The sequence below is a fragment of the Camponotus floridanus genome, unplaced genomic scaffold (genome assembly GCF_003227725.1).
Source record: "Camponotus floridanus strain SB8 unplaced genomic scaffold, Cflo_v7.5 scaffold262, whole genome shotgun sequence".
Taxonomy (NCBI): Eukaryota; Metazoa; Arthropoda; class Insecta; order Hymenoptera; family Formicidae; genus Camponotus; species Camponotus floridanus.
This window is the reverse complement of record NW_020229395.1, coordinates 109,715-179,442: the sequence shown is the minus strand read 5'-3', so window position 1 is coordinate 179,442 and position 69,728 is coordinate 109,715. Positions and strand designations below refer to the sequence as shown.

General features: G+C 37.2%; 5 protein-coding genes across 18 annotated transcripts; 3 read left to right on the top strand and 2 right to left on the bottom strand.

Annotated features, from left to right (window-relative positions):
- The first annotated feature begins 10,026 nt into the window (after positions 1–10,026).
- Positions 10,027–16,908, top strand: LOC105256431 (palmitoyltransferase ZDHHC5). Of its 3 annotated transcripts, XR_003122911.1 has the most exons (10): positions 10,027–10,441; positions 10,589–10,713; positions 10,817–10,974; positions 11,066–11,238; positions 11,336–11,548; positions 11,615–11,759; positions 12,349–12,563; positions 12,635–12,811; positions 13,907–15,560; positions 16,069–16,908. XR_003122911.1 is itself a non-coding variant. In XM_011266323.3 (9 exons), the coding sequence occupies exons 1-9, from the start codon at positions 10,350–10,352 to the stop codon at positions 14,619–14,621; spliced, it is 1,995 nt and encodes a 664-aa protein (XP_011264625.1). In that variant the 5' UTR covers positions 10,027–10,349; the 3' UTR covers positions 14,622–16,908. The 3 variants fall into 3 exon arrangements, 2 of the variants coding, with proteins under 2 accessions (XP_011264625.1, XP_011264624.1); XM_011266323.3 differs by having other exon boundaries at positions 11,336–11,530; positions 13,907–16,908; XM_011266322.3 differs by having other exon boundaries at positions 13,907–16,908.
- A 469-nt stretch (positions 16,909–17,377) lies between these two features.
- Positions 17,378–19,707, bottom strand: LOC105256430 (DNA primase large subunit). Of its 2 annotated transcripts, none has more exons than XM_011266321.3 (7): positions 19,363–19,707; positions 18,891–19,228; positions 18,583–18,810; positions 18,356–18,505; positions 17,859–18,237; positions 17,613–17,774; positions 17,378–17,528 (listed from the first exon to the last, which is right to left on the bottom strand). In XM_011266321.3, the coding sequence occupies exons 1-7, from the start codon at positions 19,511–19,513 to the stop codon at positions 17,497–17,499; spliced, it is 1,440 nt and encodes a 479-aa protein (XP_011264623.1). In that variant the 5' UTR covers positions 19,514–19,707; the 3' UTR covers positions 17,378–17,496. The 2 variants fall into 2 exon arrangements, with proteins under 2 accessions (XP_011264623.1, XP_025265202.1); XM_025409417.1 differs by having other exon boundaries at positions 19,351–19,706.
- A 1,244-nt stretch (positions 19,708–20,951) lies between these two features.
- On the top strand, positions 20,952–22,665 carry LOC105256428 (RNA-binding protein with serine-rich domain 1-A). Its single transcript, XM_011266314.3, has 5 exons — positions 20,952–21,157; positions 21,241–21,369; positions 21,466–21,762; positions 21,847–22,094; positions 22,159–22,665. Coding segments are annotated over exons 1-5 (966 nt in total). The 5' UTR covers positions 20,952–21,155; the 3' UTR covers positions 22,449–22,665.
- Positions 22,666–23,429: 764 nt separating this feature from the next.
- On the bottom strand, positions 23,430–52,258 carry LOC105256429 (autism susceptibility gene 2 protein). Of its 7 annotated transcripts, none has more exons than XM_011266315.3 (16): positions 49,728–52,258; positions 29,365–29,550; positions 29,159–29,272; positions 28,912–28,947; positions 28,774–28,800; positions 28,633–28,693; positions 28,306–28,508; positions 27,862–28,236; positions 27,535–27,773; positions 27,308–27,421; positions 27,004–27,224; positions 26,698–26,921; positions 26,445–26,609; positions 26,060–26,345; positions 25,822–25,960; positions 23,430–25,693 (listed from the first exon to the last, which is right to left on the bottom strand). In XM_011266315.3, the coding sequence occupies exons 1-16, from the start codon at positions 50,112–50,114 to the stop codon at positions 24,691–24,693; spliced, it is 3,780 nt and encodes a 1,259-aa protein (XP_011264617.2). In that variant the 5' UTR covers positions 50,115–52,258; the 3' UTR covers positions 23,430–24,690. The 7 variants fall into 7 exon arrangements, with proteins under 7 accessions (XP_011264617.2, XP_011264621.2, XP_019884678.2 ...); XM_011266319.3 differs by having other exon boundaries at positions 26,698–26,900; XM_020029119.2 differs by having other exon boundaries at positions 27,308–27,418.
- Positions 52,259–52,943: 685 nt separating this feature from the next.
- Positions 52,944–69,345, top strand: LOC105256426. 5 transcript variants are annotated; one of them, XM_011266313.3, is made up of 13 exons: positions 52,944–53,034; positions 53,395–53,638; positions 60,219–60,386; positions 61,035–61,071; positions 61,805–61,974; positions 62,372–62,557; positions 64,919–65,134; positions 65,375–65,615; positions 65,926–66,264; positions 66,421–66,623; positions 66,880–67,111; positions 67,351–67,828; positions 68,672–69,345. In XM_011266313.3, the coding sequence occupies exons 3-13, from the start codon at positions 60,318–60,320 to the stop codon at positions 69,192–69,194; spliced, it is 2,694 nt and encodes an 897-aa protein (XP_011264615.2). In that variant the 5' UTR covers positions 52,944–53,034; positions 53,395–53,638; positions 60,219–60,317; the 3' UTR covers positions 69,195–69,345. The 5 variants fall into 5 exon arrangements, with proteins under 5 accessions (XP_011264615.2, XP_011264612.2, XP_025265199.1 ...); XM_011266310.3 differs by lacking the exons at positions 52,944–53,034; positions 53,395–53,638 and adding exons at positions 57,020–57,290; positions 58,468–58,557; XM_025409414.1 differs by lacking the exons at positions 52,944–53,034; positions 53,395–53,638 and adding exons at positions 57,020–57,290; positions 58,468–58,557 and having other exon boundaries at positions 68,429–68,843.
- Positions 69,346–69,728: the final 383 nt, after the last annotated feature.

Below are 69,728 nucleotides of genomic sequence, written 5' to 3'. Positions count from 1 at the left end.
AATTTTTCGAAAAATTTTCAGCCTTGCGATTATTAGGAGAACTGATTTGTAAAGAGGATCATCAACGCATCCATCGACCTGCTCGCAAAATATATTTTCGCTGATAATCTTAAAGTAATAAGAAACGAATTTATACGAATTTTCAACGTCAATTGCGTTATTAGGAACATGGGATTGATAAGAGGTCATTCAACGCATATCGATCGATCACTCTTTGACAATATATTCTCCTGTCGTATAATTTAAAAAGAAACGAATTTCGAAAATTCCGCTTTGCGTATTAGGAGAACATGATTGTGTAAGAGGTCATCAACGCATCATGACCTTCCTCGCAAATATATTCTCTGATCATACGAAAATAATGACGAAACGAATATTTCGAATATTTCAACGCTGCGTTATTAGGAAACATGATTTGTAAAGAGGTCATCAAGCGCATGGATCGCCATCCTCGGCAAATTATTCTCCTATAATATAAATATAAGAAAGAAACGATTTTCACGAATTTTCGAAAATTTTCACGCTTGCGTTATTAGGGAAATGATTTGTAAAGAGGTCATCAACGCATCATCGACCTCTCGCAAAATATATTCTCCTGATAATATAAATTAGAAGAACGAATTTTCGAAAATTTTTCGCGCTTGCGTTATTAGGAGAACATGATTTGTAAAGAGATCATCAACGCATCATCGACCTCCTCGCAAAATATATTCTCCTGATAATACAAAATAATGAGAAACGAATTTTCGAAAATTTTCACGCTTGCGTTATTAGGAGAACATGATTTGTAAAGAGGTCATCAACGCATCATCGATCTCCTCGCAAAATATATTCTCCTGATAATATAAATTATAAGAAACGAATTTTCGAAAATTTTCACGTTTGCGTTATTAGGAGAAACATGATTTGTAAAGAGGTCATCAACGCATCATCGACCTCCTCGCACAATATATTCTCCTGATCATATAAATTATAAGAAACGAATTTTCGAAAATTTTCACGTTTGCGTTATTAGGAAACATGATTTGTAAAGAGGTCATCAACGCATCATCGACCTCCTCGCAAAATATATTCTCCTGATAATATAAATTATAAGAAACGAATTTTCGAAAATTTTCGCGTTTGCGTTATTAGGAGAACATGTTTGTAAAGAGGTGATCAACGCATCATCGACCTCCTCGCACAATATATTCTCCTGATAATATAAATTATAAGAAACGAATTTTCGAAAATTTTCGCGCTTGCGTTATTAGGAGAACATGATTTGTAAAAGGTCATCAACGCATCATCGACCTCCTCGCACAATATATTCTCCTGATAATATAAATTATAAGAAACGAATTTTCGAAAATTTTCACGCTTGCGTTATTAGGAGAACATGATTTGTAAAGAGGTCATCAACGCATCATCGACCTCCTCGCACAATATATTCTCTTGATAATATAAATGATAAGAAACGAATTTTCGAAAATTTTCACGTTTGCGTTATTAGGAGAACATGATTTGTAAAGAGGTCATCAACGCATCATCGACCTCCTCGCACAATATATTCTCCTGATCATATAAATTATAAGAAACGAATTTTCGAAAATTTTCACGTTTGCGTTATTAGGACAACATGATTTGTAAAGAGGTCATCAACGCATCATCGACCTCCTCGCAAAATATATTCTCCTGATAATATAAATTATAAGAAACGAATTTTCGAAAATTTTCGCGTTTGCGTTATTAGGAGAACATGATTTGTAAAGAGGTGATCAACGCATCATCGACCTCCTCGCACAATATATTCTCCTGATAATATAAATTATAAGAAACGAATTTTCGAAAATTTTCGCGCTTGCGTTATTAGGAGAACATGATTTGTAAAAGGTCATCAACGCATCATCGACCTCCTCGCACAATATATTCTCCTGATAATATAAATTATAAGAAACGAATTTTCGAAAATTTTCACGCTTGCGTTATTAGGAGAACATGATTTGTAAAGAGGTCATCAACGCATCATCGACCTCCTCGCACAATATATTCTCCTGATAATATAAATTATAAGAAACGAATTTTCGAAAATTTTCGCGTTTGCGTTATTAGGAGAACATGATTTGTAAAGAGTCATCAACGCATCATCGACCTCTTCGCACAATATATTCTCCTGATAATATAAAATAATAAGAAACGAATTTTTGAAAATTTTCACGCTTGCGTTATTAGGAGAACATGATTTGTAAAGAGGTCATCAACGCATCATCGACCTCTCGCACAATATATTCTCCTGATAATATAAAATAATAAGAAACGAATTTTCGAAAATTTTCACGCTTGCGTTATTAGGAGAACATGATTTGTAAAGAGATCATCAACGCATCATCGACCTCTTCGCACAATATATTCTCCTGATAATATAAAATAATAAGAAACGAATTTTTGAAAATTTTCACGCTTGCGTTATTAGGAGAACATGATTTGTAAAGAGGTCATCAACGCATCATCGACCTCTTCGCACAATATATTCTCTTGATCATATAAATTAGAAGAAACGAATTTTCGAAAATTTTCGCGCTTGCGTTATTAGGAGAACATGATTTGTAAAGAGGTCATCAACGCATCATCGACCTCCTCGCACAATATATTCTCCTGATAATATAAAATAATAAGAAACGAATTTTCGAAAATTTTCACGCTTGCGTTATTAGGAGAACATGATTTGTAAAGAGGTATCAACGCATCATCGACCTCCTCGCAAAATATATTCTCCTGATAATAAAAATAATAGAAACGAATTTTCGAAAATTTTCACGCTTGCGTTATTAGGAGAACATGATTTGTAAAGAGGTCATCAACGCATCATCGACCTCCTCGCAAAATATATTCTCCTGATAATATAAAATAATAAGAAACGAATTTTCGAAAATTTTCACGCTTGCGTTATTAGGAGAACATGATTTGTAAAGAGGTCATCAACGCATCATCGACCTCTTCGCAAAATATATTCTCCTGATAATATAAATAGAAGAAACGAATTTTCGAAAATTTTCACGCTTGCGTTATTAGGAGAACATGATTTGTAAAGAGGTCATCAACGCATCATCGACCTCCTCGCAAAATATATTCTCCTGATAATACAAAATAATGAGAAACGAATTTTCGAAAATTTTCACGCTTGCGTTATTAGGAGAACATGATTTGTAAAGAGGTCATCAACGCATCATCGACCTCCTCGCAAAATATATTCTCCTGATAATATAAAATAATAAGAAACGAATTTTCGAAAATTTTCACGCTTGCGTTATTAGGAGAACATGATTTGTAAAGAGGTCATCAACGCATCATCGACCTCTTCGCACAATATATTCTCCTGATCATATAAATTAGAAGAAACAAATTTTCGAAAATTTTCGCGCTTGCGTTATTAGGAGAACATGATTTGTAAAGAGGTCATCAACGCATCATCGACCTCCTCGCAAAATATATTCTCCTGATAATATAAAATAATGAGAAACGAATTTTCGAAAATTTTCACGCTTGCGTTATTAGGAGAACATGATTTGTAAAGAGGTCATCAACGCATCATCGACCTCCTCGCAAAATATATTCTCCTGATAATATAAAATAATAAGAAACGAATTTTCGAAAATTTTCACGCTTGCGTTATTAGGAGAACATGATTTGTAAAGAGGTCATCAACGCATCATCGACCTCCGCGCAAAATATATTCTCCTGATAATATAAATAATAAGAAACGAATTTTCGAAAATTTTCACGCTTGCGTTATTAGGAGAACATGATTTGTAAAGAGGTCATCAACGCATCATCGACCTCCTCGCAAAATATATTCTCCTGATAATATAAGATAATAAGAAACGAATTTTCGAAAATTTTCACGCTTGCGTTATTAGGAGAACATGATTTGTAAAGAGGTCATCAACGCATCATCGACCTCCTCGCAAAATATATTCTCCTGATAATATAAAATAATAAGAAACGAATTTTCTAAAATTTTCGCCCTTGCGTTATTAGGAGAACATGATTTGTAAAGAGGTCATCAACGCATCATCGACCTCCTCGCAAAATATATTCTCCTGATAATATAAATTATAAGAAACGAATTTTCGAAAATTGTCACGTTTGCGTTATTAGGAGAACATGATTTGTAAAGAGGTCATCAACGCATCATCGACCTCCTCGCACAATATATTCTCCTGATCATATAAATTATAAGAAACGAATTTTCGAAAATTTTCACGTTTGCGTTATTAGGACAACATGATTTGTAAAGAGGTCATCAACGCATCATCGACCTCCTCGCAAAATATATTCTCCTGATAATACAAAATAATAAGAAACGAATTTTCGAAAATTTTCGCGCTTGCGTTATTAGGAGAACATGATTTGTAAAGAGGTCATCAACGCATCATCGACCTCCTCGCAAAATATATTCTCCTGATAATACAAAATAATGAGAAACGAATTTTCGAAAATTTTCACGCTTGCGTTATTAGGAGAACATGATTTGTAAAGAGGTCATCAACGCATCATCGACCTCCGCGCAAAATATATTCTCCTGATAATATAAAATAATAAGAAACGAATTTTCGAAAATTTTCACGCTTGCGTTATTAGGAGAACATGATTTGTAAAGAGGTCATCAACGCATCATCGACCTCTTCGCAAAATATATTCTCCTGATAATATAAAGTAATAAGAAACGAATTTTCGAAAATTTTCACGCTTGCGTTATTAGGAGAACATGATTTGTAAAGAGGTCATCAACGCATCATCGACCTCTTCGCACAATATATTCTCCTGATCATATAAATTAGAAGAAACGAATTTTCGAAAATTTTCGCGCTTGCGTTATTAGGAGAACATGATTTGTAAAGAGGTCATCAACGCATCATCGACCTCCTCGCAAAATATATTCTCCTAATAATACAAAATAATGAGAAACGAATTTTCGAAAATTTTCACGCTTGCGTTATTAGGAGAACATGATTTGTAAAGAGGTCGTCAACGCATCATCGACCTCCTCGCAAAATATATTCTCCTGATAATATAAAATAATAAGAAACGAATTTTCGAAAATTTTCACGCTTGCGTTATTAGGAGAACATGATTTGTAAAGAGGTCATCAACGCATCATCGACCTCTTCGCACAATATATTCTCCTGATCATATAAATTAGAAGACACGAATTTTCGAAAATTTTCGCGCTTGCGTTATTAGGAGAACATGATTTGTAAAGAGATCATCAACGCATCATCGACCTCCTCGCAAAATATATTCTCCTGATAATACAAAATAATGAGAAACGAATTTTCGAAAATTTTCACGCTTGCGTTATTAGGAGAACATGATTTGTAAAGAGGTCATCAACGCATCATCGATCTCCTCGCAAAATATATTCTCCTGATAATATAAATTATAAGAAACGAATTTTCGAAAATTTTCACGTTTGCGTTATTAGGAGAACATGATTTGTAAAGAGGTCATCAACGCATCATCGACCTCCTCGCACAATATATTCTCCTGATCATATAAATTATAAGAAACGAATTTTCGAAAATTTTCACGTTTGCGTTATTAGGACAACATGATTTGTAAAGAGGTCATCAACGCATCATCGACCTCCTCGCAAAATATATTCTCCTGATAATATAAATTATAAGAAACGAATTTTCGAAAATTTTCGCGTTTGCGTTATTAGGAGAACATGATTTGTAAAGAGGTGATCAACGCATCATCGACCTCCTCGCACAATATATTCTCCTGATAATATAAATTATAAGAAACGAATTTTCGAAAATTTTCGCGCTTGCGTTATTAGGAGAACATGATTTGTAAAAAGGTCATCAACGCATCATCGACCTCCTCGCACAATATATTCTCCTGATAATATAAATTATAAGAAACGAATTTTCGAAAATTTTCACGCTTGCGTTATTAGGAGAACATGATTTGTAAAGAGGTCATCAACGCATCATCGACCTCCTCGCACAATATATTCTCTTGATAATATAAATGATAAGAAACGAATTTTCGAAAATTTTCACGTTTGCGTTATTAGGAGAACATGATTTGTAAAGAGGTCATCAACGCATCATCGACCTCCTCGCACAATATATTCTCCTGATCATATAAATTATAAGAAACGAATTTTCGAAAATTTTCACGTTTGCGTTATTAGGACAACATGATTTGTAAAGAGGTCATCAACGCATCATCGACCTCCTCGCAAAATATATTCTCCTGATAATATAAATTATAAGAAACGAATTTTCGAAAATTTTCGCGTTTGCGTTATTAGGAGAACATGATTTGTAAAGAGGTGATCAACGCATCATCGACCTCCTCGCACAATATATTCTCCTGATAATATAAATTATAAGAAACGAATTTTCGAAAATTTTCGCGCTTGCGTTATTAGGAGAACATGATTTGTAAAAAGGTCATCAACGCATCATCGACCTCCTCGCACAATATATTCTCCTGATAATATAAATTATAAGAAACGAATTTTCGAAAATTTTCACGCTTGCGTTATTAGGAGAACATGATTTGTAAAGAGGTCATCAACGCATCATCGACCTCCTCGCACAATATATTCTCCTGATAATATAAATTATAAGAAACGAATTTTCGAAAATTTTCGCGTTTGCGTTATTAGGAGAACATGATTTGTAAAGAGGTGATCAACGCATCATCGACCTCCTCGCACAATATATTCTCCTGATAATATAAATTATAAGAAACGAATTTTCGAAAATTTTCGCGCTTGCGTTATTAGGAGAACATGATTTGTAAAAAGGTCATCAACGCATCATCGACCTCCTCGCACAATATATTCTCCTGATAATATAAATTATAAGAAACGAATTTTCGAAAATTTTCACGCTTGCGTTATTAGGAGAACATGATTTGTAAAGAGGTCATCAACGCATCATCGACCTCCTCGCACAATATATTCTCCTGATAATATAAATTATAAGAAACGAATTTTAGAAAATTTTCGCGCTTGCGTTATTAGGAGAACAAGATTTGTAAAAAGATCATCAACGCATCATCGACCTCCTCGCACAATATATTCTCCTGATAATATAAATTATAAGAAACGAATTTTCGAAAATTTTCACGCTTGCGTTATTAGGAGAACATGATTTGTAAAGAGGTCATCAACGCATCATCGACCTCCTCGCACAATATATTCTCCTGATAATATAAATTATAAGAAACGAATTTTAGAAAATTTTCGCGCTTGCGTTATTAGGAGAACAAGATTTGTAAAAAGATCATCAACGCATCATCGACCTCCTCGCAAAATATATTCTCCTGATAATATAAAATAATGAGAAACGAATATATTGTGCGAGGAGATCGATGATGCGTTGATGACCTCTTTACAAATCATGTTCTCCTAATAACGCAAACGTGAAAATTTTCGAAAATTCGTTTCTTATAATTTATATGATCAGGAGAATATATTTTGCGAGGAGGTCGATGATGCGTTGATGACCTCTTTACAAATCATGTTCTCCTAATAACGCAAATGTGAAAATTTTCGAAAATTCGTTTCTTATAATTTATATGATCAGGAGAATATATTTTGCGAAGAGGTCGATGATGCGTTGATGACCTCTTTACAAATCATGTTCTCCTAATAACGCAAGCGTGAAAATTTTCGAAAATTCGTTTCTTATTATTTTGTATTATCAGGAGAATATATTTTGCGAGGAGGTCGATGATGCGTTGATGACCTCTTTACAAATCATGTTCTCCTAATAACGCAAGCGTGAAAATTTTCGAAAATTCGTTTCTTATAATTTATATTATCAGGAGAATATATTGTGCGAGGAGGTCGATGATGCGTTGATGATCTTTTTACAAATCTTGTTCTCCTAATAACGCAAGCGCGAAAATTTTCGAAAATTCGTTTCTTATAATTTATATTATCAGGAGAATATATTGTGCGAGGAGGTCGATGATGCGTTGATCACCTCTTTACAAATCATGTTCTCCTAATAACGCAAGGGCGAAAATTTTAGAAAATTCGTTTCTTATTATTTTATATTATCAGGAGAATATATTGTGCGAGGAGGTCGATGATGCGTTGATCACCTCTTTACAAATCATGTTCTCCTAATAACGCAAGGGCGAAAATTTTAGAAAATTCGTTTCTTATTATTTTATATTATCAGGAGAATATATTTTGCGAGGAGGTCGATGATGCGTTGATGACCTCTTTACAAATCATGTTCTCCTAATAACGCAAGCGTGAAAATTTTCGAAAATTCGTTTCTTATTATCTTATATTATCAGGAGAATATATTTTGCGTGGAGGTCGATGATGCGTTGATGACCTCTTTACAAATCATGTTCTCCTAATAACGCAAGCGTGAAAATTTTCGAAAATTCGTTTCTTATAATTTATATTATCAGGAGAATATATTGTGCGAGGAGGTCGATGATGCGTTGATGACCTCTTTACAAATCATGTTCTCCTAATAACGCAAGCGCGAAAATTTTCGAAAATTCGTTTCTTATAATTTATATGATCAGGAGAATATATTGTGCGAAGAGGTCGATGATGCGTTGATGACCTCTTTACAAATCATGTTCTCCTAATAACGCAAGCGTGAAAATTTTCGAAAATTCGTTTCTTATTATTTTATATTATCAGGAGAATATATTGTGCGAAGTGGTCGATGATGCGTTGATGACCTCTTTACAAATCATGTTCTCCTAATAACGCAAGCGTGAAAATTTTCGAAAATTCGTTTCTTATAATTTATATGATCAGGAGAATATATTGTGCGAAGAGGTCGATGATGCGTTGATGACCTCTTTACAAATAATGTTCTCCTAATAACGCAAGCGTGAAAATTTTCGAAAATTCGTTTCTTATTATTTGATATTATCAGGAGAATATATTTTGCGAGGAGGTCAAAGATGCGTTGATGACCTCTTTACAAATCATGTTCTCCTAATAACGCAAGCGTGAAAATTTTCGAAAATTCGTTTTTTATTATTTTATATTATCAGGAGAATATATTTTGCGAGGAGGTCGAAGATGCGTTGATGACCTCTTTACAAATCATGTTCTCCTAATAACGCATTAAAAAAAAAAAAAAAAAAAATTTCGCGAACAATTAATGTTCGAAATAATTTACGCATTGCCATCCGCGTTTTGTGGGCTCTTAATGCTCTTTACTTAATTATCATGTTGATAAATACATAGAGCCGTATTATTTACCAATTTATTTTGAAAAATATTTATTTCATCTTTGAATATTACAGTATCTGTCGCGATTGAATAATTTATTTATTATCAATTTACACACATAAGTATTTAATTGTTATATAGCACTGGTGCTACCGGCATTTCGTGCACATAGCACGGAACAAAACCAGAAATTGTGCAATTATATATTACCCTCTGAGAACATTCGTGGACTTAGAGTTTGTAGTTCATGTCCATGTTTTGAATGTCCATAGAGGGAGTATCACTTTTGGGGTCACTCCATAGCTTGGACATGAACCATAGCTCAGACACGAACCATGTATTATTATCGACTCTAATGGATGTAGTTGACGTCCACTTTGTCAGGGAGCGCATTAGAACAATATACCCGTTAAAGCGAGGTGGCCGCTCTCAGGTTTCTCTCTGATTATAGAATCGAGAATCATCTATAATTTGGAGCAAATAAAAATAAGACTCGTTATTCTTCAAATTACATTCATATATATATATATATATGACGAATAAAAATTGTGAAGGATGAAAGGGCAAAATTAATTTTAATTAAAAAAATTAATTTGCACCTTTTTTATTAATTAAATTATTAATTAAATTAATTAAATTAATAATAAAAAAGGTGTGTATCGAAAAAAGGTGTTTCATATCGCGCGCGCTTACGTGTAAATGCGGCTTAAAATTACAGTCAATTCACGCACGAACGGAGGGAGTTGCGTTGGCGAGGGGGGGGAGGCGAAGAGGAGGGAGATTGACACGCGCGCTGTCGCGCGAGCGCGAGATTCAGCGAGATGCACTGCTATATATGTATGTCACCGAGGTGGTGTGGTGCACGGAGATCCGTTGTATGCTGGAGCCGTTAAATATTAACAACGTACCGCGGATGTTTTTACCGGAATGACGCCCCGCGAGTGACGGGCCCATGTGTCGCGGACGCTCGGACGGCAGCTAGACGGCTGCGCGGCCGTGCTCGGCCCGGCTCGGGACGAGTCGCGAGTAAAGCGAGATATGTGGACGCGGCCATGTTTCCCGCTAGCAGAAATCCTATCCATTAATAATTCGCGTTAATCGTGGTGGTCACGAATCGTGCGGAGCGTGCAGGATGCCGAAATGCGACGTGAAGACAAGATATCTGCCAGCTACGTTCGCGTGGACGGTCCTACTCGGCACCACGGCGCTCTTCTTCATCTTCCCGTAAGTTGTCGCGCGAGCACGACAATCTGTCGGAGTGTTCCGATATGGGAGCCTCTCCGCGCCTATTTCTCGTTCTCTTTTTTTTTTTTCCCTCCTTTTACTTTCTTGGCCATCGAGAGTATCAGTTTACATCGCTGTCGTTTGCAGGTGCTCGAACTATTATGTCTCTCGATGGGGCTTGTGGGTACCGGCTCTGCAAGGAGTCATCACTTTCTTCGTGGTGATAAACTTCTCACTGGCGACGTTTATGGATCCCGGTGTTATACCGAAAGGTATGACATTTCAAGACGAATTTTATTCGATATATCTACGTAGCGAGTTATCATATGCAACAGATGATAGATATGGAGAAATCCCTTTTGTTCGTTTTTAAAGCACCTCCTGACGAAGAACGTGAGGACGATTTTCGAGCTCCCTTGTACAAGAGTGTCGAGATCAATGGCATCACTGTACGTATGAAGTGGTGCGTCACCTGCAAGTTTTATCGACCTCCACGTTGCTCGCATTGCAGTGTCTGTAATCATTGTATCGAGGTACGTATGTTTCTCTTTTGTTAGCATTCATTGAAAAATAAACCAATGTTTGTTTAAATAATGTTGAAATAAATTATGTATATATTTTTAGACATTCGACCATCACTGCCCATGGGTGAACAACTGCATCGGTAGGAGGAATTATAGATATTTCTTCTTTTTTCTCCTATCGCTCAGTTTTCATATGCTCAGTATATTTGGGCTTTGTTTATACTATGTACTGGAACATAAACAGCAACTGAGTGAAGTTAATACTATCGTTGCGTATCCTTTACATAAGAAATAATTTTTGGAGAAGTAGCAAAAGTGGGTTGCATATAAATCTGACATTGATTTTATGAGATCCTTAACTTTAGTACAGACTCGTACTCATGGGAGTGGTAGTGCTCTTATTCATTCCAATCTTTGGACTGACCGGCTTTCATGTAGTCCTCGTTTCCAGAGGGCGAACCACTAATGAACAGGTAACAGGCAAATTTAATGGGGGCTACAATCCTTTTTCACGTGGTTGTCTACGCAATTGCTGTTATACACAGTTTGGACCACAATACCCAAGGTATTGCAAGGAGCCAAGGTATCGTAAAATTAATTTTCTATACAAAAGTTACTTTATTATAATGCATTTTCCCATATTTTGCAGTTTACTTAAGCCTGACAAATATTCGGGAAAGCGACGTGGAGCTTGCGCATCAGAGATATCTACTATAGGCAGTGAGAACCAGGTAAAGACCTACATGGATAGCAGCAATGGTGTTAGAAATGCCAGTTCAAATGCTTACAATAAGGTAAGAGCTAGTGCAATTTTGCTTTTCTTCATATTCTGTGTACAAGATGACTACTTTAATTTAAAATGCTTAGACTTGAGCTATTATCATCGTAACTCGTATCACTTTATTATTTGTAAGCATAATTACAAAACACAAGTGGACAAATTTTAAAAGCCTACATTCTTGAGCACTTTTTTCTGCTTATATGCAGTGCATGTATTTAAGCATGACTAGTAATATAGTATTACTATTGTTAGTAAATGTATTTATGAATCTTGTTTGCAAGTTGTTTCTTATAGTAGTATCTTAGCGCTTCTTAGTATTAGATGTTTTACTAAAATTATTATACAAACATATTAATATATAAATATGTTTACACATCTTTTTTATGATATCTGTAGAGTTACAGCGATGATACCTCCTCTATCAGTTCCATTCAATCCAGAGTTCTGAAATGTCTTCACTTTTAACTGGTTTACATATATATCCCATCCATCCCACAAACTCATCCTAATGCTCATAGAAAATGTGTAATGTATCATAATATATTTTTGATTGAAATATTTTCTGAGATAAAATGAATAACGCATTGGTCTCATCTTTACAGTTATCTCCTGGACGAGATGGATCGGATACGGATATGGAACCGACGGCGTCTCAATCCGCGGACTGTGAACCTACGCCTCCGTTGCAAAGACACGGTTCCAAAAGCAATTTTTTCCTGCCACCTGTGGAGAATAGTGAATCTCCCAGGCATCCTCCGCCATCGCAGCTTCGCCATCCACTGCATTATCCTAGAGGCAGTCCACATCCGAGGCCAAGGTACGTACGATAAATACAACAGTAATTGACATTCGAAACTCTCTTTAATATATTACTTGTTTTATTTGTAGAGGGATAAACGGATCTCGAAGTCATACACCCGATCCATTATCACCAGAGACGAGTGGATCGCCCGCCACAGTCCCTCAACGTGGTCAAGGTCCGGGTGGCGCAAGTCCAACGATGCAACAACGCATCAAAGCTATTGGGGTACCTACTCCGCTTGCCATATCCAGTCCTATACGAAGGTACATTATACTTTATACATCTGAAAGAGACCAAACTATATATATATATATTATATATAGCTCGATTTAGCTTGGAAAAATGTCTTCTCTAATCATCTAATGTAAACATATTTACATGTGATACAAAGATAACGAAATTATTTTTGATCGAGTTTTTATACTTGATCAGCTCTTGAAATATTTGCATTATAATTTCTAATGTATTATACTTTTAATTATATATATATACATATCTCTCGATTTTCGCGATTTTCACATTGCACAAAATTATCTCAATGTAGAGAGCAAGAGGGAAGCGCCACACTAGTAATAGTTACATTGCATCTCTTGAGCACGCTGCCAATATACAAATTGAACGATATTCCTCTTACGATATCCTCTTTGCTATACCCTTTAATATGATGTCGGCCTGTTTTGTCAAGATGTCCTTATATTCCTTGTACTGTCAAACACCTCACTCTTGCTCTTCTTTCTCCTCTTCTGTTCACCATTATTCTCACCTTCCGAATGACGAAGGAACGTGTCAAAAAGGAAAATTGCGCAATGTAGCTTATAATAATATTGTAGAGGATTAGTCTCTGCATGTATATACTACAAGATATATGGTATATAGATAAGTTTGTGTCCCACTGCAGGGGGTGGTAACTGCAAGGAGCTGCTTTCTACCATCATGTTGCAACCTACTGCAGGTAAACACGAACTTCATCCTACGAGGACATACCGTAGTTTACAATTATGCTTTCTTGCATATATTATATCTTTGTATATATAGAAAAACATATGGTTATAAAAATATATATACTGTTGTACACATACATGCACTACCACATAGACATACACAAACATATATACATATATATTTCCTAGATTCGCTATCTTTTACGTTTCTTGAATAGATGCTAATTTCTTAACAGGAATGATGCGCTGCTCTCTCTCCTGTATGTCTCGCCAGAGCCGTATTTGTATGGCTACAATGCTCAAGCACTCGCATATTCATCTTGGTTCACTGTACTGTGCATTTGTCGATTACTCGAAAGCATTTTGTATTTCTGAGAAGATACCGGAGAAACCTAAGATTTACGTGTCTGTTTACAGATCAAACCCAGGTACACCGACGCAGGTTCGTCGGCCGGATTTCATAGGCGTGAGCGAAGCGCCGACGTATTACGATGTACAACAGGGAAACAATACACAAGGAATAAGCGTTGCTAGTGCTGTCGTTACTGGCTACAGTCCGCAACGGCGTTTTCTCTCGGAAAGCGAGCTTGTGCGACAAGGCACTGATCATCCGTATTCGAGAACCAATAACACAACGGTCGACAACATACGCGAGTTGGCGGGTTCGCCGCAACGCGGTGTTTACATGTGGAAAGACAACTCGCCTGGCAGCTATCCTACTGCCGCCGGTGTAGGAGCGATGAGCGGTGCGCCCCATCAATCGCCTTCCCAACGGCCGCCCCCGCCCTATGACTATTATCGCTCGAATCCCACAAGCCCGACAACTCAGCAGTACGCCACGAACGCACCCAGAGCGGCATATCATCCAGCTGTGAGGGGTGGAGTGCCAGTCTTCCCGCCACATCAGTCGCCGCAGATTAAGCGGAAAGCGGCTACGATGGCGACACCCACCACACCAACATCATCGGGAGACGCCCGGCGTCGACCGATGTCCTTCGTCAGAGCCCTCGAGATGACTGACTCGATGGAAATGGTTTCGGCGCCTAATGATCCGAGATCGTCGCAAAGACCAACGACACCGACACCGGACCGGGCGAGCGTATACGACATGAACTACGAAATATCCGTATAGCCCAGCTTTTCCGTCTCCGTGCCATCCTGCGGCTGGACGGAGATTCTACGAGAGCCGCCGAGCAGTCTACGTATCTCACGCTCCAATGAGGAAAGAATGTACAGTACCGTTTACGAGATATCCGTCTGAATTCTTCCGCGATCGATGCATTTAGGTCGCGCTTAACGTAAAATTAACGTTAAATTAAAACGCAAGCCGTGGTTGGTCCTTTTATTATAGCCGTGGGATCGCCGTTATTCTTGGAACTTACCGCAGTAATCAGGCTACATCAGGCAATTGTATATCTGGATAAATCGCTATTAGTGATGTGTTGCGTGTGTGTGTGTGTGTGCACGAATTATTTTGAGATTGACAGTATGTGTAGAAATATATATATATTTATACATATGTGTGTATATATATATATATATATATATATATATATGTATGTATGTATATATACATATATATACATGTATATCGCACTCACTTTCAGCAAGAAAGTCGGTTCATCGATATCTTCGCTGCAAACGATTCATTGTGTGAATTTATATGAAGCAAAGTAAATATATGCGCGATGAATCTTTGTTTTTTCGATTCTTCCTTCGGCATTGGAATCTTACAACAATACGACGGTAGAGAAAGCTTGCATTTTACACAAAAACGTACCAACATGCAAGTATTTTGTCGTGTTATGTAACATTATCGATTTAGTCATTGTTAAATTGGAAAAGATGTAGATTTTGGAAAAGAAATAGATTCCAGATGCATAGCAGCAAAACATGTCCGTTACGTCAACAATAACAGTGTTCGGTCTGACTGACGATCCGAATTAACGAGTCGTGGAGACGTCAACGAAAGTATATCCCGAGCGCACAGAGGTTAACCTTTATTGGAATCATCACCGATAAATCGGCCCTCTCGCTTGACAGAAGCAATATTTTTTAGTACACGTTTAAGGTCAGTTTAGATTTTTATACAATGATACTACGATTCTCATCCTCATAAAGAATGCGATATTAATCCAATGTCATCTTTTCCGTTTTCCTTTTTTTCTATTAGTATCTCCATTGCCTATATAAGAAAATGATTTAATAAAATGGGAGGAGCGTTAGGGATCACACTTTATTAAATCCTTATTAGCTCTTCGGATACCAGAAAAGTCCGTCTCCATTAAAAAATGAAAAAAAAGTTACGTCATTATCGGGATAGAGAATAACAAATTCTGTGTAAAATAATCGTGAAATATGTAGTAAATTTTTAATATATATATTTAACACACAATATTTATACGCGTAAATGATAAAAAGAATATAAGACTTTATATAATTTGACCTGTTTGTTATAAATGATGATTTTATGAATGTGCCCACTAATATATTTTATTTCTATATAAAAGTTTTGTGAAAAAGAGAATATGAGTACGAGTGTAAAAATAATGTATGAATGATTGAATTGCATTTTTCAGAAGAATGGAAAGTACACACAGTCCTAGTTTCTCAAATATAATGTATACAGGGGTGGCTGTTTATATGCGCGTGAATATAAAAAATAAAAACTATTTTAATTTTGTTAACAAAAAAAAATTGTAATATATGCATTGCATAAATCATTGCTGCATCCATTGCTACTGTTAAATTTATGATGCACCCCGCTTTTGAAATTGCATGACGGTTTCTCTATTGTATATGTGTATGAGAAGCCAGTATTATATTAGTTATATTAAATTAATACAGACTGCAACGTGATATTAATTGAAATTTGCGCACGCATTCGTTTCACAATGAATTTGTGCGGAATTGACTTGATGTTACACACAGCACATATCATTTCGAGACAACGTCAGACATCGAATATTTTAGATTGAAGAAACTTACATTTGGCAGATATAATGACTGTTCGAAATAATATTACGAGGATTATAAGCATTTCTTCCGTATTTCTGCTAAGCTATATTTAGAATTCATTTAACGCGGAAACTCTCTTTAGATCCTGTTTTCATTAAGATAACAAACTGTGCCAAAAATTTCCTGTACTCTTCAATCGTGTAGCCTTGCTTAAAATAGCATTTAACGAGACAACGGTACAATGTTACGAATTGACTAAGGTAATAATGTGTAAGGTATGACGAGTGTTAAATGTTTATAATTCGGTGTACTTGTACATATAACATTACTTCTCTATCACTTAAATGTACATACATATACATTCGGTACTTACGTATCGCCGCAGCAATCTACAGAATAAAAAGTCATGGAACATAGTAAATTGTACTGTGTTGTATCGTGGCAATATTTTTGATGCAATATTTTCTGTCTTTTTGTTAAGCCTGTTGTTTTATTAAGAAGGAATCACGCGTTATATTGTTAAATTAATCGGTTTCAAATCCAATCAATTTAATTACAAACAAAATCTATCAATATTAAAATATATCTCAACTAAACAAAATGTTGCATGAATACATTGATGGACATTTTGTATTGTCTCATGTTTTTTCATAAATTTGAGAATCATTTAAATATATAAACTATTAAATAAAATAAAACTATAAACTGTATATAAATTAAAAGTAATTTTGCTATTTTTTTATTGTAAATAAATATTTATATGATCGTTCATTTTTATTATGTTTAAGGTGAAAATAATTTGAGACTTGAAACTGAAATATATATATTATATTACTAAAGACTCATCAATCTTGAAAAATATTATTTTCAAAATAATAGTTTAGTTTTTTAAATAAATCAGCATATATATATATATATATATATATGTGTGTGTGTGTATGTATATAATTTATAAAAATTATCTGCTTTTTTTTGTTGACAATATGAAATATAATTTGTGTAGTTCTTATAGTTCCAATTTCTTCAGATGTTCTTGTTTTGTGTAATAATTAATATGCATCTTCTGTTTCCAAATCCAAACCTTTAATTTTAATACAATATTAATATTTCATACTTAATAAATGTTAATAAATTATTTGATATGTACAAAATAATAGAATCTCACCGTGATAACGATAGGAGGTATGATATTTCACACTTTCATTAAAATATATATTTGGATGTTTGAACAAACTATCATTAAAACAATTATGTTTCATTTCATAATATTTGTTACATGCTGCAGAATATTGGCCATCCTTAGATAAGTTCATTATTGTTGATCTTTCTGGTTTAAATATTAGAGTAAATAAAATAAAAATCCATTCTGTGTGTGTTTTTGTATATAAATTAATATCTAGTACATACTTACCCAATGCATTGAAACCACAGTTAGTAAGTTCATTTTCCAGTACATCCTGCAGCATGTGTTTAAAAGGACATCCGTGATAATCTCTGGGTCCAACAATTGATTCCATAATTTTTAAACACGTAAAGGGTTGATAATCTCGTCGACTACCTTCCTGTCCGAAAGCAAATCTTACTTGATAGCTATATTTTTTGTTAAACGTAGCCTCATCCATAATTTTTGTGAATTCATTTTTCCATAGAATCATTGCATCGGACAAAGAAATTCCTATGCCCTTTAGAAACAAACAATATTGTATTCTACCACCATGTGTAAGATGATGATTCTTTCTTAATGTTTTGTGAAGCACTCTCATACAAAGAGGATAAGATGTTTCTGAAAGCTATAACAAACGATTACCATTTATAAGAATGTTTAACATGTTAATTATTACAAGATATAAAATTCAAACTTGTCATAATGATAAAACTATTAGTGATTAACAAATAATATACATTTACCTTATCCAACCGATCAAGTGAAACATATTGTTGTAGCTCTTTATCTTGTACTAGTATAGTATTTTCAATATGAATATTATTTTCTAAATTGGCAAAAATGTGAGTGAATCTTTCGTCATTATATAAATTAGCTCTATCTTCACGTGCAGCCTAGAATGTAATAACAGAATAGAAAATAATTGTTAACAGATTTATAATAATTACTTTTGTATATCACAAATACTTACTTCAAAACTTGATATTAGAATTCTCTTAAAATATGGCACAAATACAAATGCTATTTCTCCTTCAGGTACAAAAGCTTCACCATTCATAACAAAAACTTTACGTTTTTTGACTAAACTAATTACATGAGAGAAAAGCACTTTGTAAAATCGTATACTATTGATGTTACTAATATGTGGAGAAGACATTTGAAGATATTCCTTGATATCTTCTTTTTCACTTTGACTGATCTAAAAATAACAGAATATTTTACTTAAGATATATGAAAAATAACAAATTTAAATGACATAACAAGCGATAATCAACATACAGGTGTAAAATTAAAGTTATTAATGCGCATAAATTGCTTGATTCCTTCGTTATTTAACGAAGAAAATCTCCATTTGAACAATCTTGCTTCTTGCTTAAAAAACCAGCGCTTTTTGAGTTTATTGAAGGCAACCACAGATTTTAATATAAAATGAGATATATGATCTCTTCTTCTAACACGTATATCTTCATCTGTATGTGATTCACATCCAGAACTATTAATCAATTTCGCAAATTCATCTATTCCTTCTTTGTACAATTCTTTGATCAAGGCAACTTTGCGTTGTGACACAGACATTGTCAATTTTTGTAAATGTATACGTTCCACCAAAGTAAGAACTATATATACACAAAATATATTTTTTCATTAATCACATATGGGAAGAAATTATAATAATTATATAATATTAACTATATGGAAAATGACATATATAATAAGTATATTATATGTTGTGTAATACATTTAAATTAACCTTTAAGTCGTGTCTCACATATTTCTCGCAATTCATCTAGCATTATCTCTCCAAATGGAACATTTTGATATAATTGCAGATCATGAGAATACATGTCGCCAAGTTTTTTCGGCCATTCAATAGAAATCTGAAGGTTTGCCATGGATAGCATATATTTTTAAATATTTTAATAGAACCCAAAACGTATAATAAATTAAATATATAAGCTAATTAAGTTCTATTATATCAGAAATGACATTTCGCTTGTTATTTAAATGCTCAGCAAGTATCGCTAATACTGTTACATTTTAAACTGATTACGATACGAAAACGATCTAGCATCTACAATCGCATAACTACGATCAGAAGTGAATTGTCACTTTCTTTTTTCATTCATAAAGAAAAAAAATACTTGTTGTGTAAAAATAATGAATTAATCCTTAAAAAAACACTATAAAAATTAATTTATTTATTTTTAAATCATTTTCAATTTTTTTGTGTAAATTAATGATCTTTATTTACATCCTTAGACCCATCTTTTTTTTCTCATTATTTTTCTTGCTATTTATTGTAGCAGAGAAATTGCAATTTTATATACATTTTTGCGAAAAGATAATTGAAAGGTAAAATGAAAGAAGAAAACAATTTATTGAATAAATTAATGATAATTTATTTATATTTTTTATCCCGCCTTCTTTCTCCTTTTTTTCCTTTTTTCACATTTCATTGCAAAAAATTACAATAGTACATACTGCGTGAAAGAAAAAGGTATGTACACAACATATGCGCATTAAAGGTCGATTAATTACAAAATCTTAAATAAAAAATATATATCACGTGGATGTACATATTTTGAAATATTGATGTAATATTTTAAAATATTTTTTTTCTACATATCGAATGCATCTTGTGTACATCAATTATATGGTCTTTATTGGGAGCGTCACGTTTGATCGTTGCCAATTATATCGACTTGTGCCTAAGGAAACCTACAATGATTGACCAATCAAAGAATCCTATTTTGAATTGGCCAATTGGCGACGTGGTCAATCGAGTGCCTCCATCTTTATAAGGCTCGAGGATGCATTTGACTGACCAATCAGAATGAAAGAAACAAAGATTCTTCGCTCTGATTGGTCAAGCACTTGGAAGTTTTTGTAGGGAAATTTTGTCAAATAGAACGAAGCAACAATACTCACTAACGCCGTGACGATCTAGCGGTAATCATATTTATGTTTATCCATCCAAAGTGTATGTATATAATTATTTTAACGATGATTTAATAGCACGTTGTGCGATTTTTTGACATTGCTATGATCAAAGGCCCTATTCTTGAAATCGTGCGAAAAATTATCGTATGCGAAAGTGACGCTGCGCGATCTTTGATTGGTGTATACTCTTAGATCTAAAAATATACACCAATCAAAGACATCACGCCGCGTCATCATCGCGCAGCGTTCACTTTCGCATACGATAATTTTTCGCACGATTTCAAGAATAGAGCCCCAGATATAGAAGATTCAGAATATGGATCAATGATTAGTCCGGATATGAACCATGTACTACGTCTGTTACCGAATGTAACGGCGTAGTTTATGTTCACTTTCTCAGGGAGCGCACTAGACATGCGTCGCTGAGGCAGGATGGCCGTCCTCAGGCTTCTCTCTGCTACAAGTGTACTACGCGAGAACTAAATATCCCGGTAATCCGCCATTATTGTCGTTTACGCGGCGTATTATTGACTTTTCTTTAGAATTGACTTTGCTTTTCGAGCTGACCGAAGTGCAGTTAAAAAAAATCGATCATCATTAATCATGTAAGTAATTCTGTTGCATTCGATCGATATCCGCCGTTTAATTGCGATCATTCGATTTTAACCTTCCCTCCGTGTGTGTTTAGGGCTCGAAGCCGGAAGGATAGCACGGGTAAGAGCGATTCTGAAGCTACAGACAAAGAGAATAAGAAAGAGAGAGCCCGAGAAAAGGAACGAAAAAAACGGGCTGCTTCTTCTTCCAGCAGTGGAAGTAGGTTAGTAAAATCAAAAAGATTGAAGATACAAGTTAAGTTTGTATGTTTACTTTGCAAGTATTTTATTGATATTTGTGAAATTCGTTTAATTTGTAGCTCGTCAGACAGCAGTTCTGGATCTTCGAGTTCTAGTAGTGGCAGTAGCTCCAGATCAAGTTCAACTTCCAGTAGTTCATCTAGCAGTTCAGCTAGTTCTTCCGGTAGTTCCAGAGACCGAGGAAGAAAACGTAGTCGTAGCAAAAGTGTTGATGCTTCGCGGAGACACGATAATAAGGAAAAAGAAAGGGATAAAGAGAGAGAACGAGACAGAGATAGGGATAGAGATCGCGAAAAGGAGAAGAAAAAGGGAAGCAATTCTATTCCTGATAAACCTAAACCTAAAGGACGCTCTAGGTATTTCACTAGTTATAAAATTACTCTCTTCCTGGTTAATTAGTAGCGTAAGTTAATGTCATTATTTTTTTCATAACTTTGCAGATCTCCTTCCCCACGTAGAAAGCGTAGAGAACGTTCACCAATCCCTAGACCAACAAAAATACATATTGGCCATTTAACACGGAATGTTACTAAAGAACATGTCATGGAAATATTTTCGGCATACGGTCAGATAAAAATGGTTGACTTTGCAATGGATAAACTCCATCCTAATCAAGGAAGAGGATTTGCGTATGTCGAATTTGATACTGCGGATGAAGCTGAAAATGCTATGAAACATATGGATGGAGGTGAGTGTAAATTGATCATTTAAACATTATTTTGGTGTTAATGGACGTTCTAATTTGTTCACAGGTCAGATAGATGGTCAAGAAATTACGGCTGCCCCAGTATTATTGCCGAAACCTCGACCGCTGCTGATGAGGCGTATGTCTCCTGGCATGGGAAGACGTATGCCACCACGATGGATAGGCGGTGGCAGAAATACGCCACCACGTTATCGTAGACGCACTCCACCTATGAATCGTCGTAGAAGTCCACGACCACCACGACGCCGAATAAGGACTCGATCGCGAAGCCCACCGGGAAATCCGCGGCATCGACACCGTCGTTATACGAGATCCAGCACTAGTAGCTCACGATAGTTTTTTATCGCATTGTACATACATTGTATTTTTTGAACTTGATATCACCACGACATTGTTGTACGATCATATTATCATATTAAATAATACACGTATAACAACTATATCGGATTGTGAATGTGTTTACCAATTCATGGCAATCATAGACTCTTTTATGAATATCACAATTTCATGTTTTGTCAAATAAGCACTTTTGAAATATACTAATTTCACAACATGTAATGGTAACACATTTTATAGTTAATTAACATCTTAAATCTTTACAAAAATAAATAGCATTGACATTATTCACGACATCGTGATGAAATATATAAACATTTTTAGTATATAAATTAGTGTAACTATTTGTTTAAAAAATTGATATTAGCATATATATATAATTATATTTTAATATATATATATATAATTGTCTCCTCAATCAGTTATTTCTTAATTATACTGTGTGCACAAAAAATAGATTGTGAAATCCAGTCAATGATGATTGAATAATTTTTACATATGGATAAATAATAAAGATGGATATGTGTGAAATAAATTTTTCAGAAATTGCATATTGTTATTAGTAATATAACGTAAAAGCAATTAACAATCTTTAAGGGAATTCGAGAGAAAAGGTTGGTAAAAATATTTAAAACAAGATTGATAGAAACTATGATTATTAGATCCTTTTACAAAGAATCAGTTTTAGAAAAAACCTATTCACACAAAATCCTCTTTACTTTGCGATATCTACATGAACAAAATCATTACATCGCATTATAACTTTGCATCGATGAAAAATATCTACAATTTTTAAACTGCGTGTAATATATAATTTATATATATATATATATATATATATATATATATATATATATATATAAAATTATACACGCCATATATAATTGTTAATTGTATAATATACAGTTTTATGGTGACTTTACAGTATAAACGAAATAGGGTTTATAAGAATCTGATTTATAAGAATCATATTCAAAGTTCTTTTTTTTTTTAAGGTACCAGGAATATTTGAATGTAACCTGGTCCATGGCACAGAACTTAGAGATCTTATATTGGCTTTCTGGTAACACAACGACGCATATGGCTGAGAATCGAGATAATGATCAGAAAAGAAAATAAAATATCCGTAGTTCATCTTGTAAACATAAAAATCGGGCTTTATGAACATATTCTTTGATTGAAGCAACTTTTTGGCACGCACAAGCTGCTATTATATTAAGCGTCATCCTGTGTTTTTCGAAAGAATATCTAATCGCTGTAACTTTATCTTGATAGTTTGATTTATTTGCACTTGTCAAATCTCTATTTGTTACGATTTATAGGAAATTAAAAAATAATTTACTACTCTTGAATCATTTTTCTTTTTATATCACAGGAAAGCACCGGAGTGCTATTGTAGTCAGCATGCAAATGAAAAAAGCACGTGCTCGAAAGCCAAAGAACTTTCCACTTTATATATGCCCTCTCTCCTTTTTTTCTCTACTGTCTCTAATATACAAATTAAAATCTAAGAAGTGAAATTTATACATTTGATCATTTTTATATTACATCAATTAAATTAAGGGCAAATCTTACATCCGCATTCGTACACCTGTAGCAGTAGAGATTCAAGTTCGTTTATACGCGCCGCAATAAATAAATAATTAAATAATTTTTGAATAATAATAGAGATCCACTCTTTCTCCTTGAATGCTTTTTTTTTCTTTTTTATATAACCATCGCCTCGCATTCTATAATAACTATTTTAATATTACACACGATACTTTTTTAATCTGTACGCATAGTTATCATCATCGTGATTACGGCTTGTTATCACTATAAACAGTCAGATCACTGAAACTGCAGAAATCACAAAACATCAGCAGGATTATTTGTGACACATTAGCGATGCCGTGCGCCTTCCATAGTTATTTTTCGTGAAACATTAATCGTTAGCTGCCGTTATAGGTGGTACAGTGGCATTATTAGCAAGGCATCTTCGTTACGTTTTCTTACGTATAGTTCTACGCGCGTTCTTGTAATTTTTCTCTCTCTTAAGATAGCTATAAATATTACATATATAATATCTATATACACTTTCTTTTTTCAGATAACGCGCTTTTTTTCTGTTAGCAAAATATCAGCACCGGACTCCGAGCGCTACGGGGAGGGGGGAGGGGAAGGAGATGGAGGATGGAGACGCTTAAAATGTCGGTCCGTCAGTGCGTTCTCTCGCAGAAACCGAGGACGCTGAAACAATATATCATCGGGACTGTGATCCATCTTCCTTCTTGTGAATATCCGCGTGCATAATGGTATTTTCGAGTGGACGCGTCGGTACTCCTGGGCCGGGCCCTGCTCTATGATGCATATGCAAATTGCTGAGCGGACCTGGACTAGGATCCTTACTCCTGAGAGCATTCACCGGTGGAGGAGGATAACTGGCGTATAGTTTCGCTCGTTCTTCTTCCTCTCTGAATGCCGCCGCCATTAATGGATTGTATCGTAACTGTTGCAAGGGATCGTATCGATAATCCCGGAAGGGATCACCTGGCCAAGGAGCTCCCGGTTGACCAGCAGGCGCGGATGGCGGTGGAAAATGTTGCATCGGATGTGCGCTTAAACTGGGAAGTATGTTACTACGTGGCATAGAATGCGAAGCCGGCATACTATGTGGATGCCTCGAGAGATAAGTATGCGGATGCGGATGATATCTCGGATCGGGCAGTGGATTTGGTCCTGGCGCGGACCCGGTCGTTCCGGGACCGGGTACCGGTGGTCGTGGAAGCATTACAATCTCGTCGTCTTTACTGCGTGGCTCCTCTTTTATGCGCACTTCTCCGGTATCCAAAGGCGTCGAGCCGTTTCTAAGTGGTGAACGATCTCGAGGAACAATCATGTGTTGCCGATTTTGATGAAGTAGTCTTTCGCGCTCCATCTCACGTCTTTCCATCTCACGGCGTTCCTTATCCCGCCTCTCTCGTTCTCGTTCGGCTGCCGCTTCCTGTTGTTTCCTCTTCTCCTCTTTTTCGCGTTCCCGTCTTTCTCTCTCGCGTTGTTCTTCTCTCTCCCTTTCCCTTTCTCTCTCGCGTCTGATACGCTCGCGTTCCCGTTCGGCACGTTCACGCTCCCGTTCGCGCTCTCTTTCCCGCTCGCGTTCACGTTCCCGTTCTTCCAACTCGGCGCGCCTGTCTATCGTAGGTGGTTCCGGTTTCAAACCCCACGAAACAGTGGTCGGTGGAAATCCGGTAGTAGCACGTTGTAATCTACAAAAAGTTATACATATATTTTTTAATATATCTTTATTTCTTGAACAAAATAGAGAGAAAATGATTAAAAAAAGAATAATAATAATAGCTGATCAATAATGTAATATTATATAGACGTAACATACCCTCGCCATGGATCATGTACCGAACTAAGTCCACCCAGAGGTGGCATTTCTCTTGGCGGAAAGGTTGAAAGACCCGGAAAATTGGGATTCGACGGACCGAACGTTGAAGGATATCTTCCAAAAGGAGACATTCCTGTTCCTAATATAAAACAATATTATAATTAATATATAAAGAAATAATGTATATAACTACAATAATTTGAACACAAACATTTAAATAAATGTGAATTTTTGTTACCTCTATTACCTAAATGTGAAGCTGGTGTAGATAGAAAACCAACAGGATGAGGTGGGGGTGGAGGATGCGCAGATGGCATGTTAGTGGGAAATGGGGGTGCCATTGATGGTGCACCAAGTCCAAGACCACTGCCTGGTCCCCCTGGATAAAGATGGCCTGGTGGTCTTAATAACTCAGTTTTTGTACTAACAACACTTCCTGCCTTAGCTTCAGCCTGTTGCTTTTGTTGATGATGATAAATTTCCCACGCAATGCGTACGTGCATCGCATTCCATTTTCCACTTTTCTGTATTTAAAAAAAAAATCAATCATTGAAGATATATGCACAATGAAATGTACAGTATAAAATGTCAAGCTTTTTATATAATTTTTTTTGTACATGTACCTTTGGCGCAAATGAAGTTAAATGATTAGGTGGCACGAAGGGTGTCGAAGGCGGACCAATTCCAGGATGAAGAAGGCCAGTATTAAAACCGGAATAACCGGAAAGATTTAAATTTCCACGAAAAAATGGCGACTCAACTCCTCCCAATTTTGGTATATCCTTAAACTACATATTGATAAGTTTAGACATAATATTAATATAAAATATAAGAGATATAAATCTTCGATCATTAGATAGTAGATATGTTTCTTACAATTGGAGGTGGAAAAAGTGTTGTTGCTGCAGCCGGTGGCAGTAACGGTGTTGTATGTTGATGTACATGTGTGTGCTGATGCTGATGATGATGCATTTCTGTTCGAAGGTATGCCGGTGGACCCAAATTTCCCACTCCAACATTTCTATCCTGAGACGCTAAGAACCTATTATCAAGTTCTCTCCTCAAGAGATCTGCTTGACCTGCAACATGTGTCACCCCTTCTTTTGGTTAGCGCATTTATTATCTGTGCCTATGTTTATATAGATATATTATATATTGCAAAAAATTTGATTATAAGCTTACTTGTTTGAAACAGAGACTCCGCGGAAAACGGATTTGGATTGGTCGTCGATGGAGGAAGCGAAGACAGTGAAGTATGCGGGCTTGAACTGGACACAGGTGGTGGTAAAGGCGCCGCAAACATCGGTGGTGGAAATGTGTGTATACCTAGTGGTACCGGTGGCGGAGTTGGCCTCGGAACAGATGTAGCTGTTGCCGGAGATAGCTGAGAAGCCGTGTTGCTGCTATTTTTTGTACAGGTAAAAGATTATTAATATTATTTTTTAAGCAATACATTTCACTTTGATTGAAAAATTTGTTGGCTTACCTAATCCAACCTTGTGGTTTGGTGTATGCAGGTAGACTAGAATTGGCTGGAGAGGAGGTGTTTGGCACACTAACAGGCGTTATGCTGCCGCGACTTAGACTACTCACGTTGCTGCTGTAACAAATATTACAATTATCATAAAAATTTCTTGTCTGTCTTGTCTGTAGTGAATCAAGCAACTATGATAGCTGTATCTGTAATACTATAAAAAAAAGAAAATATTTTACCTGTAACTATCTCTTTCCCGACTAGGACTGTGTCCACGTGGAGAATTATTATTCCGTCCGGACAGACTACAGGCTACCATGTCTCTATGGGCGATAGAATTTGCCGTGGTAACTGTATTAGTTATGGTGGACACGCATGTCGTAGTGGCAGCGCTCAATGGAGTATTATTATGACTCGCAAGGTTATTTCCTATGGTCTGTTTATTTATGTTGGTACAGGGAGAAGCTCTACTTCCTCTCTAAAATACAATTATTATCCTCATTATTAATACTTGCATTTCACAACTTGGAACTAATAAGTTAACAATAATACAATGTGTATCTTACCACATCTGCGCGTGATGAAGCAGAATGAGAAGGAGATGGTACCGCAGGAGGAAGATACGGGCTATGATTTAAAGCAGTATACGGAGTGTAGAGCGGTGGATACGATGGTTGCGTCTGCGGATACGCAGCTATAGGAATTGGCGGTGGATAACTCGTGGTAGCCGCTCCGTTCGAAGGTGCTGCTGGCGTGACACCTAAACTGGCTACCGCTGGACTAGTTGTATGACTTGACGAGACGAGGGGCACATTAGGTGGATGTAATGCAGGTATCGTAGTATGTGGCTGCTGGGACAGGGAAGGTGGTGGCAGAGCAGGGGAAGCTGGCCGCTGTTGCGGAGCTATTGCACGTGGATTCGCTGCCAAAGGACTAGTCATCTGAAATATCATTGACAAACGTAAGTTATTTTCTATGCATACATTTTTATAACATGGAGGTATACTTACAGGAGGCTGGGATATGTGTGGAGGCAACGTTGGACTGGGAGGACTCGGCGCTGTTGGAACTGGTGCAGATGCAGGCACAGGAGGCGGTATAGGTGCCGGAGCATCCGTTGCTGGATTAGAAATTTGCCCACCCGTATCCGGTGGAGATCCACCTGCCCCGTTTGCGGGTGGCAAAACGTGTGGCGAAGAAGAGGGCAATTCGTCTAGAAAAAATAAATAAGATATACGTTACATAGAAAAAAAGAGATATGAGATAATATTTATAATTCTGAAACATAAATATGTTGCTCATATTTGCATTTGTATTTGTTAGAAAACATTACTTACATTTACGTGCAAGAGGTGGTGGGGTAGAAGATTCAAAGAGTATCGATTCGGCATCCGAGCCCTGTAACATAAAATTAATCATTAAAATGAAACAATATATATAAATATTTTATTTATAAATATTTAAAAATGTGAACATACCTTATCGTCTTCTCCTTCACTATCACACTAAAACAAAGAAACAATTTATAAATAATCTCGTTAATATATTACGTTTATTATTATAAAAAGAAATATAGGATTTATATTTACAAGATATTTTTTATCAGCAATACTCACGATATAACCTTTACCCGAACTGCAATGACTGCTAGCCTGTATTATAAAAATAGATGTGAGTATAAACATATATGTATAATTTCTGAGTAAATACACTAATTTATGACTTTACATTTGATAATAAAGAAATGTACATTGATTTTTGTATGCAGTAAATAAGTTTTTGTTAACTATAGGCAGATTAACATTTATTTAGCATATAAATTCTAAGTTATATGAATTTAATTGAATTATAGTATGAGATTACATCGCTGAGATGGTCCCTGGAACTGTCTGCGTCCTGGCAATCCCTAGGTATACCAGGGCCGTGCAATTGTTCAGATGCTCTACCACTATCGTCACTTGTACCTGCATCTAGGCCCTGTAAAAGAAATTTCCATACATTGTCACGTGGTATTTCTTAAAATCAGATCAGTAAGAGATTCAATTGCTTACATAATTCAATCAAGATACCTGGTTTAACGTCGAGGGTGTCAGTATGGAATTATGTGTGTAATGGTTGTGTTTGAAATTATTTTTGATGTGGTGCTCGTTGTGCCTGTTATTCTGTCCTGTATCCACTTTTGGTTTTTCTTCCACTATCGACAACAATGTATGCAGCTTCTTGACATTATTTTTACCAGCTAACTTTATTGCACTCTGAAAACATACAAAATAATGCATAAATATATATATACAAATATATAATATAATACATATATGTATATATGACATTTATATCTTACACATATGAATATAATTTTTTCAGATTAATTTTACATTAATTGGTTCTACAAATTATCTTGAAAATATTAAAAATATAAAGAAACAATATTTGTAGCAGTGACGCACAATTGTTGTTATAAATTTTAATTTTACACTTAATATGGAGGAGAAATTTTTATTTGTATTACATTTTTTATACATATATAAGATAAAAAGTAAATAAGAATTATGCAAGAATCTCGCCGTTGTTGCCGTCAGTAACGAAATACTAGGCACGAGAAGCGCTAATCTGACAATAATTATCAATCTATAATTAAATCGGTCCACAAATATAGATGCCCACCTGTGTTCGCGAGAAATGAGAGGCAACGCCGCTATCGAATTCCCGAAAGTCGCTAGTTGTATCCCGCTCGCGAATCCGCGGTGTCGTGTTTCGTTTCTCGCGCCCGCGCGATACCCGCTGCCGCTCTAGCAACGCACGGTGACGATACCGACGTCGCCGATAGCCATGCTCTCCGACTGCACGATCGAGTGTTTTCGCACTGTCTCACCGCTAGACGCACCTCGGGAACACATACAAACACCCCGCGCAGGACAGGAATCTCGCCGCGAAAATAACTCGGTTGGAGCGACGAGGGAGAGAGACGAGAAACAAGGACGACGACGACGACGTAGAGGATGTCGGAAGGATCGTCGACGACGCGTAGAGTCGAGAGTCCGCGGCGGAACGATCGCGGAACTTTCACACGCTGTTGCGCGCGACCGCCGGCGAAAAAAAGGTCGGACGTGGTTGGGCGAGACGGGAGAGAAGGCCTCCTTCTCTCCGTCAGAACGAGCCTTCAAACCGCGACACCAGGGCACATTTCCGAGCGCGCGGCCGCCTTCTCTTTCTTTCCGCGAGCGAACGAAACGAATAAAACCGTTTACCGTTGATACGCGATAGCGGGTCTCTCTCTGCGATTTTCCGCCAACGAGGACGACGACGACGACGATGACGACGAGGACGAGGACGAGGATGAGGACGACGATGACGAGTCGGTGGCGCGAGCAACTGATTTTTCGCGATCGCGCACGGCGCGGGATAATTTCCTCGCCGCGGACGGGCGTTCGCAAGATGACAGAGGGATTTCGCAGACACCCGTGTCTCGTGTGTGCGCGATGCAGCACGGGAGCGCTGCTGGTGGGGGGGAGCGATGAAAGAGAGCGGGGAGCGAGGAGAAGAAGCGAGAGAAAGAGCCGCGAGGAGACGACGCTGGGAGGGGATGAGAGGATGAGGGAGACGGAGCGAGAGGGCTGGCGAGGGAAAGAGCGAGGAAGAAAGAGAAGACATTGACCGAACGAGCAGCCGCGCGACGAGGCCTCTTCGCTTTTGCCAGGCCAGCTGGAAGGAACGAACCACGATCCGATTGCTCTTTCTCTCTCTCCCTCTCCCTTTCCCTATCCTTCTTTTACGCTTTCTTTCTCAAACGCATGGCTATGGGATGTCGTGCTCCTCGCTTCTCCCTCCGCCTTTCTCTCTCCCTCCCGTGTCACGGGCGGGTACCAAAGAAAAGAAGGGAAAAAGCCACTAGAGACCTCGCGGTTGGCGCAAAAAACCACCGCCGCCGCTGCTACCACCACCATCATCGTCGCCGCCGTCGTCGTCGTCGCCGTCGCCACCACTGCCCGGCAAAAACCACACTCCACCTGCGCACGTGTGCCAACTGCGAGTCGAAACCCCCTAGGACGTGTTCGTCGCGGTCGGATCGCGTGTTCCGCGGTGTGACGCGAATTAATTGAATAAAAACCTTCGCGCCCGATCGGGAAAGCTGCTTCGTGGAAGAAAGATACCCGCGAGGGCACTCGAGTGCAGATCGAATTCTACATCGTCGGAAGGGGTTGTCGAATATGATCGTCCTCGCGAGAGCAAAGAATTTTTCGTGGAGTACGTAGCGCGTATTTTTTTTTCCCTTCTTTTTTTCCGAGCAAAGATGCCAAGACATGATTGATGAGAGCTATCACAGTTGGCAAACTCCTCGTTCATTCATACGGCTAAACTGAATCAGCTGACGCGCATTACTCTCCGAGATAGTCGCATATTGTGCTTGTACGATGTGATGTTTTGTCAGATTGAGATTAACAGGGGTCTTGTACCACTAAATGAGACGTCACTTTAGAAAGAGATCGCAAGTTATCGATTATTTTCCGAGTATGAAGTCATCTTTGAGTTATTTTTAACGATAATAAACCGCAGTATGAAACGCATCTTTTAATAAATACGTCTTTTTCTCTGCAAATCACATACAGCACGAATTCACTTTCATAATAAGAATAAAATTTTTATTATATATTATATATATTTATAATATTCTTATTATATATATTTATATATTTTATATATCTATATATTCTTATTCTATATATTTATAGCAAATATTATAGAAAAGTTTTCAAATGATGGTTGTGTAAGAATAGAATATACGCGCACACAATCTGACACTTATCACTTTGTAGATATTACAAAGATTATTTTAGATAAGTGAGTATATAAAAAAAAATCATATGATTTTCAGTCTACGCAATAAAATTCCATCTACAAAAATGGAGCAAATATACTTTGATTGACGTTGATATGCCGTTGTATAAGAACGTACACTATCATTGTGTATACCCACAATGTGATTAAATCCTTTCTCCCGTTTGTCCGATTACGTTGCATGCAAGAATGTATGGGTTTAATTCTGCAAGCCCTGGCTTTTACTACAGGTATGTCACAATGTTTCTTTCGCAAGAAATATGCGCACGATAATTCATTATGGCTACATAATCGAAATATGCTGCAGTGTAGTGTAGAATGTCTAATATAGCACAAGTCCATTAACTGCATAACGTATTATTACGCATCCTGAATCGCCTTTATTATAGTATTTGTGAAAATCTAAATATGAGAATAAATACCTTCGAGTGAATAGAACGGAAAGAAAAATCGCTGGAAGCAACAGTTGTACGAGTGCAATTCGAGCTGCGAATCGCTTGTTAATGCCATAATGAATTTCTGCTGTATTTCGTTTATCACTCTCAAGGTTCTGTCTTTTTTTATGAAAACTTAATTAGAGAATTACTTAAATTACTCGTACGCGAAAAAAAACGGTACGATTTAATTTTTTTTTAAAAGTGCTCGTGTGAAAAAAGTCACCTCATGTGCATGTACGGACAATTATTTTTTTTTTGCAAGTCACGGTTTATATTATTCGAAATAACGCGATGCGGTAACGTGTTTCTTATACATTACACACACTTGCCGAAAAGTTCTTCACACACAACGTGGCATTTTATATTGTACATATAATTTATATCGCTCTTCACATTTCTTTCATTCGATCATGATTAGTGTATAAATAAATCTAGATTTCCCCTCTCTTCCTCCCTCCAATGATTATAAAACATACACTCTACTGTCATGATAAAAATCATGATTAAAAAAAGATAAGATAGATTATCGATATAAATATGTGTATTTTTTTCGTATTTATTTAGCTATAAATTTCTTATAAAAATGTATGAAAAAGGTGAAAGAATTAATGTAATTCAGGCTCTTGAAATATAGAAATCATTAATACACGTTTACGAATTGAAAAATTGCAGTCAGATAAATTTGCTCCTTTTTCAATAAATAATTTGCTATTTAATATTCAATGAATAGATAAATGAGTAGCAATTATTTTAAAAAAACATTTATGCAAGAAAATATATATTGGAGAATAATTTATATATCAGATTTATGCGCGTGTGTGACTTGCAATAATTGAGGCATTTCATTGTGTTTTAAAAGAATACTTCGTAAAATAATATCTCTTATTATCAATTTTCTGCTTAGTAGAGTTGTACATTAATTAAAAATTTTGTTACAAATAATTATCATATCTTTAAATTTCGAGCCAACTTCTATATATATAGATAAGAAAAATAATTATACGTAACCCTGTTTTTTTTTAAGTTATAAATATTTATAACTCTCTGCCTTGAGTGGTTTCTTATGCAAAATGTATTCAAATTTATTCATAACCAAAGAATGTAACTTATGACTGTCTGTGACAAAAAAACGCATCTCCTGTAAAATCGCCTACAAATTCTAATTTTTCTTCTAGATTATAATTAAGCACACGTAGGAACGGACAAACGTCATATTTCTAAATTTTGGTTCATCTTCGCCGATCGAGGGGCTAAGAATGTCGAGCTGAATCTCGCTTGAAATTCGCGCAAGATTTGCACCCGAAGAAGCGAGGAAGAACGTGGCGCGTCTGAAGAGAGCGAACGAAGTAGAAGCGCTCGCGCAGAGGCATAGGCACGGTAAGCGAAGTTCCTCGACACAACGCGAACCGGTGCGGAGGGAAGGTCGTTCTCTCGGACGCGCGGACGTTCCACCGAGCCGGACGAGCGTGCGTTGCATTCGGCTACTAAAGTCGTCCGGCCGCGCTCGCAACGTTGCCGGCGCGGGCGTCCCGTTCCGTTCGTTTCGTATGTTGACACGACCGGGGGCTCCGCTCTAATCAGTTGCTCGTCGCACATATACCCTTGCCGCGATATTAATACGCTCTCGTGTACACACGGAGGATAACAGGGTATACGTCGACGCGCGTTTACTCGAGAAACGCCGTTAATGCACTCGCAGGACCCGGATGCATCCTGCGTGCAATGGCCGATCGAGAGCGAGAAAGATAAGGATCGATCGATCGTTAAATCGAGTGCGGAAATTCATGAACCAGCAAAAATGACGATTTCCCTACAGACGTGTCTTTCGCTTCTTGTCTTCTTCGAACGTCCCGTTGGTCTAATGCGCACAGTTTATCCATGTTACATTGCAGCAATATTGCCGCAATATTGCTGCAATGTAACAACAATAGTCTGTACGGGATAATATAAAATCGATTTTTTTATATTTAAACGTTTATCGATGAAGTAAAAGCGCGACTATACTATAGATAATACGAAGTTACAAGAGGTCATTCGCCTGGAGCGTTAAAATTGATAAGCTTGATTGCAGAAATATATTATATATCTTAATTTATACTCTAATTTGGCGCAAATTAAATTATTTACGTACAAAATAAATATGCATAAATTATGCGACATGACACGCGAGTTGAAATTCAACTTTTTATTTTCATGTTTGTATATTCATTTTTATCTCGGTGTATAGTAAAAAAGTACAATCATGAATTTTATAGATTTAAAATTACGTTGTTGATGTAGACAACTTTTTTTTGGCGCGAGCGGGTTTTTACGATCTTACCTACTTTTCCATTTAAGCGTGAATGAAATCATTACCATTAATAACGGTGTTTGAGCAAAATATCGTATAAATAAAATATAAATATAAATTCACTTTGACGGATTAAAGCATACGCGATTCGATAAGTGTATGAAAGGGTATATCTGACTTTAAATCTTATTAAAGTAAATAGGTTTGTTTCTGCCGAGTAAAACTTGAAATGAAACAATCCCACATACAAATATTATATTTCCGCAGCTACTATAAATTATATACGCCGTTATAATCCTGCAAAAATCGCGATAAAAAATAATGGTCAAATTTTAATCGTTGGTCAAATGTATAATCGTTGAAATAATTATTACATATTTCCAACCACTTTAATCATTTTTACAGTGCTCTCGTGCTTAAAAAAAAATTGAATCCACTCGTTTACTGATACTGACAGAAGCTAGATTGCACGCCTGGGCGAGAAGGATTTTCCGGAAGAGCGAGCAAGATAAATCACTCGATAACGCGCAGCTTATAACGAGCGTTAAATTTGACAACAACATTTTCCTTTTTGCCTCCGCGTCATAACTCGTGTGTTCGTTCACCGTTAAAGATTCCGCACAACATACGCTGACTTTTCCCGGCGAGTGGCTACGGGGAGGGCAGACGGGAAGAGGGGGAGGTGTGATGCGCGGACATATGGTTTGACAAAGATTTTCGGCCGTTTGCCAGCGCCGGGAATTGACGTAGCGGTGAACGGCGCCTGGCGATCGTCCAAAGTTATATGAAGGTAAACACATATCATCGCGAGCATTGTTTGCACTCGCGGATTTACGGTAAAATCGTCGTGCCATATTTCCGCGCGTATGTGTACGGACGTGCGCGCCCGCCCACGCACACACGCACACACGATCCGGTCATTAGAGACGCAAGTCATTAAGCGCGCCCGCTAAAATGCGGCGAATAGCGGCGGTTAACGCGACGTGCGAACTCTTCGACAAGATGAGAGTCCTCTGACTCTCACCTCGTTTAATCTCGTATCCTATAATAATAATGTATAGTGCGCGCACCGCGTCTACATGAAATCGTATTTAAAATTTGCAGATTCGCTATTATTATCTTTTACTCTAGCGCCCGCTCATAATTGCAAATTTATGTATAATATACTTCGTATATTCAAATCAGTCCTATCAATGAAAGTCTGAACGATATTATTCTCTTTCATATCTTTCTCTCTCTAAATATTTAAAAAATATTGTATAAATATCTCGATACAAAAATACTATTTAAAATTTTATGCCAAAATACAGTATTAAATTAAGAGAAAATGCTCAACTGTGCAGAGGATTTATTGATGAAATGAAAATTAATTTATCATATTAATATCATAATATTGTATTAATATCTGAACGATATTATTCTCTTTCATATCTTTCTCTCTCTAAATATTTAAAAAATATTGTATAAATATCTCGATTCAAAAATACTACTTAAAATTTTGTGCCAAAATACAGTATTAAATTAAGAGAAAATGCTCAACTGTGCAGAGGATTTATTGATGAAATGAAAATTAATTTATCAAAGATTTTTATCAATTAAAAATTAATTTTCATTTCATCATCATATTTTGAAAACTATTGTTTCCAACTTAACGCTTTCAATTGATCAAGCAATCCTGCCACAAACGGGGCACGAATTTGTTATTCCTCCATATGACAAAAACAGATACATATGTGTCGGAAGCACAAAATCACCTAGCAAAGATATTAGATCATCTGCGAGATATTTATTCGGTGCGAGAAGGCGCATTCGCTTGCGCGGGATAATAAACGAAAGACCGGTCGGATTGTTTGGCTTAGCCCGGCGGCTGAGCACGGCAGTGTGTTTAAAAATATTGTCAAGATATACCGCTGAGGAATAACGTCCTCGGTGAAAAGAGATACGGCTCGTTTTCAGTCGCGGATGGAGAAAAGTTCTTATCGCGTTCCGATGCGTTTTTCGCGTTTAAAACGACGTAAACAGAAAAAGGAATGCGATTACGAGCGGCAGGGACGAGCTTTAATCCTGCGTTGATTCAAATGAGAAAGCTGCGTTATTACTCAACTGATAAAATTATGTTGCGTCTCCGTTAAAGTAGCGTAGCACAAGTTTGTTAATTGCCTCCGTATAATATCGCGCATTTATTAGTGGAGTTATCGGTACATATTAATTTTATTACACTGCTTCTTTTCTGTAAACTTGGGAAAAATTTGCATAGGATAGAAAATACAAGTGATTAGCACAAATGTATATATTTTCATATACATTGATTTATTATTTATTAATTGCATTATTATAAGTAATGAATAAAATTACGTTTTAAATTATTCCCACAAAGATTAAAAAGAGGTGCGCAACCGAAAATAATATCTCGTAGGATAGATTACCTAATAGAAATTATATAAAAAAGCGAAATTTCTGTGTGTCAGCTCATTTTTTAAAAAAAACGTGTTTTATAACTCGTGTCTTTCCTGTTTCAAAAGTTGGACACCGCCTTTTATTGGACCTTTCGGTCCATTAAAAATGAAAAGCACGTCGTATTTTAGACACGTGCTCGTCCAGTTACGCCACTGGCCCGGTTGGTCGGATCGTCGGGCAATAAAGCATTTATCCCGATGTGGACGAAAAGAAAAGAAAAAAAAAAGGACAGAGGGGGACGAACACAATGAGAGGGAAAGAAGGGGAGAAAAAAATAGCGGACCGACAAACCAGTAAAGAGATTTAGCGCGGTGCGAGAGGAGGCGGCGCGATAAAGTCTCTCTCGGGCGATTATTTCGCGCGCGTAAAAATCTTTGGGCCGATTTACATAGCCGCGAACCGCGGTAATTTGACCGGCCCGAGATATTATCGCGCTCTTATTTTACGATTCCTGGGTGCTCTCTCGTTCTCCTCCTCCCTCTCTCTCTCTTTTAAATCGTCGCGCCAGAGACGACGATTTGAAAATAAGTACTCCGCCATTATCCTCGCGCGTGCTACTCCATTCGCGCGACGTGTTCCTAATGTTTATTGCGGATAATGTTGCCGTTTGATCGCTTCCGCGTGCGAATAATCGCCCTTGGGTCGTACCGTGGCTTTTCCAGAGAAAATCTGCCGATCCTTGGATCTCACCGATTCTTCGATTGTATCACAATGCGCAGCCGAGCAAAATTTTTAGATTAGACATATTGCCGATTATTTAAAAGAAATGATAAAATACACAGGGTGTTTCTCAATAAGCGCGAACAATTTTAGGAGATGATTCTTTGTTGAAAATTAAGGTTTTTCATATAAACATTAAAAAGTTCTAATAAAAAATTGAATAGGGATTGCTAGTTTCATTCTCTTATAATAATACGAGAGACTGAAAAAAATATTAATAAATAACCTTTTTATTAGTAGAAAATATCCATCTAATTTCATTTCTTTAATCTCTCTTAATTTTCAACAAAGAATTATTTCCTAAAATTTTTCGTACTTATTAAGAAACACCCTGTGTAATGATAATTTGTCATCATTATAATTGTTTTTGACAACAGTTGTCGAGTTATGAAAAGACACGCGCGATATGTTATCAAAAGATATTTTAAGAATTATAATCTCTGTGTTTCTTTTCTTTTAAATTTTATCTCTTTTGGAAAATTTGGATTGATAACTATGTTTGTCTTCAATATACATCTCACAATCATAAAACATGTTTGGAATATTCTTTTATGCGTCTTGTAGTAACAATGCTATTCAGAAAGATATCAATTTATCTTTGAAAAGTTGTTTCAATTCCGCTGGAAAGAGGACATATGAAAGAATGCATATCTCTATCGTATCACGACATATCTGAGCTTCTTGTGTGAAAATCAGAGAAGTACATCTAAAATGGTTTTTCGTTAGACGAGCTTCTTTCTCGCAAAAGCGACCGCGATGTAAAGGTCGATGCGAGAGTAAAAGACGGACTTTCTTTCGTATCTCAAGGAATTACGGAGAAAAGTAGGTCACTTTTCATACAGGTGCGGACGATTCTTTTGTCGCCGGACATCGTCGATGCGATTCCCCATATCGATCCTCCTAATCCGCGTGCGATTAAAAGCATTTTTTTCATCCTTTTCTCGCGAAAAATGTACGCTTGGAAAAAAAAAACGCGTTACGATAACGTGTCATTTTTCATCCATATTATTCGCCTGGAGGTAAATCGATATATTTTGTCAAATTAATGGAAATGTTTATTTCGTCATGCATACCTCGATATCATTTCGTTGATAATTAATCGCTGGTAATTATCAACGGATCTCGTGTATTTGCCATCGGTACCGTTGAATCTCATTTATTTACCAGTATTAATAAGAGCTTTTGTATAATTAACTAAAAGCGATAAATGGGTAATGCAGTTTTTATTAATACTCTGTAGATTTTAAAGGATAATGATGTAGAAGCGAACACGGCCGAGTCGATCGAGTACATTTTGATTTATTATTAAAATATGCTACCTCGTTACATATTCATCATTGTATCGCGTAATTCACAGGATAATAGAATTATTCGTCGATGATAGCCAATTGCAATATATTACCTTTGAGTACCTAGGTGATTTTTATAAATTGCTCCCCGTAAAGTAATTCAAAGCGTATGCTTAATTATGCGATAATTAAGTTGCAACGCGTCACCCGATTGTTACCTCGTACGGCAATTAGTGGGCTGCCGATCGGTCGAGTTTATTATTTTTTAACGAACTGTGAATAAGCCGTAGCTCGATGCACTCTCGAATTATTTCACCGAGTGGTCGAACAAAACGAAAAAAAAAAAGTTATAAAACGTGAAAACAGAAGAGCAATAGATTCCGTTCGCGAAAAATAAAACCGTTCTATGCAATAATCTCTCTCAATGTTATTTCAACCGACGCTGAAACTGCATATGTATTTCAAATTATTACAAATCCCCGATAGTCTTTCAAGCTGAAAATAAATGGGGAAAACGCAATCGATACGTATCAAAAAAAATGTATATCGCATAAATAGATCGCATAACATTTATTTCTCGATGATATTGTGTCATAAACAAGTAATAATTTATTATAACAAGTAATTTATAAACATATTATTACATAACAAGTAATAATAAGAATAATAATTTCCTCTTTAAAATTATTCTGTAAAGCAAGAAACCAGCAAGTTCAATGTGTAGATATCGAAAAATATCGCGTTTACCAAAATGCAATCGAAAAAATGTATAACGAATCAAAAAAATGTATAACGCATAAATAGACCGTATAATAAGCATTTATTTCTCAATGACATTGTGTCATAAACAAGTAATAATTTATTATAACAAGTAATTTGTAAACTTATTATTACATAACAAGTAATAATAAGAATAATTTTTCTTTTAAAATTCTATAAAGCAAGAAACCAAGTTCAATGTTGTAGATATAAAAAAAAAATCGCGTTTACTAAAATTACAAGAAAGCTAGCGATACGATTGCCATATTACATAACAAAATGTAACTCATATATAATGAAACATATAACAGGTAGAAAATTTTACATGCGACGATTATCAAATAAAATAAGTTATAAATTCCCTCGTACACAAACGCAGACATAGACACATGTCATACATGCGCATTCAAAATTCCTATATTTCGCCACAAAAATAAAATTCACATCTCGATGCCGTAAACTTTTGAACGCGGTTGATTTCTCCGCTTTCTCTTTCATTCACGTCTCACTCCCGACCTTTGCTAGAAATTCGCAACGCAGACTCCCGGGTTCGCATATATGCATATATATCCGACTATATGTTTTGACCGGGCGATCTCCGTTGACAGATCACGTGACAGAATTTGACCGACCTCGCTTCCCACTGGCGTGCAACGCACAGCAGCAGCAGCAACTCTGATTTATTGAGTGGCGCACCGCTGCTGACCTCACTCTCTCGGCGCGGCTAACGACACCACGAGCGAGCCCTCGGTATAATCTGGACCGAACGCCGGCGGTTTCGGCCGACGCGAAATTACGTTTCTCGGCCGACGAACTCGAGAGCTCCTCTTCCTCGCGCTCCTTCTCGCACCCTCTCGCGCTCTCGCGCACGGAAAGACTCGTTCGGACGATGTAAAAGTTTCGAGACACCCGGTCGTTGGCGAGAAAAAGCCCCGAGACACCGTTCGCCATCTCCCAGAAACGAGTACGTAATCCGAGGTGGTACATCGGGTCTTATCGCCGACTCTTTATCAGCGCGAATTAGGGGAAGGGGAGACTCGGTATTTATTTTACATCGACCGCGCGAGATATTTGCATCCGTACGTGTATGACTGTTCGATTCGCAATTTAAATGCATATTTTTTTTACAACGTAGATAAAGTTTCATACTTTTTTTCTTTATCGAATTATAACAAAAAATACTATAATAGAGCAAGTGAGTTTTTCCAACGTTATTTTTATGTTTTATACTGCCTCCCGAAATACGAGAAATAATTCTAATATAGATCTGTTCTCCCCATTATTTTTTTTCGATGCAACGAGGAAAAATTATATATGCACATACTGATCTAAATCTGATTTGCTAAAGAGGTATGATTACGTATCATATAATCCTTTTTTTGTAACATATTTATAACGTCCGTCGTTTACATCTCATCAATATTAGCAATGTTTATAATATTATAATAATTATATTAATTTGATATTTGATACAAGTCGCGGTAATAAATGATCGATTGAATTATATCATTAATTGAATTATATCATTAATTAAATTATATTATTAATTAAAATATTTTACGTTACATCCTTAATCTCGCCTTTTCATTGCTACCAATGAGACAATATCACTCGAAATTTATTTTATACAAATTAGAACGAATAATAAATCATACTTAATGAGATTGCAACAGCTGTATCGGTGTTTCTTAACTCATAATACTGGCTCATTTATTACGTCGACGTGACACTCATTCCGAATTCACGAGTGTGTGCGTCGACGATTATCGATCGCCCGGTGCTTTAGGCTTTTTAATAGAAAAGCCATCTTTGGGATCGTCAACGAGGTCGATAATCAACGAGCTCGATATTTCGATCAACGTAAATGGACAATGACTCTCTGCGAGAGGAGAGTACGTTCTAATATAATGTAGTTTGCGGACAATTTAATAGGCAACGATAAGTCCGTTCCCCGTTAAACTCTATTCATAGAGCACGCCATTTATTGTTGGCTCTTTACGACGCGAAATCTTTTTAGCCCAATCGGTTATAAATAACTATTTATATTCCAATATTTCCCAAAGTGACCTTGCTATTTTTATTAAGTTTGTTATACGCATTTGTTATACAAAATACAACGAAAATTACAATTAAATGTAGGAGGAAATAATCCTCGATGAAAAAATATGTAGAGAGCGTGAAAACAATTTTTGTTTGCATACGAGAGTCTATTTCCGAAAAAAAGGGACATTAAAAATTCAATTCAATTTAGCCGATCTCGCCAGCAACCATTATTTTTCTCGCGGCTGTGCATATCGTGTGATTCGCTGATATTTTGTTGAAATAAATAAATTGACTCGAATAACATTGCTAAATCATAATAAACCATATGGAATATTATATGCAAATGCGAAAAAGGAAATATTGACTGTATCCCGCGTACATAATAATCGGAATTTATTAGAGGGGAGAAAAAGAAATCCATTAGTGGTGATTAGCAGGGAATCTGCGTGTGTGTTGTAGTAATTCATATTTCCTGGACATAATCTGATCGCGAGTAATAATTAATGAATGCTGTGATTTCATTACGCGCCTTAAAAAAAAAAAAAGTGTATTGCAAAATGTTTTGTAACTACGTTAAGCGTTAAATTGCATGTTATTAATCGCGGACATTTAATTAGCGAAGAGAGAGATACGTTGAAAATCGCAGCCGCGTTTACATTAAACCCGCGTAGAGTGGGCGTTGTTACAACATAATTACGCATGCACATATATTTCACGGCGATTTTAACGCGCGCGTCGATACTTTTCCTGAAATGAAACGAAATGATCTCGTCACCGAGAAGGCCGACAGGTGACGAAATAAAATAAACGGAGAGGAACGATTCAGTTGAAAGACTGTTGTGAGAAAAATCGACGTCTGGCGGCGAGACCGGAGCATTTCAGGATCGGCGACCAAAAGGATCTGCGTCCTCTCCTGCCTCTCTACACGCGCCGACGACGATGGCAGAAGGACGGTGGAAATGGGCGAAAACGCGCCTTTGACATCGGACGCGCCAAATGCAATCCGAACGACACTCCCGCCGAAACATTTCGCAAATCGGAGTCGAATGTTTAGCGGCGAGCAATTTCACTCGCTCAGACAAGGCCGTCTCGCTTTACTCGCGCCAAATAAGAAAACCAAGGTCGCGCGTACCGATACGTTGTTTTTAACAGGCTCAAATTCCCTCTCGCCGTCTTATCCGAGAGACAGTGAGAATCGATCGTCGTTCCATCTCAGCGAGATGGATGATTTCAGAGCATTAACGGAGGATTAATATAAATAAATAATAAATAATAATAATAATAAATAATAATAATAATAATAATAAATAATAATAATAAATAATAATAATAATAAATAATAATAACCCGAGAGAAAAGCGCGAAAAATATTTTCTATTAATTAGCGACAGATTACAGCGCATCATCGTCGAGAGAAAATACAGCGGTGCCTTCAATTAAAAAAATAAAAACCGATAGCAAAAGATTTTTTCACCGCGTCTTTTGAAAGTTTGAGACTTGATTTATGCCGGAATATTTATTCGGGAATGATGAAAAGACCCATTTAGACGCGTATTCCGTTTCATCATTTGCGATAACAATAACATCGCATTTTACGCTTCAATGCTTTTAAAAGATACCGATTGTTTTTCAGCGCCAATATCGCAAGAATGTATAATGCGTTATAAAAATATTCCATTATATTGCACATATACATACGAAAAAGAAGTGTTCTCATATAAACCTCATATAAATAAATAAATTTTATTATTAAACCGACGAAAAATGACTGACGTTTTCCTTATAAAATTTGTGAAATCAATCTCACGTTTGCCAAAATGTCTTCAGATTATGCGCCAAAATGAAAATGAGCATTTCTGCAAATTAATATTTAAAAAATAAAATAATGATTCTTATTTTTTTTTTAGTAATAATTATTGTTATTAAAATACTAATAAATACGAATATATATGCATCCATCTAATGGACTTGAATTTATTATTAATAATTATTTATTAATTATTTATTAATAATTATTTATTAATATTATTTCGATTTGCTCTTGCACATGTAAAAAAGAAACGATCTTTTTATTAAACGAATAGTATATCATAGATACTGATATCAACTGTATATACCGATATGCACTTATGTAATATACGTGCCACGATTATATTACATTATCAAAAAACACAGAGCAGCATAAAGAGACACGTGTCTGGCTTCGTCACTTTTGTCCTTCGATTGTGACACGAGTATAAACGACGGCATAAAGTAAAAGAAGCCACGAGGCGATAAATTCATGAAGTCGGTTGCATAAACAAGCATAGCGAGCGTAATGATTATGGTAATGAGCGGTTACCTATGGTGATATGTATTTTGCGGCCGTCTCGCAAAATGGTTGCCCGAAGATAAACTTCGCTTTTTCGCGAAATGAAAACAAACGCGAGAAAGGCCGGAAAACCAGTAGCTCGTGTGACGGAAGTCTGTTTGTCAGATATTGAATGAGCTTACAAAGCAGCGCGTGCGCGTATTACCCCAATGATTATCCTGATATTTGCGTAAGAAAGTTATCGATCTCGGGCAAGGATTTCCATATTTTTAATACATGAGAAAGTTTGTGAATAATTTCATGTAACGAAGATGTAACAACTTCTATTGAGAATATATTTCGCACTTACTTAATATTTGAAATTCAATTAACGATGAAGTCAGTGGAGCTAACTTTATCTCTGAATATTTCGGGTATATAAAATCTTTCCGTGGGAGAGAAATTTTTGCGTTATTGCGTTATTCAAATGGAGTTTCGTTTCATGGATTTCGCGATCCCGTGTTATTTGGAAAATGACATATCGACTATGCGTTATTTAGAGAGCACAATATATGCTATAAATGCGGATTATACTTTTATTGCTATAGTGACACACACATGAAAACAGCATAGATGCGTAAATCGCTGGAATCGAGAGACTGAAGGGTTGCAACAGGCGAGCCACCTGCAGATTCAAGCCGGCTGCACGGATATTGTCGTCGTAAATACGGGGTAACCTTGATAAATAAACTATGATGTTACATCGATACGCATAAAGATCCTTATATCCTTTCGTTTTATTAAGTAAAAAAGACAAGACAAAATCGATCGAAAGTCCACATCGTGCCGCATATCACACTAAAATCGCATCAGGCTTTGAACATGGTTTACTTTAGAAATATGTGTGTGTGTGTGTTTACTAAGTCGAGAAATAAGCATCCGTAATCTTTGCAACGATAATTACATAATTATTAATATGCAAAGCAAATCGTCGTTTATAGATCGATAAAAAAAAAACATGCAAAGTTTTATTTTTTATTCCAGCAAATGATAGAAAATTAGAATAATTGAGGACTATATGGAAGCTTAATTATATTTGATTTGTAATGTAATCATTTCAAGGAAATACTTTGAAATAGAATGATTAATATTGTGTAATTACTTAATTTTAAAATGTTTGAATTTTATCAAGCAAAATATATGAAATCTTACATAAAGAAAATAGATTTCATACAAGTAAATATTAAATCTCTCTTTGATAATGCGGATTTATACAGATAGAAATCAACAAAGATATTTATTCGAAATAATATCGCAAGTGATTATCTTGAATGTAATTTTGCATCGCGAAGATTAAATTTATTTAAATTTTTACGAATTTTGTATTGTGTCAATCTCTTTAATAAAAGGGCGATAATCGGAGGAGACACACCCGACAGACAATAAAAAGTAAGGATTAATTTTCTGGCCGCGTTAAATCACGATAAAAGCGTGTAATTGTGCGGCGTGTCTTGGAGTTAATTTGCGGATTTAAAACGCGATGCGTCGCGTTGTATCAAGTTTTTATAGCGAGAAATAATAATTTCGAGCACGCGTACATATCGATAAAACACAAAAATGCAATGTGCAATTAACAACATGACTTGGAATCAACTGTCATGCAACGCGTCGTAAAACCGCAAAAATAGAAAATTATGAGCGAGGCGTTAATTCATTTTCTTTTCGCCGCTCTTTATGATCAATTCGCAAATAAAAAGCATACCAATAACGAGATGACCTTAATGTAGGGCTAACGTGCGAGAATTCATATGCGATGAATGCAAGATCAATTATGTTCACTTGTAATGGAAAAAACAAACTTTTTATTAACTCATTAATTCATTACTGCTCCCCTTTTAATTATATATAAAGACAAGTTTTTTTGTTAAAATAATTATTCTTTTCATAAATTAATATTAATGACACTAAGAGATTAAATCCGTAGTGCCATTATCGATGCGATGTAAAAAAGTGAATCGCTAATTAGAATTAGATGATCGAAACAGTGGATGCAGAACGATGCGGCTCAATGCCAGCGAATTTAGAACAAGAGGAGAGAATCAAATATCTCGCGATATATCAAAGGTTAGGCAAAGTGCACACTCGAGAGTTTTATTATCGAGGATCGCTCTCGGAGAAAACTCTCAATTAGACACTCATTAAGTGTCGCTCTCAATGTACGATGGAAATTTTACTGTCGAGGATTGCTTGCAGAGAATAAAATTGTCAAGAGCTACTCCGGATGACGTGTACACCGATGAGTTTTATTATCGCGATGAATCGTATTTGTCGCAATACTCTAATTAATTTTTAAGCAAGCAGCAAGAAAGAACAAAGCCTAGTTTTATTTCTACGCCAAATAATTTTACGAGATTTATTTTTATTATCTACAAAATTTTTTAAACATTTATGAAAAATTGATTCTGTCTGACTATTAATAAGATTGCATTCTAAGATTGTGAAAAATTGTTTTGTAAAAAAATATATATATCTTATAAATAATAAAATAGAAAGGAATATATATATATATATATATATATATATATATATACATATATATGTGCGTGTATGAAGGAATATTAATAATATGCACACGTGTCGCGATATTAACAAGGTCGCAATTCGTTATGATGCAAATTTATGTCAATAAGTGAAAAAATAAGTATCGTGAACAATTTACGATATTTCTTATCGACGAGCTCTTGCGAGTTTACTTATCTGTCCTCGAAACATATCTAAAGTATATTCGAGTAATTTCCGTCTTAAATCAGTTGTATCTTTGTTATGACCAAGTAACACTTGTTAGATTCCTAATCGAATTTTCGATTATATTAATTCTCTTATAAAATTTTCGTTTGTTAAACTTTTCATATTAGAAGATATCGTTATTGTATGCATTCTAATGAATACAGATTAATCCTCATATTATATTATTTTAATGTAGCATAAAATAATTTGTATACACGGACTAGATTAACAGTAGGATTTTAGAGATAATATGCTCTCGTATTTAAAAAGGCAGCTCCCACGAATTTTGACTTTCGAGTCCCGTTTACCTTTCAACACTTGTATGTAGGTTTATATAAAGAGGGAAATTTTCCAGGAATGTTTAAACGGAGAAAAGTGCGTGATGGAGAAAAAAAATGTGTGCTCGGTACATATTATGCGGAGTTAAAGCGCGGGTAAAATTCGGATTTCTCTCACGCGTTCTCTCACGGCAAACAAATTTTCATCTCGCTGTTCGTTCGCGCGAGATCCCCGCGAGTCTGCGTCGCGAATACCGTTACACGCCGCAAAGAAATGGTCAGTACGTGCATTACGGCGATGTGCGATCCGCGACGAAGGAGAGAGGCCGCGAGAGGAGATGACGATCAGCCGCTGTCAGCTGCCGATATCGCGCGTTCCAAAGGCCGGTTGCACCTAACCATTCGATTCGGTTTCACTCCAACCACGATCGGAACCGCGCGAATGACCGAGGTTTATCAGAGCCAGCGGCGTATTTTCGTAATTCGCTGATTGGAGGGAGGAGTATCTCGGGCTGTGTTCGGAAAATAAAATGGCTGTGATATTAATCTGATATAAACCGCTTATCGCAATATAAAAGCATCCTCTCTCTCTCTTTCTCTCTATTTTTTTCTTTCTTCTCCGTTCAGCACGCATGGTTTGTGAATTTATATTCTTTCCTGTTTGTTTTCGGGCCAAAGCTTCTCAAACTTTCTCCGGTTTTAATATACGATGCGTATGTATGCATTTTGCGGCGACGAATCATTTTTTTTAACGTACATTTTTCACGATTAATCGATATTAAATTTTATGCGATTGAAAGCGTTGTTTTTATTTGTTTCAGATAACGATGCTATAATTGTTGCGTTTGTATTTCGTATTTTTGGAATTTGCGGAACTCGGTTTGAGAACCACTGATCTGTTCTGTCAATATTTTGCAAGAACTTAATTTATGTTATCTCAATTCACTAAAAATAACGATTGATCATTATTTTCCAATCAACTTCATATTACTTCATATGAACCTATCTATTCGAATAAATTTGATAAAATTTATCGAGAAAGTACTGCATTTTCTTTAACAGAATTTTTCGACGTTTAAAAATCATAAAATAAATAAACCCTTTCTTATCGTACATATTAATCAAATTATTCTCTCTTTACAATCGAAACGTAAAAATGCAGGAAATCATTAGGAAGCCATTAGCAGAATGATAATCCATTATCGAGTGTATCATCATATCTTTTCAATGTCCCATAATTAATAGTAAACATGATTTGTCGAAAATGACTCAACAACTAATCCTAAATAATCACAAATAACCATAAGTACATAACCGTAAGTAATAATATAGTCAAACATTAAAATAAAATAACGTAATGATCTATTCAACAACAAAAATTTCGCTTTTTATCAATCGACAAGTATATTAACTAAACAGGGCGACAAACTTTTAACACATGGAGTATGGGACAATGGGTCTGTTTTCTTTCAACCATTAACTGACACCATGCTGCGAAGGGTAGTGAAAGAAGATAATTTCATTTTTTCCTCGGCAAAAAATTGGAAATTTTCAGAATTTTAATTCTCTCGTCCCTTTAGATTTATCTCAAAATTATGTAAAATGCTTTATAAAATGAAAATTTTGATTTAATATATTTCGGAGAGTAATTCCGTATAGATATTAATAAAGTATTTTTCGTGTTACTTTATGTTAGAATGAACATGTAATTAACTTGATATGCGTGACTAATGAACAGAACCAGGTTAATTCAAGAATAATGTTTCAGAATGTAGGTCTAGTGCTCGAAATCCAAAGATCAAATTTAATTTGAACTTTACACAGTTGATATTCCGTATAATTTAAATTCCAAAGAAAATTGACTCGCAAATAACTGAACGCTTTTCTTGAACCCTCCTTGTGTCTGCGTTTTGTAAGCAGTTGAAACTTACAACATTATAAATCGAGTGATATTCCTTCGAGTGTTGCACAAATGGTCTTTGCATTTCTGCTTCGAATCGTACTCAACCAAGCGATTCTTTCGCATCCGGATATCTTTGTTCTAGTCTCGACTCGGGGGGGAAAAAATATCAATAGATTCAAAACAAACGTAGCAAACAAAAGCACCGTCTGTACACACACTTGAGATGACGTCAGGTAAGCGAACGACATTGCGGGAATCAAAAGTACACAAAGATAATCGGATAAGATAAAAAGAAATATAAAAAAAAAAGGAAGAAAGAAAAGACACGGAAATGGTCTCTCACCTCGAGATCCTCGTACGTGCGGAAAGCGAGGATAGCGAATCCGTCGATAATGTCCTCCTCGAAGGGTGGCTCCTTTTGGTTGGCGGCCGCGAGGGAAGACTTCTTGCGAGGCCTCGGGGGTCGCGGTGGCCTGGGCGGCCGCGAGTGTCCGTCTCGCGGATGACCGGTCTTGGCACCGAGGCCGCCGCCGCCGCCGGCGGGGTCCTCGTCCTCGCCGCTGTGGCTGTCCTCCTCGTCGTTCGGCGGCCGTTGCCGCGACTGCTGCGACTGTTGCTGCTGCTGTTGCTGTTGCTTCGCGGTGGCCAGGCTCTCCCTCTGCGCCAGCATGCGCTGCGCCCGCTCCCGTCGTCGGTTCTTCTGGCTACGCTGCTTCGCCTCGATCTCCATCTTCGCGCGACCACCTCCTCGGCACTTCACTGAAACGTCCGATATCTCGTAGCCGATATCTCCGATATCACCCGCGGCGCGGCCTCGTGGTCAACGTAGACGTAGACGTGGGATGACGCGGAGGAAGGTGACGCACGGGACGATGACGACGACAAAGGGAGTACAAGAGCAGACGACAGCAACGATGATCGTAGCAGCGTTGTCGTCGTGCATTCTATGGTCGTCTCGACCGATGGCAAGAGAGCGGAGAGGGAGCGAGAGAAAGAAAAGCGAGACGGGGAGAGAGAGAGGGAGAGAAGACGGGGAAAGGACGAGAGGAGGGTGAGGGAAGAAAGGAAGACGAGGGGACGCAGAGTATTAGAGGAAACGAGCAAAGGCGAGTAGGTAGGAAGAGAAACGAACAGGGGAATGAACAGGGCAGAGAGAGCGAGAGAGAAAGAGACAGAGGAAGAGGGAGGGAGAGAGAGAGAGAGAGCGCGCGCTACACTGCCTCGGGATACGCACTCGCGAGACGACTTACTGTCGGCATGCACTCTGTCGCACGTATGTACACACGCTGGCCTCCGCGATACTCCTTTCCTGCGCCCGTCCAACGAGTTCCTCTCGACGCGATGCGTGGCCGCGATACCGCCAGCACGAGAGAGGCCGCGATGTCACATCGATCGTGCGCGCTGGTCGAAGAAGAGTCCCGGATGCGTGTGGCGAGGAAGCACGCGAGAAACACGCACGTAGGGCAGAGACGAGATAGATAGATAGATAGATAGATAGATAGATAGATAGAGAGAGAGATAGAGAAAGAGAGACACAGACAGATGGACAGGGGAATAGAAAGAGAGAGACACACACACACATACACACACACACCGAGGTGGAGCACTTTACGGACGAGACGGTCGCCCAAGATCGGCGAGTACACACTCGGAGTACCAACGTGCACGTAAGAAGGCTGGAGTAGTGGACGCGCACCACCGTTGACACACGCACGCACGCACGCACACACGCGCACGCACGCGCTATTTAACGTCCGACGGTTTCGCACGCTATATCTCTCTCCTCTCCTTCGCTGTATTCGCACAATCGCGAATCACGGGCACGCACGAAGCACGAGAGGCTCGGGAAGCTCGCGGCGCATGGCGGGGTGATTGATCATACGCTCCGTCTCCCGTTCCGTCTTCCTTCCGTTGGTCGTCGCGGCCGTCGTCCACGTTGCGATTGTGGTCGCGCGCGCTACCGTTATCATCCTCCTCGCGTTATCGTCACGATCACGTCCCTCTTCCTCCTTCTTCCACTCCACCGCCTCCTCCTTCCCCGCCTCCTCGCTTCCTCCTCTTCCTCCTCGCCACCGTTGTCGTCGCCGTCGACGTTCGTTGGCGAGACGACGTTGGCGTCGTCCACCACCTCCAGCACTGCCGCTCCGTCGTCGTCTCGTCCTCGCGACGTCACGTCGTCTCTCGCAACGTCTCGAATCGGCAGCGCACCGCCTTAACGTGTGCGGGGCAGCGCGTCTTGCGCGTACATGCGTGCGTGCGTTGATCCGTCCGTCCGTCTGGTCGGTCGGTCGGTCGGTCGGTCGGTCGGCTGGCTGGTCGGCTGGCTGGCTGGCTGGCTGGCTGGCTCGTCGGTTGGCTGGCGCAGCGCGGCGCTTATCGTTGTCGTCGCGGCACGGCGGTGCCTCCGCGATCTGCCGTTGTCAGATGCATCCTGCGACGAGTGCACGTAGCGCGCCGATTGTTTAGAATGGCGGATCGAACGGGCACGCACGGTTGCCGCATCGTGCGGTGTGGAAAAATGGCCGCGCCGAGAGACCTGCCAGCGGGATCCGCTCCCGTCTCCTCTACCTCGGTCTACCTGACTGACTGACTGACTGACTGTCCACTTGTCTTTCCTGCGTACTCCGTCCCGAGGCTCTCTCGTACCGCGAGAGAAAGAGAGAGAGAGGAAGAGGGAGGGAGAGAGAGAGAGCGCGCGCGTACACACGACGACCAACGTCCTAATGTCACGGGACGGTGACGCGTGACGTACGCCGTCGCTGACGCATATTACACGTCGCCCTGGCACGTACTACACGTTTGATACACCGGGGTTAATATCCGAGAGGGACGGATAGCTAGAAAGAGACGGAGAGAGAGAGAGAGAGAGAGAGAGAGAGAGAGAGAGAGAGAGAGAGAGAGAGAGAGTGAGTGACAGGACTGCGGGGGGGAGGGGACGGGACAGAGACGAAGCGAGAAAGCCGCTGTCCACGGCGAAAGGCACACGCCCCGAATTACGCGCGAACGACGCGATCTCGCCGCCGATTCCGTCCGCCGTCGACGCTACGCATTCCTGTCATTCCGCCTGACGGCGCCTAGTCTCGTCTCTGTCGCGCCACCGGCCGCCGCGAGAGAATATGGCGTACTTTTACCCTATACGGGCACCCTCCGCACATACGGCTCTACGTGGACGCGCGGAAATGCAGAAACGGAGAATCGCGTTCGCTACGTGTAGTGCGTTCTCTCGCCTCTGGGGTCGTGCCTCTCGTTTCGGAGCGTTGCCTCGGCTCTCCTCGTTTTCTCTCTCCCTCTCTCTGGCCGCGTCTCCTCTTTACCTCGACGAGCCCTCCTCTCTCCTCTGTCATTTCTCCTCGACTGGACGCGACTAGGTACTTTTCGTTTCCTCCCTAGAAGAGCGCCCCGGGTCGACCATGCTGCGACGTGTGGCGCCCTCTGCGTTGCTTCCGACGCGCTCCGCCAGATGTCGATACGTACTCCGCGCCGCTTCGCTCCTTCTCCCTCCTCCTCCTCTCCACCGGTATCGATTTTCGATACACTCTATGGCGGTAATTTTGGTATAATCGTGCGGAGAATGGGAAACGAGCGCCGAATCATGAATCCAGCGGGGCGAACGACTGTTAACGTCTTCGTGGCTTAACTACGAATGCTCGGTGAGCTTAACGCCTTTTTCATGCCCGCTTTCGTTAATTGGAATCATAACGCGCGAATTTTTACGGTAGACAAATGTTTCTGCACTTGGCGCTTTATGATTCAAGTTTTCAAGCGAATAAAGTAAGAGATAATTAAAGAAGATTATCTACGATAAACATGACATTATGCAAAATTTGTAAAGATAAGAAAAACTAAAGATTTGCAGAAGAAAAATATTTTATTATCGATGGAACGTACACTTTATCGATCTGTATCGAGTTGCTATTGACATGAGTATAACCCTCATTTAGATCATTCATATGTTTACATTAGTCTGTATTGCATGGCTTTCACTCAAATTTAATTTATGATGACTTTAGGTGCCGAGGATACAGATTCGTAGTCATTGTCCTTAAAATGATGAGGGAGAACACATTGGATGTACAGCGCAAATCGAGCTGACGATGACGTCACTGACGCGATGACTGGCCACGTCTCTTTCCTGCATCGGTTAAGCCGCACCTGGAAAGGCGCGTCTCCTTTGGACCAGTTTGCCTCAACAATTACGCCCGCTTTTGCGAGAGCGCATCTCCGACCATTTCGCGCAGCCAGTTTTGGAAAACGGTATGTTTTCAGATATTTCATATAAATAAACCTGTGTCACGACGGCTTCTATATCGGTCTACCTGTCTACCTACAGTAGGAGTACATCGTGTCCGAAAAAGCATGCAAATGATCGGTTGCTCTCAGCGAATTTCAAACATCTTGTATGCATGATTATAATCTTTTCAAAATCTTAATAAATATTAAATCATGCTTTTTAATACGCAAATAAATTTTGAATAAATTAAAAATATACATTGAGAGAAAAAAGTTGTTAACTTGATTAAACCGTTTAACTAAATTATTATTCTTTTAATTGAAATATTTAACTATTTAAATTAAATAATACATATTAAATCTAACGTGATATCTATTTAACTTAAATATTTAAATATTTCAATTAAAAAATCATAATTTAGTCGAATGGTTTGGTTAAGTTAACAACTTTTTTTCTCAGTGTAGATTTTAAAATAAGTATATTTCAAAATGAAGCTGTAGCTTAGATTTTTCTTTTATTAAGAAGGAATTTATATTTGACGCAATGAAATCAATCTATCGATATTCGACATTCGTAATCATGAAACGAATATAAATTAGACTACATAATTGAAGGATATATCATTGTTACGCAATCGTTAATGCGCTCGCAGCAATTAGTATTGACATTGACATCGTTTTTCCGATATATCAAACTCGTTATGCGTCGAGATGATTAAACGTGCACATTCCAAAGTATCCATAAGTTCGATCTACTTACACAATTCGCCGCGGCTACGTAGAATCAAATTGCCGTCAAGGAAAGCGAGAAAATTACGAGCGTAAATGGAGAGAACGGCACGTAATAGATATATTTCTCATATAGTTGTCGAGCTTTCTGATTCCTGATTTACGATAGCAATTTACATTTCGCACATTAAATTACATATATATATGTAAGTCGTGCAATGTAAAATTTAGATTGCGAAGTTGATTGTAAATCAGAAAGCCCGACAACTATATAAAGACGATACCCAATCACTATCATGATTAATTAGCGGCGTGAAAAACATCGATAAAATGATCTTTTTACTTTCACAAATCAATCCAGATCTGTCCGCAATCACATAACGAATCAATAGCATACCGATCTGCCCTGTATCATTGACAAATGTATATATAAATAATATAAAATATAAATTATATTGATATAAATATCGTATAAATGTTACTCAAAATTTGTTTATAAAATTATATTCTTTATCAAATTTATACGTCAAGCAGTAATTAATTTTATCCTTCTTTGCATTTCTTTTAGCGCTTTATAAGGCAAATTGCAATCGATTTAATCACATCTGCAACTAATTAAAAAGTAATCGCTTATACGTGTAACATGATTTTCGACAAGAGAAATAAAGTGGATAATAAACATCTAGCAACAGGGTGATCATACAAAGACATAATGATAGCGATGATTTTCGTTGTGAGGCGATTCTATTTGTCGAAGGAAACAGAGCAGATCGGCTTACTATTGATTTGTTATGTGATCGCATGTGGATAGATCTCGATTAACTTGTGAAGATAAAAAGATCATTTACTGCTTTTGACACCGCTAATTAATCATAATAGTAATTGGGCGTCGTCTTTTTAGGTCAGCCTTGTACGATATTGCGCATAAGTAAGAATTATAGAGACACGCGTCAATGGAACTCGAAGGCGATATATTTTGATTATGAGCGCGGATGAATCACACGATGCCAAATCCGTGCGCGATATAAGGCATTCGGCTGGAACGCGCGCATTTGCATATTAACGGCCTCGAACGAACGCTAAGAATGGGCTTCTGAAAATGTATATTCGCAGGTAAACAGTCGCGTAGTCGAAACGTACTTACTTATCGCGATGGCTCCATTTGGAGAACCACCTTGCTAAGTAGATGCGTACATTTAGAGACTTGATAAAAACAAGAAATCGCATGGTTAAAAATCTAAGTAAATGTGTACATTTAGAGACTTGATAAAGATAAGAAATCGCATGCTTAAAAACCTTTTTGGATTACTCGTTTGCTAATTTGTTTCTTTCAAGCAAATTAAGTCATTTTTTTCAAATATCAGGTATACATTATTATTGTTACTCGACGATGCAATTTTATTATTTTTTCTCAGTCAAGTTTCTACATCTTTTTAAAACTGTACGATATAATTGATTTTTTTTTGTTGAATATATTTTAGTAAAATCTGATATTTCTTACATTACATGTTTCTCACATATTTATTTCTCTCACGAGATGTACTCAGAAATTGATCTGTTCAGATTAATTATAACCATAAATGATCTCGATTTTATTCGTATAAAGTTTTAGATCAGATGTTTCACGAATGCATGTTATATTTTAATTTCAAAGAAAATACATGACGTTTTTATTTCAATAATATTCTAAAATCGATCAAAATATGTATGAGTGAGAGGATAAAGCTATATCTCAAAAAGTCTCAAGGCAATTGTGGGTTTTAATGGGTTAATGGGACGTTAATCTCCGTCTCTCACGGTGAGTCTCTGATTGGATAACCATACCATTGTGCTAAAGATACACACAGTATTTGTCCATTCGGGTGTGTACTCAGTATCGCGTACGTGCCTATTTACAGTGGCTTCGCCCTGATAATTTTCTCGCCTCCTACTGTTCGAGATGTCCCGCTCCGACAGTCTTGGCATGAGATAGAGCAAAAATATTTTTTCTGTAAAAAAATTTTAATGTGTAGACATTTCTCTCCTTTCAATTTAATTTTAATCATGTAATAACCTATAAAATGTTGAAAGTGTGCGCTAAAAATATCTGTTATTTCCTATAGAGTATTTATTGAAGCACTTTCAAGCTACTCAAGTACGAAATTAAAGATAATGCTAGTAATTCGCACCATTGAAATTCTTTTGTGTGTAATAGTATAGATGCGATAGTTAAGCGAATAATTAAAAATCTGGATCTATTCGAAATCTATTATAAGACTCGTTAGACGACAGAAACAAATATCTCATGTTCTTATCTGTTCTTTTAATTGATATGACTAGATTTCTCAAAAGATTTTGCTCGACACTGACGATTAATGGAAAGATTCAAATATATAGATTCAAATATATATTAGAATTTCATAATAAATCGAGTTAATATTGCGTGATCATTTAATGTTTGTCACTTCATATACTTCTTTTTAAGAAACCTCGATGAAGAAGACTTTTACAATCGATGTAAGGTATCTTTATTTTTTTAGAAGTTGCCTAAAATTCCGAAAATGTGTTAGATGAATCTTTTAGATAGGTGTACGGATTATATATTCTGGGGCACCACACTGACTAGACTCGATCCTGAGATGCTCGGTGGATCCGTCAGAAAGTACTCGACGCCGGACAGTATCGCGAGCGCTGGCGCGAAAGCATGCGGCGCGAGTCTCGTCGAGTACTTTCGTTTCGCGCGTCGTGAATTCATTCGTATCACTCGTCATTCATCGCCAAATTATCCCAGCGGCAAGGTCTAGTAATTTCTTCATTTAGATTCAATTGAACGACTCGAACCGCTCACCATACATTAATTTTTTTGATTAAATTTGGCGAAAGTAGTGCCGATCCTTTGAGATCGGCAATTTTAAATCCGCCCATAAGAAAATAAGCGTGATTGTGCGAATCACACCGAGGGGTCTAGGTAAGTGTATAAACACTTCGTCGCGCTCTTTCTCCTCTTCTTTCCACCATTAAATTTCAATGTTTTATCTTTGCTCTGATCCTTCTTTTACGCCGATACGTGCATGCATTTTGCATTTCCGAGAAAGGATCGACGAACGGCTTTTCCTAGGATATTACGCGAGTGGTATTGTCAGACTCTTACATAACGAGCTATGCAGCCAGAAGCGATGAGAATCTTCCCAGTGCGCGAGTGTGTTAAAAGTGATGTGTTTTCATTCGATAAATTCGTTCAATTTCGATCATAACAATAATGAGGATCATTGATAAAGATCGACGGATCGGCAAAATCGTTGTCGCGTAGAGCTCAAACTATATTTGGCGTGAAAGCCAAGGTACCGTTCCCGTATATGATTGATCTTCAATGTCGCACGGTCCTAAAATGGATTCGAGTGCGATCGAACGAGCCCGCTTCACATTTTCAACCAAAATGGCGACGTCCTTGACGAGGTCACGTGTTGCATTCGCGCTGCATGCTAAATTGTTGGTCCATTTGCTCGCGATGCTTTTCCCCGCGCATTGAAATCACCGCGGCCGGCAATTCAAATATTTCATGCACTGCGTATATTTTATCTAATTTGTTTATTTAGTCCCCCCATTTCGCTACTATTAATTGACTAATTTAATGTCCTGTTTATTTATAATAAATTTATATTGCAATCAGCGTGCATTACAGGTATAATTTAAGTTAATTAAAATTGATGAAACTTTGTTGATATAATTTTTTGAGAAAAAAAATATTAAATGATGGATTTATTTAAAATACATTTTTTTATAAAAAGTTTTATATAAATAATACTTAAAAATAAATTTTATTAATGATATATTTGAGGAACATGTAAAAAGGTGTTATTGAAAATTCTTCAAATATTATGAAAATATAAAGAAAAAATTGGCAATAAGTATATATTCGTATATGAATTGATATATATAATTATGTCAATTATTTTAATTTGCTTTCATAGAAGAAATATTGCAGAACTGATTGATAATTCGAACACGATCGTAGATGTATGAATAAAATATAAAATTATTAATTAATTTTTTGCTGATATGTAATTTAACGATGCGCTTCTATCAGAATAATTATTTTTTACATCGAGTTTACTATATTCTCATCATTATTCATTCTATTCTAGACAAAATGCGTAAAATGTCACGGACAACTTTTCAAATCGTTTACTTATACGTGCTGACGCATCCCTGACGTCACACGCATATCCAATAAGGTGAGACTGACATGGTTGTATCGGATTGCCAAAGAAAACGTGTTGTCGATGCAAAGTGCATGTTTGTCCTCTTAGATCTATTTAGGAGATATAAAACGTTCATTGGCGTGATTTTCTTCAAAGCAACTTGAAAGCAAAGGAATCGGAGATTATATTAATAGACACATTTTTGTAAAATTAATCTTATGAGTACAATAATTTTAAATGTACATTATTCCATACGATGAGTGTAAAGAAAATGTTTATACTAATATTTACTAAAATATTTATTTTACTATAAATAATACAGTTTTGATTATAAATTTCTTGGCTATTTTCTAATATAATTAAATTGTATGGCAAGATAATTATCATGCAACTAAAAAATTTATAATTAACAATAGATAAGTGAAACGTCACGGCATACGCATTAAAAGATTATACTATAATTATATCCTGTGTACCACAGACTTTCATGAAATACCTGAAAATGGCATTAAGCACATTTCGTAGTAATATGCAGTTATTTTAAAACCACATTTTACGATCATAGATCCTAAGGGTAGAAAAAATTGAAATATATTTATACGTGTACTTGTCTGTAGAAGTAGGGAGAACGCGTGCGTAATTCTAACCGCAAGGACGCAAGTGTTCAGAGGCGTAGGCAAGGTTCTCTTTAAAGCGGAGATTAAATTGCTCTGCTTGGAAAATTCATTATGATCAAGCGGCGATTAAGATTGCGAACAAGAGTTAAGAGAGCGCTTAATACTTGATATAATTGCCAACACAACAATGCAACGTTATCAAAGTAATACATCGCACGCAGATACCAGTTATCTCTCAATTAGAGAAAATAATTATGTAGCTTTTTATTCTACTATTATAATAGTTAACTCTATACTCTTAACTCTTTTTATTTTTTATTACAGTACATTATAATACATTAACTCTATACTTTTTATTCTTTATTTCCAATATCACTTGTTCTATCACTAGTATTCCCTTCTTCTCAATTTCTCGAATCATTACTCTCAGCTTATGGTGATGAATCGATCGTTTCTCAATCGCTCATCAATTAAGCCTTTCGGTCAAACAAACAACTCAATCTGAGCTACGATCAAGGATTCGCGCGAATGATTAAGGAAAATGTACGCCATTGAAATATAGAACACATAGGCAACCGACCGTATGTGGTGTCTTTAACCATCTCGATATCATATCGCGTGGACCATATCGAAGTGGCAACTGCAGAACCGCGGCCTTCGGCTTCTATATGCGCAGAAAGAGCTTCTCGATGAATTATTGCGGCCCCGTGTTTTATACACGCACTCGTCTTCTCGTATTTTCCACACGCACATCGACGATGTAGCGGAAGAATCGAAAAGAGGGCTGCGCATTCTCGGCGCGATATTAATATCTCGAATTGAATCGCGTATTAAGCGGAATTTGACATCAAAGGCATTGGATAATCATAGTGTTAATTTAATTCGCTTAATGTGTCGAAAAATCTTCGATATCGACATTATTTTCGTTAATATATTGATGTATTTTTTTTATTTGATGAATACGACGATGATTTTTTTTCGCTATAAATTATAATAATATTCGCTATAAATTAAAATAATATTTCCTCTATTAGAGTTTCACTTAAATAACGTACGCTTTTTGTTATTTATGTGCAGAGAAACCGAAATTCATGGTATGTCAATTGAATTTCTCTTCGCAAAGATTGATAGAGTGACCCGACAGAAACACCAAGATTTCACAGTAGACATGATCGAATGATGGAGGTAATTTCAACACGCCGGTACGAAGTCCGTCCACCGACAAACACCCATTCCTCTATTCTTGTGAGTAACTTTTCTCCAGTTCTTTAAAATCCATTTTTTTCAAGTATTTGTTCGTCTCTTCTCCGGAAGTTGTCTTACACATTTGCAATTTCCTAATATATGAAAAATTGACAAAATGATAAGTTATTCAAACATAAGTTGAAGAGAAAAATATAAAAATTTGCCGAGTAAAAAATAAATAGAAGCTAAAACTGCAAAACCGATCAAAAACAATTTCGAATAAAAAATTAACTTTGATGGATAAATTTACTATTTCATAAATTCATTGTTTGCGAAATTTCTTTCGATTAATTTCCTTTTAATAATATTTTTTGAAGTTTTCAATAATTTTTTAATTAATTATTTTTGATTAAGTCGAATAAGTGTGTTAGATCGATTTCCCGCAAATCACTCGTGCATCTATTCAGAATTGATCTTGTGAATAATCTTATATCACGTTAACGTCCCTGTCGGATCGGAATCCGCCGGGTGTCGGTCAGGAGTTTAGTCGCGTGTAACATGGAGTAAGAAAGCGGTTACGGCAAAGTTATTTGCGGTAGACGTACTTCTAGCGATACGTAACTTCCCTGGAATGTCCTTAACCAAAAGGAATCGCTTCTTCGCTGATAGTCGTAGGCGGATTTACATGCGTATTGTTTCCTTTTCCAGGTTGACCCTGAGAACTCCGTGGCATTAGTCAAAGAAGGTAAATTACTTAAAAGAAATGTTAATCTACGAACAAAAATGGTAATCTATGGTCATTCATATCATCACAGCGCGTAAACTGAAAAGGTGATGCTAATTAACATCGGCATAACTCATCATATAACTAGAAAAGCAATAAACAGCAGGAATGTATGATAAATGTGAAATAACAGATAAGAATAGATAAGATATTTCAAACACATAGTCAATCCATATTCAAATCATAGGAGACGAATATATAATTAGAATTTCTCTTTTATCTCTTCGTATTGATGAGTTCAAATATGCGAACGCGTTATCAATGTTAAGTGGAGGTATTAAAAATGTCATAAGATATCTAACCCACCCAAGAGATTCTAATATTTGAGTATATCGCATATATCCTCCTGTCAAAACCCTCATTTCTGTTATTTAAATAAAAGATTAGATAGTGTGAGTCAGGTATTCTAGAAACATAAATCAACAAATGCATCCTCTTTTCCGTTTGCTTTCTTCGGTAAACATCACGATCGCAGAAATAACTGTTTACTTGGTGCATAGCTATTGTTTGGCATAGTCTGCAAAAAATGTTTGCAAAAGCGATAGATGATTAGACATTATAAAAGATATTTCTGCTATTTCGTGTTCTTTCCCTGCCGATTTATCACCTGCGTTTTATACCCGTTTGTTCTGGACTGGGAGATTACTTTTGCGCAACAAGCGAGACTGAAAAGACACCCGCTTCCGATTTTTAGAGGAATGGGAGACTCGCAAGAAAAAGGAGATCACGACCACCCGGCAGATCGAGACCAGGGTGAAACGGCAGGTCGTTCTCGAAGATGGCGAAGTCGTTGTCGATTCTGGTCCTCTCGTTACCACGAACACTACCGAGGATGTCGAGCAACAGGAGCATACGACTCAAGAGGTTTGCACGTGTTTATTATGCGAGTATAAGTAATAAATTTTGAAATAAAAAATATATTTATAAAAGAAAAAGATATAAATTTCGAATATAGCGGAATCAACAAGTATGTAAGTCTATAATTGAATTTAATAACATCAAATCATTCTCTTGGTATCTGAAATTTTTCTATAATTTTATCTTTTTATCTTTCTTCCTTTATATATAAGTCAAAATTTTGAAGAAATGAAAAATATAAAAACTAGTTGCAAAAGCTTTGTCTCACTCTTTTTACGAGATGCATCTATTGTTCGTTGAGTCTACATACGTTCGCGCATCGGAATGGAACTCAGCTTCCTTTGTAACATCACGCGCAAACGTGTACAGAACGTGCTTTTAACGTTCGTGAACCGGTGTTTAGAGACGCACGACCGGGGATCAACCGCAGGAGGTCGACTGGCGGCCGGCGGCAGGTGGTACTGTGACCGGAAGTGGCGGTAACATCGTGCAAAAGGAGCTCAATGAGACGGTGGTGAGAAGTCGCGAGGAGATCGAGGAGAAGCTTGAGACGGAGGATTGTCAACAGTTGGGGGACATCTCGGATGAAGTATGTATATATACATATATATGCACACACGCGACGCACCCACACCTGAATTCCACCTGCACGTGCCGCAGGGAATACGGCTTTAGCGCATTCTCTTTCCCGGCATCTCACGCGCCGCGAAAAGGTCGCGCTGTTTGTTCTCTCTTTAAAGATTCTCCCTGTCCCATCTGATAACTCACACGCGCATCGTTGTGTTGGGTAAAGACGTATCTTATGTTAGCTCGATGGGATTCGGTCAATACGATGTGCTAAATCTTACGAAATAATTTTTAAAAATTTTTTAAAAAGATACATGAAATTTAGACAATATAATATTTATAATATTAATATTGTCAATTTTTGTTATAATACTAGACTTTTAAAGAGATTTATATGTAAAGAGGAGACTTGAGATAAAAATATTGCAATTTCTTTTTATAAAAGAAGATAAAAAAAAATAATTAAATAAATGCGCATATATGTCCATTTATTTCTAAATTAATATATTAATATATTTTCTGATAACTGTTTCACTGTCGCGTTTATTTCTGTAGTGCAAAGTGTAAATTAAGAGTATTAATTTGACATTGCCTAACATAGTAATAACAACATACTAGTATAGTATTACTTTTTGAATGACATAATGGACACATGGTGCACTTATGCGCGTCCATTACGCATATACAAGTTAAAGAAAATAGTATTAGAAATATAGAAGAAAACCTTTCTTTCGATATTGAATCTATGCAACCGCATCCACGGTACAATCGCAAGATTTCACAAACCTCGCGAGGATACCCGGGAGAAGAGGACTGGATTGCGAAAGACGGGCAACAGGTATATGCGCAAAAGACGTTCTCGCGCGCATGAACGATTCAGGACGGAGGAGGTCAGATCGTTCTGGACGAAGAGGACGAAGGAAGGACGGAGTTAAATGGCGAACGGCGAACTGGAAAGCGAGAGAACGAGGGAGAAAGAGACCGATAGAAATCGAGAGGAAGAAGGAGAGAGAGAAAGAGACAGAGGGAAAGGGATCTCGAGAAGTGGAAGTCGATGATCTCTCGATTTTGTTCTCCCTTCACCCAATGGCGATGAAGGAGCCATGAGATGCCGCAGCCGCAGTCTCAGCAGCTGTTCCGTACGTCTCGCGACCGCACGAGTGCGATCAGCCGCGAATTCAGCCGCGATAGTGTCCCGTGTTTGACGATAGCGACGAGAGGGATATCGTTTCCGACAGAATTTGTCTGTTTCTTCGCGCTGTTCTGATCCTTCGCAATCGTAGCCTCGAGATTCCTCGCTTGTCGTCGTCGTCGTCGTCGTCGTCAGACCGGACCAGTTGTCCTCGCGCGAGAGATGCCGCGAAAGATAATCCGGCCGGAAATACACGCGCTGCTTAATCGGACGCGACGTATCCGTTTTTCTTTTCAGCGAGACACAATAATCGTTGACAGTCATATTTTGAAGCTGGAATAGCTTTGCTCCAGAGTGCATAACGCGTCAAGTAGACCGGAACATAGATTCGATCGTAATCGTATCGGAGCACGGTGGACAATTTTTCCGGTGCGTATCATGACGATTCGTCATGCTCGTCATGTTCTCGACGTATTCGCGCACAGATACCGAGTCGTTTTCTCGGCGAAGGTCAGGAGAATCGCGTCGTGTCATCGTAAAGCCGGCACTTTGCATAATTTTTAATTCATTTTGTCAGATGGCTTACACGCATACAAATGAGTGTCATACATCTCGTAACTAATTGACATACATTGTAGAATAGCGAGTTTGAAGAGATTGCTGTTGCGAGCTCTCTCGACTTTTAAAGGAAAACTTCAAATGTATAAAAATTAGAATTACAGTTTTCATATTTTCGAATGTAAATCAACGATTAAAATCATGTTATTAAGATAAAAGATGTTTTAATCTGCGATTGGTAATCGCAGAATTATTTATCGCAAATTGTCAGGAAGATCTTATTACGATACAATGAGCTAGTTTGCGAAAAATAATAATAACCGGTAATTGTAATTGCAATTTTCTCTTATTAAGTTCAAGTAATTTAGATGCTATCATAGTATAAATGTTCGTGCTAATTGAAATTCATCAAAGATACCTCGGCGATAATTTTCAAGCTTATCACGTTTTGATCTGTATTTATCAGCGTACAACAGTTGCGTGCACTTGTTCCATTACAATTATTCTTGAACGTTGCAGCCCTCTTGAAAAAAGCAATATATTTTCGGAAGAAAGATGCAAACAGGCAGAGCCGGACCAGCCGGTTCTTATGATGAGATTTCGAAATATGTATATCGAGAGGAGAGGAAGACTTTCGCGCGGAGGTAATAAACTGGTCTGACGGGGGTTAATGCAGATACATCTGGTTTTCAGGCATACCAGAAGGCAGTGCGTAACAATAGAGGCGACTTGCGAGTCGCTCTTGCTGAATCTTCGAAGCAGTTGGCGCCGCAGTCCGGTCCACGGGTCATTCAGCACACAACCAGGTCGAACAAAGTCATCGACACCGAGAAGACCTTGGAGAAAAAGGAACTGAAGGCTGATGGATTAATCGTTACCGAGAAGAAGCGAACGGTCGAGCACGAAGAGGTGAGTCGCGCAAAAACCTGCTAATACACTTTTGCTTTCAATTTTCTCTTCTTTTCTAAATCTACTTTGCTAATTTAACTTTCTTTAACGAAAGAAAAAGACAATATATTATTATTATTATTGATGTTATATTATTAAACAATAGTAAATATTTGTACAAAATAAATAATGTTGAAATATTAATAGTAAAAATTATACATGAAACAATGCAAATAATATTAATGATCGTTTTCATTTCAGATCAACGACAACGAGGTTCCGGACAACGGTGAAGACGACGACGACGCCGCGGAAACGAGAAAAGAAGGCTCGCAGAGATACGTGAAGAAGAGAGAAGAAGACGTGGTAGACTACATCTCGGCCGGCGAGAGAGTCGGCCGAGAAATGCGCTACGTTGCAGAGACAACCGAAGGAGAACGATTAGGCGACTGGTCACCATCACCGACGGGTATGCGGACGACTCGTTTCCACAAATACTCCGGTAAGTCGCCTTTCTCTATTTATTTTCTACCATCGCGTTCTACATGTTTACGAATCGTTGGCAGTCACGCGATAACTGCGCGATATTGAAGTGTAAGCATTGATGGCTGATAAATCTACGATCTTCCTTTCCATTTTTAAATATATTATCATCACACTCTCCAGAGTATATTCAATAACATTTAATATATTCAATTATCAAAATTTTGTATTTAACAGACACTGTTTGAAGTTTTGATTTGAATTGAAGTCTAAAAAAAGTCTCTCATCAGTTCAATTTTCTAAAAAAAGAAAATTGCGAATTACTACAGGTTTCTCGGACGCCGGGCGAAAAGACGCTTTAACAAAAAAGTCGTTGGATCTGGAAGAAGAGGATGAGGCGAGAAAATTCGAAACGTCCAAATGGCTAGAGAGTCACTTTGGCAGCGATTCGCGTTCTTCTCACGGATCTCTTGATGCCGATGATTCTCCTCTTCCAACCAGCACTAATACGAGCTACATCAATGTCACTATGAAATCTTGCATTCCGAAAGAACGCGAATATGAAAACGTAAACTCCAGTCGTCATCAGAGACGTGGTAGAGATTCGACCTCACCTTCAGGATATTATCATGGAATCAGTGAATGGTCGGAACGATATCAAGGAAGAGGTATAAAAACATAATTTCATTACAAAAAAATATCTTTAGTATTAATACGACACTTACATTAGATACATATTATGTAATATACGTGTCAAATTATTTTTACATAATTAAAAATAATATGATATTAAAATATGAATATTTTTAATATATTCTGTGTAGAGAAACAAAATCACGCACGATCAAGTTCTCCAGTTCAATATGTGGAATCTATTCGTACCAACGGACATGCCCATGGGCATAAGAGAAATCCAATTGACTCATCATATTCGAAAACTTACGAATCGTTTCGACGCGAGTATCAAAATTCTAAGGAGGAACGACGTACACCTTCTCCACCGATTCGTCGGAGATCAAAAGAACAAGTATAAATATTTTTCTCCTTTATTCTACATGAGATAACAATATTTATTATTTAATAAATAATTTATAAGAAAATATAATATTAAATGATGAAAAAGTTTAATATGTTTCGTTCATTTGTGTATTATTTTTATTGTTTATTAATTTTATAAATATAATTATAAATATATTGAACAACTTATCAATTTATGTCGCGTAAGATTTATAAAATGTTTCATTGTAGTATGTAGCATTGAAGTTTATTCATATAATTTTTAGTGGGCAAAATCTGAAGAAAAGATTAATTTGAACGAATCATCGCTGGGTCGTACTTCAAGTCCTGTACACGTAGTACAAAGAACCTGGGAGAGTCGCAATCGCGATGTTCAAGCACAGACTCCAGAAAGAGACGATTATAAGAATATTTCGCCGCGATCGCGATCAATCTCACCAAAGTTGCCGACAATCAATCGCGAAGAAAAGAAGTCTGACACTTCACGAGGGTCGAAAAGTAAGTTTTCTTTTCTTTTCCCTTCAATTCAAAATAATTAAATCTGGTCACGTATTTATAGAAAAAACTACATCATTAGTTAATCCTATATATTGTCAAATTAAAAACAAATTGATAAAAGTCAAACTTGATGAAAATTATTAAAATTAGCATTAATAACTAAATCTAAAAAATTTGCAATAATACTTATGGCTGCTGCATTTAAAAAATGTGTATAGTGTAAATCTCTCTTCTTACAGATTGTGGTTCTAAATATAAGATTGGTGAATCCTTTCGGAAACTGGTGGGGAAATTACGTTCAGCCAGTACAGAAAGGAAGAACAAGCGAGCAAGTAATTCGGCCTCGCAATTGACTCAGACCGATGACAACGGTCCGACTTATTTACAATACAACGTCGTCGACCGGAATATTCCGCTCGTCAGCGAAAGAGATGTGATAGAGGATAAACCACCTGAGAGACCGCCGCGGTCGCCGCGAAATGTTAACGTGCCGAACAAAGTCACCAAAATAACCACCAAGACGGCCAATCAAATCATTCAAGAGCAATGGCAACGTAGTGAATCTACACCGCCGCCTTTACAGAGGTATTACTTGGGCGAGGATCCTTTCGGCGGCAGCATCTACGGTCGCGAAAAAGGGTACGAAGTCGGCAGAGATCGGCAACGACACGGAAGACCGCGGAGCTCTGGTAGAGTTGCCATAGATTCTGAAAACAGGTAATCGAAATATGACTCGATATATGACATAGTTAATTGAGAGCGAGACAAATTTCAGCTGAATTTTTATTATTTAAATTAAATCGCATTGTAAATAACTCATTATAACTGTTCATTATCGAGGCATTTTTACTATTGAAATTGTATTTCTTATAAAATGTTGTATGTTCTTCTTTTTATCTATATCTTTGTTATCTATATTTTTTCAATTGGATTGTCACTAAGAATTTTTATGGACTAAGTTATAGAGAAGGATCGATTAAACAGATAATATTATATTCATATTTTATATGTGAGTTTAAAATAAAATTTATTTTGAATATAAACGTAACAAAATATATAAAAAGATGTTAAAAAATTATGAAGCATGATTGATTTTTACCATCAAAAAGAATAAATTGCGAATTGAAAATAAAAATACGAAGAAGAAGCTCTATAATTTAATCCGAAATATATTCTACACATATAATGCATGAAATGTTTGTTTCGAAAATATTTTATAATTTCCAATATATTGTCGGCAAAAATTTGTCTCTCACTATCAGAGTCCGTCCTATTAAAATAGAAAACTCGTTATCTCGTGTTGCTTGATCGCCAAAGGCAAAGTTAGCTGTATACAAGCTTCAGGAGCCAAATTACGCAAACGTCTAAATCCGCTTGGGTGTCTTTAAGTCTTAAGTCATCTCGATGAATCCAAACTCGCTTCGATTTCGGGTGAAGGCTGCATGCAGGGACGCATGAATCGTGTATGATGAATCATACACTACTAGGCTCATTCGATGAGAAAATGTCATCTTGTATGACTCGGAAAAAAATCACCTTTTGGGAACGACCGCGTTTCAGCGTTGCCTCCAGCTCCCTCGGCAGGTTTAGCAAATCCACCAGCAGACTGGTCGGCGATTACGAAAAAGAGGAGCAGTTCCGGTCCATCCAAACATTACCGCGAAATCTGCACTCCACCGGTGCTGGACAAACGGCTCGTTCGCAGACAACATCGCAAATTAGACGACATCAAGCTGCTCACATTAGCAGACACGGCAAAAAACCAGGTCAGCAACACAGTAGCATGATCAACATATCGATCAAGAACGCAGTGAATACTCCGTCCAAGTTGAACATGATGAGCACGTACAGCACTCTTCAAGCACCGCCGAAACCTGAACGGACATATAAATCTTCGCTATCGCGCAGCAAAAGCTTTAACGTCGAAGTCGACAAGAACGGCGTCGATACCTCGACACACGCACCATATACCTCTAATTTGCACCTGAACCGGTTGGACGAACCACCGCCGCTGAAGAGCCCGGGCATTCTCGCCAGCATTAGTCGTAGTAACAGAGATCTTTTAAGAGAAGGTAAATATTAAGGTGATCCCGTCAATGATCGTATATATCAAGTTTTAAATTATATTTTCTTCTTTCTCCCCTCTCCTCTTTCTTCCTGATAAGCATACGCAAAGATCTTCCACTTTAGCGTGAGTAAAAAATTACAGCTCTAATAAAATAACAAATATATATATATATATATATATATATATATATATATTTTACATGTATTTTATAGATTTTTGTACGTATATTTTCGGTAATCCTTGACTGTATTTATTCTTCTGTAGATCCACTGCCACTGATCCCTCCTATCTTTAACTGCATCATTGATGATCACACATGTTTGTTCTATGTAGATATATAATACTGTTATATCATCAAATTTATCCTCATTAATCAGTTGACCTCTTTTATTTCCACATTTATGTATTTTAATGTGGAATAATATCGTACTTGATATGAGTAAATAATAAAACAGACATATCTTTGAAACTGCCCAACAAATTAGCAGATGGTGCTAGAATTTATATAATAGTCGATAATTTTATTTGAATGGAGGAAAAATAGTATAA

What these genes read in the sequence shown, in the direction of transcription:
- LOC105256429 (XM_011266315.3), bottom strand. Translation starts at nt 50,114, where the DNA reads ATGGAGATCGAGGCGAAGCAGCGTAGCCAGAAGAACCGACGACGGGAG. An exon ending in CACCCTCGACGTTAAACCAG is followed by an intron (nt 29,273 to 29,364) that starts GTATCTTGATTG and finishes TTTCTTTTACAG; the next exon opens with GGCCTAGATGCAGGTACAAG. An exon ending in AAACCACAAGGTTGGATTAG is followed by an intron (nt 27,225 to 27,307) that starts GTAAGCCAACAA and finishes TACAAAAAATAG; the next exon opens with CAGCAACACGGCTTCTCAGC.
- LOC105256431 (XM_011266322.3), top strand. Translation starts at nt 10,350, where the DNA reads ATGCCGAAATGCGACGTGAAGACAAGATATCTGCCAGCTACGTTCGCG. An exon ending in TCTGTAATCATTGTATCGAG is followed by an intron (nt 10,975 to 11,065) that starts GTACGTATGTTT and finishes ATATATTTTTAG; the next exon opens with ACATTCGACCATCACTGCCC. An exon ending in AGGTATTGCAAGGAGCCAAG is followed by an intron (nt 11,549 to 11,614) that starts GTATCGTAAAAT and finishes CATATTTTGCAG; the next exon opens with TTTACTTAAGCCTGACAAAT.
- LOC105256430 (XM_011266321.3), bottom strand. Translation starts at nt 19,513, where the DNA reads ATGCTATCCATGGCAAACCTTCAGATTTCTATTGAATGGCCGAAAAAA. An exon ending in CTGTGGTTTCAATGCATTGG is followed by an intron (nt 17,775 to 17,858) that starts GTAAGTATGTAC and finishes TATTTAAACCAG; the next exon opens with AAAGATCAACAATAATGAAC. An exon ending in TACCTCCTATCGTTATCACG is followed by an intron (nt 17,529 to 17,612) that starts GTGAGATTCTAT and finishes TTAAAATTAAAG; the next exon opens with GTTTGGATTTGGAAACAGAA.
- LOC105256426 (XM_011266313.3), top strand. Translation starts at nt 60,318, where the DNA reads ATGATGGAGGTAATTTCAACACGCCGGTACGAAGTCCGTCCACCGACA. An exon ending in CGTGGCATTAGTCAAAGAAG is followed by an intron (nt 61,072 to 61,804) that starts GTAAATTACTTA and finishes TCCGATTTTTAG; the next exon opens with AGGAATGGGAGACTCGCAAG. An exon ending in AGGAGCATACGACTCAAGAG is followed by an intron (nt 61,975 to 62,371) that starts GTTTGCACGTGT and finishes ACCGGTGTTTAG; the next exon opens with AGACGCACGACCGGGGATCA.
- LOC105256428 (XM_011266314.3), top strand. An exon ending in TCTTCCAGCAGTGGAAGTAG is followed by an intron (nt 21,370 to 21,465) that starts GTTAGTAAAATC and finishes TTTAATTTGTAG; the next exon opens with CTCGTCAGACAGCAGTTCTG. An exon ending in TATGAAACATATGGATGGAG is followed by an intron (nt 22,095 to 22,158) that starts GTGAGTGTAAAT and finishes ATTTGTTCACAG; the next exon opens with GTCAGATAGATGGTCAAGAA.